Source organism: Cucurbita pepo, chromosome 2 (genome assembly GCF_057944985.1).
Source record: "Cucurbita pepo subsp. pepo isolate OVF chromosome 2, ASM5794498v1, whole genome shotgun sequence".
In the NCBI taxonomy this organism is placed as follows: Eukaryota; Viridiplantae; Streptophyta; class Magnoliopsida; order Cucurbitales; family Cucurbitaceae; genus Cucurbita; species Cucurbita pepo.
In genome coordinates this window covers 5,992,744-6,064,832 of record NC_141799.1, presented here as the reverse complement: position 1 = coordinate 6,064,832, position 72,089 = coordinate 5,992,744, and the positions used below count along the sequence as shown (strand labels likewise).

The 72,089-nt window shown below is 36.7% G+C and overlaps 1 protein-coding gene and 2 long non-coding RNA genes across 3 annotated transcripts; all 3 read right to left on the bottom strand.

Annotated features, from left to right (window-relative positions):
• Positions 1-11,473: 11,473 nt before the first annotated feature.
• On the bottom strand, positions 11,474-12,322 carry LOC147793417 (uncharacterized). Its single transcript, XR_015419778.1, has 2 exons — positions 12,091-12,322; positions 11,474-11,783 (listed from the first exon to the last, which is right to left on the bottom strand). It is a non-coding gene; the product is annotated as an uncharacterized LOC147793417 (long non-coding RNA).
• Positions 12,323-42,359: 30,037 nt separating this feature from the next.
• On the bottom strand, positions 42,360-43,372 carry LOC147793416 (uncharacterized). The gene is made up of 2 exons (XR_015420024.1): positions 43,061-43,372; positions 42,360-42,711 (listed from the first exon to the last, which is right to left on the bottom strand). It is a non-coding gene; the product is annotated as an uncharacterized LOC147793416 (long non-coding RNA).
• Positions 43,373-68,815: 25,443 nt separating this feature from the next.
• On the bottom strand, positions 68,816-69,729 carry LOC147793415 (basic blue protein-like). The gene is made up of 2 exons (XM_087121705.1): positions 69,504-69,729; positions 68,816-69,125 (listed from the first exon to the last, which is right to left on the bottom strand). The coding sequence occupies exons 1-2, from the start codon at positions 69,694-69,696 to the stop codon at positions 68,926-68,928; spliced, it is 393 nt and encodes a 130-aa protein (XP_086977831.1). The 5' UTR covers positions 69,697-69,729; the 3' UTR covers positions 68,816-68,925.
• Between the last annotated feature and the right edge of the window lie 2,360 nt (positions 69,730-72,089).

Sequence of the window (72,089 nt, the reverse complement as noted above, 5' to 3'; positions counted from 1 at the left end):
CATGGCTGTGTTTTAAGCTAAAGGTTATGTTTTATGGAATTTAAATGAAGTCTTCAGCATTCAATGTTTATGGTACGTATACAGTAGCGACCTTAAATTAAGTAGAAAACTTTGGGTCAGTACAGAGGCATTCCTATACGGCTGACGACAACATCGCAACTCGAGACCATGACACATGCATAGGGTAGTCGCATTTATTTTCTTAATCTTAGGCTAGAATAGGATGTTTTTTAATTTAAATGTTTATTTATTTTATTTAGTCTTTTGTTGTGTCGTTTTAAAGGTGTTTTCAAAACACGTAAGTCGGCTGTGGTTTAAGCTGAAGGTTATGTTTTATGTAAGTTTAAATGAAGTATTTCCGCATTCATGTTTATGATATGTATACAGTAGCGACCTTAAATTAAGTAGAAAATTTCGGGTCATTACAAAGCATGATGCAAATCTCCGTCTACATATCAACTAGTGCCCTATAACACCGCTCGAAATAAAAAAGAGTTCGTTCCACTCATTGCAATTTTTTGATCAATTAGGTGTAGGAAGGTATTTCATTAAGTTGAACCAGTGACTGGCGTACGTCCTAGTGCGAACCACTCCTTTTCGACGAAATACATCTTGAATTAGGTCCAATATATAAAATTAATGCAATATAATATTTTATTCCAAAATTTAGCGGACTATACTTTCAACTTTAAATTTGAATAACTATTATACTATTTATTTTAAAAAAACGAATATATGTATATAATAAAATAATGTCTAAATCAATTGAGTTAAGTTTAGATTACGTTCTTTGTACTAATTCCCACCATATTCATTTTGATAACAAAAAAAAAAAAAAAAATGATTCTCTTGGAGGTATAATTTAAAAATCTAAGAAGAGTGATTATAAATTGAAGGGGTGATTTTGTATTGTGCATTAGGAATGCAATGATTGATGCAAAAATTATTGGAAGAATTTATATTTAATATTGACGAGTGAAGCCAAATATATGACATAATTATTAGGTGCGAAAAATTTATTTAAAATATTTCATAACGACACTACGTTCATTATAGGTTATTAAAACAATATGGGGAAAAGTAAATAACGTAAGTTTTAAATAAAACTAGAAAATAAAGCATTGCGCTGATCTAACCTAAGGGCTATGGAAGAAAAACAACATGAGTACATTTACACTAACTTTAATCTCATGGTTGCCACCGTGATATTGTCTGATTTAGTCTCGGGTAAAAGTAAGACACTCTTGTACGGATGTACAGAGGTGTCTTACCTTTACTTGAAAATTAAGATTAACACGTGACTTGAGTATTTTAAGAAAGACTAAGTACGTTATTATTGGGATCAGGAAATGCAATCATATACAATCATGTTTGGGACATATTATTTCATCAAACCCTATATCATGGCCTTAAACTCTTCTTTTCAGTTTGAGCTAAAATGGGATGTTTAGTAATTTTTTGCACACGACCCAAGTATGCACACATGAACCCACTAGAAAATAAACATGCTAACATGGTGTGCATTCGTTCTTTCATAAACGTTTTCAAGAATACATTATTGACATATCAACATTTCACCGTCTAGAAAATAAACATGCTAACATGATGTGCACAATATCATAGCATAACATAAGTCATAATACATCATCATGTAGTCTTGACATTACATAAGTCATAACACTACATAACATAATTTACATCATAGCAATCATAAAAAACGACACATGGAGGGGCCACAGAGAACGTGCCATTTTTTATGGTTGTACAATCTCAACCGTCTGACATCATGATCTTGATACGCTCATGACAAGCCTTGAGGGAAATCCAAGCCTCCTATTTATTTTTCGTTTGTCTTCATGACTTCATTGGACATTAGGTGAGATTTTTCTTCGTCAACCGAATACAACTTGTGCGGAATTCAAGCTTGTTGGTGCCTACGTGTGCATGTTCAACCTTCTGCAACCCAACCGACTTGCCTCTATACTAGTTCAAGTTATTCGTCTCGACCTTGCCTCTACTTGAGGCCAAGGTCTCTCACGTGCAACGTCACGTCTCAATTCTCAACTTGGTTTCCAATTGACATGGCCATCATGTTTTGATGTCATCCCAAGTCCTGGGATGTCATCGATTAACTTAGCTCGCTCGATCATGCTCATCGAGAACAAACCCATATGTCGCTCACATGATCGAGACATCCCGAACATCCATCCATCAAGTTATATCGAGGCGTTGGATCATCTTGTGTCCATGTTAGTTCATTTATAAAATCCATTATGGATAGCAAGTGCATAATCCAACCTCTGACACATACACAATGGCACAATTTTGGCCGACAGTGTCGTGCGGCACTGTCTTGGAATACCCATTTCAAAGGAAGTCGTCGGAGACACTCGTCTGTGACACATGAATATGTCATAGGGTAGCTCACTTAGCCACAGGGCCCAGAGATGGTGGAGAGTTGACATCACGCCTCCTCCTAAGGTTCATTTTCAGACATTTTTTGGTATGATAGTTGTAAACATGATTTTGGAGAAATGGGCATACTGTGTCATGAAGAGTTCGTCCTATGTCCAATTGACACCAAATTTGATGAGTTTTCAAATTTTAAGTAACGACCCGAAATTTTCTACTTAATTTAAGGTCGCTACTATATACGTACCATAAACATTGAATGCGGAAGACTTCATTTAAATTCCATAAAACATAACCTTTAACTTAAAACACAGCCATGGACTTACGTGTTTCGAAAACATCTTTAAAACGACACAACAAAAGACTCGAAATAAAATAAATAGGCGTTTAAGTTTAAAACATCCTATTCTATCCTAAGTCTAAGAAAATAAATAACACTATCCTATGCATGTGCCATGATCTCGAGTTGCGATGTCGTCGTCAGCCGTACAGGGATGCCTTGCCTTAACCTGAAAAATGTAGTAGCACATGGCTTGAGTATTTAAAGAAATACTCAGTAAGTGACCCCACTATTGTGGTTAAATGCAACAATCACATGCAATGAAATGATGGGACCTATCTTTCGTTTCGTTTCATTTTGTTTCGTTTCGTTTCATTTCGTTTCGTTTTCCTTATGGTGTAATCCTAACAGGTAATCGTGGACGTGTACCATATACTCTACACGCAGCCCATACGTGCGAGTATGGGCTCACCAGTTAGTTTGCACACCGCTGGGCCACTGTCCCTAGCCGGTGGGCATGCTCTGGAGGCCCACCGGGACCCGTTAAAACTAAAACCGTCACGGCAGCGCTATGCAGGGCATAACGATCGTTGTCCTGCCATTTGGATGTACGCGTCCGTACCCTCGTGATGGGATAGGGGTATCCCCCCAAATGCATGATCACACAATATGCATGAGGTCCCACTAGTCCTACAGTCATCATTTAATGAACATAACCCCGTGTCACGTTTTCATGCTTACATGTCATTCTCATTCTCATTTTGTTACATATCATACATATTCCTAGCGGGGTTATGTATCATGCAATTTACCGTATTTCATGGCATACAATTCATTCAGTTACATTTCAATACTCATACAACAAGTCATAATCGTACAAGGGCCACACATCGTCACATGCATTCATATCACATCAACTAAGCAGCATAAATAACATACATTCACGTTCACATGATTTCGTACTTAAGCACAATAATCTAGCATACAATGTATCATATCATAACAAAGTCAATAACGTAAACACTTCATAGTCATATCATTCTCTAACTTACCATAGCCTTTACGTTCTTATACCTATCACAGACATATCATTACGTGACGTACCTATGTCATATCGTCACAAGAACGTACCCGAATGCTATCGTCCCTGTTTCCTTTTAATTCTGTTGTCATGCCTTCCAAATTTCCAGTGATCTCTGTTTCCAAATCTTTTCTTATCTCAGTGTTTCCTATTCAAAAGTTTTCTTGGTCATTCTATCTTTAATCTATTCATTTGGCTACTGATAAAAATTTAATCTAATATTACTAATCTGACGTGATTGACTAGAATTGTATATATGATTGACATTTAGTTTCTAACTCAAACCTAGATCATTGTAATAATTCAATGAAGATCTAGTTGTGATTTATAAAAAAATAGGATAAAAGAAAATAAAGATTTAATATATAACTTGTTGATCAGATCTATCTTCACGTAAATCTCTGGTGAATCTCAACTGGGTAAAGGTTATTCTCATTTTTTTCTCAAGTAAATCTTACGATTATTGATTTTGTAACGACCCAGATCCTCCGGTGAATCTCAACTAGGTAAATTTTTTTCTCAAGTAAATCTTACGATTATTGATTTTGTAACGACCCAGATCCTCCGATGAATCTCAACTGGGTAAATTTTTTTCTCAAGTAAATCTTACGATTATTGATTTTGTAACGACCCAGATCCTCCGGTGAATCTCAACGGGGTAAAGGTGACCTCCAGTTAATCTCAACTGGGTAAATTTTTTTCTCAAGTAAATCTTACCATTATTGATTTTGTAACGACCCAGATCCTCCGGTGAATCTCAACTGGGTAAAGGTCATTCTCATTTTTTTCTCAAGTAAATCTTACGATTATTGATTTTGTAACGACCCAGATCCTCCGGTGAATCTCAATCATTTTTTTCTCAAGTAAATCTTACGACCCAGATCCTCCGGTGAATCTCAACTCGGTAAAGGTCATTCTCATTTTTTTTCAAGTAAATCTTACGATTATTTATTTTGTAACGACCCAGATCCTCCGGTGAATCTCAACTGGGCAAAACTGGGTAAAGGTGACCTCCGGTGAATCTCAACTGGGTAAATTTTTTTCTCAGATTATTGATTTTGTAACAACCCAGATCCTCCTGTGAATCTCAATAATTTTTTTCTCAAGTAAATCTTACTCATGTGAATCTCAACTAGGTAAAGGTCATTCTGAATCTCAATAATTTTTTTCTCAAGTAAATCTTACTCATGTGAATCTCAACTAGGTAAAGGTCATTCTCATTTTTTTCTCAAGTAAAACTGGGTAACGGTTATTCTCATTTTTTTTCTCAAGTAAATCTTACTATTATTGATTTTGTAACGACCCAGATCCTAAAGTTCATTCTCAAGGTCATTCATTTTTTTCTCAAGTAAATCTTACTATTATTGATTTTGTAACGACCCAGATCCTAAAGGTCATTCTCAAGGTATTCTCATTTTTTTCTCAAGTAAATCTTACGATTATTGATTTTGTAACGACCCAGATCCTAAAGGTCATTCTCAAGGTATTCTCATTTTTTTCTCAAGTAAATCTTACGATTATTGATTTTGTAACGACCCAGATGCACGGCTAGCAGATATTGTCTTTTTTGGGCTTTCCTCTCAAGGCTTTAAAACGCGTCTGCTAGGGGAAGGGATTTGTTCTCCTTTCCACACCCTTATAAAGACCCTTATAAAGGGTGATTTGTTCTCCTCCCCAACCAATGTGGGAGGTCACAATCCACCCCCCTTCGGGGCCCAGCGTCCTCGCTGGCACTCGTTCCTTTATCCAATCGATGTGGGACCGGGCTTCCCCTCAAGGCTTTAAAACGCGTCTGCTAGGGAGGGTGTTCCACACCTTGGGTGATTTGTTCTCCTCCCCAACCAATGTTGACTCTGGCAATTCGGAAGACAATGTCGACGAAAAATTGGCCGAAGGTTTCTTCGAAGGAAAAATTAGCGGAAGTAAAAGGAGAGAGAGTGAGAGATTCGCTGATATTGCTGAAGACTCGATGTTTTTATTTTACTTCAGTTGAACGGTTTAAATAACAAATCTAATTACAAAAATAGAAAAACCAATTATACAAAAATAGAAGAAGTGGACGAATACTTCGCCCAAATTGCCAAAACAATGGCTCCTAGAATCACGCTCCTACATTCGCGTGAATTTAGATGTTTTACAAACCTAACTAAATAAGGCATGGCTTTTATTTAACAATCTCCTCCTAAAAGCTGTACCTTATTATTTGAACTCCGATCTTTGAGCGTAGTTCTTCGAATTTCACCCGCGCCAGGGACTTGGTGAAATGTCTCCAAGTTGTTCCTCTGTTCGGATGAAATCAATCTTGATGAGCCCTCGATCTGCACATTCTCGAATGTAGTGGTATCAGAGCCAAGTTGAAGCCATCGGTGTATATCATTGCGGAGAAGCCATCCTATCAACAATCAAGTTGAATAGCTCAAGTGGTTAGAGTGTCGACCTAACAACACACAGGTCTCAGGTTCAAGTAGAAGAAAATGCAAAGTGCGAAAATAAGCACATCGTGGGGTCCTCCATCTCGAGCAGGCTCGCTCACTCCTCCACGCTGCCTGCTGCCAAGTGCAGGCATCTCCATCACCACCACGAAGAGGCCGATGTTGTGATGACGGGCGTTGAGGTGTCGTTGAGCGAGAGTGATCAGGGAAGACAACGACCACCGTCGTTCAGTATCCTATATTGACAAGGTCCAACTATAACGAGTGGACTTTGTTGATGCGCGTCAACCTACAGGCGCAAGGGTTATGGCACGCTATCGAGTCAGAGGAAGGAGCTCTCGGAGATCCGCTTTAAGGACGGCGAATCTGTTGATGATTTTTCAATGCGAATCACGGGGCTCGCCAACAGCATCACCACACTCGGTGGCAGCATCAACGAGACAGAAATCGTGAAGACGATGCTGCAGGTCGTCCCCGATCACCTTGAGCAAGTTGCAATTTCAATCGAGACATTGCTTGACGTGAATGACCTAACAGTGGAAGAGGTGACCAAAAGACTGCGTAACGTCGAGCAGCGGAAGAAAAATATCATTTCAGCTGTCGACAAGGAGGGTCGTCTACTCCTCACTGAGGAGGAATGGCTTGCACGCCTAAAGCTCCGTGACGACACCGGCGAGAGCAATGGGCCCTCCAGCCGCAAAGGCGGTAAGAAGTCGTGGAAATCTCGCCAGCGCATGCACGGGAAAGAGGCGGATCAAAAGAAGGAGAAGTCGACTGATGACGGGCCAATCCACCACCGTCGTTCAGTATCCTATATTGACAAGGTCCAACTATAACGAGTGGACTTTGTTGATGCGCGTCAACCTACAGGCGCAAGGGTTATGGCACGCTATCGAGTCAGAGGAAGGAGCTCTCGGAGATCCGCTTTAAGGACGGCGAATCTGTTGATGATTTTTCAATGCGAATCACGGGGCTCGCCAACAGCATCACCACACTCGGTGGCAGCATCAACGAGACAGAAATCGTGAAGACGATGCTGCAGGTCGTCCCCGATCACCTTGAGCAAGTTGCAATTTCAATCGAGACATTGCTTGACGTGAATGACCTAACAGTGGAAGAGGTGACCAAAAGACTGCGTAACGTCGAGCAGCGGAAGAAAAATATCATTTCAGCTGTCGACAAGGAGGGTCGTCTACTCCTCACTGAGGAGGAATGGCTTGCACGCCTAAAGCTCCGTGACGACACCGGCGAGAGCAATGGGCCCTCCAGCCGCAAAGGCGGTAAGAAGTCGTGGAAATCTTGCCAGCGCATGCACGGGAAAGAGGCGGATCAAAAGAAGGAGAAGTCGACTGATGACGGGCCAATCCAGTGCTCGTACTGTGGGAAGAGAGGTCACCTGAGCAAGAATTGCTGGAGCAAGCTCAGGAACAAGGAGACGGCCGAAAAGGCCCATGTGGCTCAATCCGCGGAGGATGAGCTGGCCCTTTTCATGGTCACTGCATCAGTCCTACCTGACCTCGAACCCGAGGAAGAGCTCCCCAAATCCACAGAGGTAATCGATGACGGCATAACTGCTCCGGTGAGCGTCGAACCTGAGGAAGAGCTCCAACTGTGCATAACAAATGCACCGGCTGGGGAGCCAATTCGACTGAAGGAGGAGCGAGTGCTCGCTCAAATCGGTGAAAGAGGCGAGCAGCAAGAGCACCGGCGATGGGTCCTCGACACGGGGGCAACAAACCATATGACCGGGGCCAAGTCTGCGTTCTCCGAGCTTGACTCGGGGATTCGCGGGACGGTAAAATTTGGCGACGGCTCCTTCGTCGAGATCGAAGGGCACGGCACCATCCTATTCGTTGGCAAGGGAGGCAATCATCACAAGCTGACCGGCGTCTACTTCATCCCGAGACTCAAGGCTAATATTGTGAGCTTGGGTCAACTCGATAAGGTCAGCTGCCACATTTCCATCAAACGCGGGCTACTTAGGATCCGCGATGATCGACGACGGTTGCTCACGCAAGTTCGGTGCACGACAAACTGCCTTTACATCTTAAAGCTAGAGATAGAGCAACCAGTCAACTTCTCGGCCAGGTACCGGAAGATGGAAGACCTATTAGGAAGAGGTGAACCACCTGGACTGGCGGCGTGCCAACTCGAAGAAGAGGCGGTCGAACAAGACGTGGAGTTTGGAGGACATGCCGCCAGCCTATTAGGAAGAGGTGAACCACCTGGACTGGCGGCGCGCCAACTCGAAGAAGAGGCGAGGCGGTCGAACAAGACGTGGAGTTTGGAGGACATGCCGCCAGGGACACCGAGCAACCGGTCAAACCTCTCGACCAGGTACCGGAAGATGGAAGATCTATTAGGGAGAGGTGAACCACTTGGACTGGCGGCGCACCAACTCGAAGAAGAGGCGGCCGAACAAGACGTGGAGTCTGGAGGACATGCCGCCAGGGACACCGAGCCATAGGGCTCAAAACGGAGTTCAAACGAAACGAAATAAGGTAGATATAACACAGGTTTTAGGAGTAGATTGTTAGATAAAACCTTTGTTTTTCCTTATTTAGATTCACTCGTTTACATTTAGTTCTCCGTTTGACCATTTGACAAACACGTCGAATGGATTAGCGAATTCTTAGACGGCAATTTTCTAGGAAGTGGCACAGATTCAGTTGGCCACTCTCCACCCATCTTTAGATAGGTTATATTTAAATAGGAAATCTGTTCAGAAAATTTCACAACCTGATTTTGAAGAGCAGTCAACAGACCTTCTATCTGTTATTTACGCATTTTATTTTTCTTCCAACAACCTCCTGTCGAGAATTTCCTCTCACCGAAAATAAAGGATTTCCCTGGCTATTATCGAAATCCAACAACCGTGGGACATCGCAGATTTTCTGTTTCTTTTTTGCAGTAACAGTTACCTGCTGGCATAAGGATTAAGGATAGATTGAGGAGAGATAATTGTGGGGGAGGGATGAGAGGTCAGTGGAGAGAAGTGGGGAAGGATTTTTATTGTGGGGGAGGGATGAGAGGTCAGTGGAGAGAAGTGGGGAATGATTTTTTTTAATTAATTAATTAATTATTATTATTATTTTAACTATTTTTATAATTATGTTTATTCCTTTATTTCTTTATTTATTTTTTTGGGCTATTACATTTTATATGAACAAACTTGATTTTAGAATCGCATGCCCAAATTCCCTTTTTGAGGTTAAGGCCTGGGGCCCTACCCGACCCTTCAACAAGTCTATCAATGACACTCTGTCAACATTGTTGCCTCTGTCTTGCCTATGCACATTTCTATGGTGGGTTAGATGATGCACCATCCTCCTCGGTCGCATCATGGCATTCGTCTTTTTTCGGCCTTTACATGGCTGGTTGGACATCACTATTATGTTGTCACCTTGTCTTGTCTATACGTGAGGGTCACAACCTACTCTCTTCATAGTATGATTCAATTCATCCAACCATGCCAACATCATTCAATTCATCCAACCATGCTAACAGTAGAACCACTTATGAGTCAAAGTTACAAGATAATCCTAAAGCTTGTTCAAAACCGCTCCTTATACCTTCTTAAATAAATTGATGACTATTTAATTTTCAATTTTAAAAATTGGGTTAGCTTTCTTTTAACATTTCTTTACCATAAAATCCATTATTTGCAAGAAAGTATTTAAGTTCTAAATAAGATTTGAAAGCTTTCTTTTATCATTTCTTTACCATAAAATCCATTGTTCCAAAGAAAGTATTTAAATTCCAAATAAGATTTTAAAAAAACATAACATTTTAATGATTATTCGACCATTTTCATGTTCTTAAATAAACGTTTAAAATTTTAGTCATAATTCAAAAATAAAATAAATTAAGGTAATTGAGGTATGCTCTATTTCCCAAATTCAAGTTAAATAGATTAGAAATGCTAAATACTAACGAAATGAGATGGACCTCCTAATAGGAAACGACTCCGGGTGATACTTGGAGCATTCGAGGGACGGAAGACAAGCGTACTCGAATTTAGCGAAATACCGGCCGCTAACGCCAAACAAGTAAGTGGTCTTACTAAGTGATCTTATTATAAATAGGAAGGTACTCGAATTTAGCAAAACGCCAAACAAGTAAGTGGTCTTAGTGACAAACAAGTAAGTGGTCTACTAAGTGATCTTATTATAAATAGGAAGGCAGTGGTCTTACTATAATTATGAGTAAATAGGAAGGCCAACTAGTAGCCTTAGGCCAACTAGTGGTCTTACTATAAATAATAAGGCTGGTCTTAGTAGGAAGTTACTATAAATAATAAGTATTATTAATAGGAAGTTACTAATAAGGCTGGTCTTAATGGGTTGGCCTCTTAGCCAACTCAAGTGAGTGGTCTTAGATAATAAGGCTGGTCTTACTATAAATAGGTTGAACAACGGTCTTACTATAAATAGGTTGAACAACAGTCTTACTATAAATAGATTGGTATGTGTCATTTATGCTTTATATTTATGACGTTGTGACTATATTATATGATGATGTATAATGTATGACGTATGATGACATAATTGAGTTTTATGATGATGTTATATGATGACGACACGATGCATGACAACATGACGATGTAAGATGTAAGATAATGAAATTTCATAATATGACGTTATTCCAGACAAAGATTCGTTGATTTTCTCATTCACAACCCTAGCTAATGTATAGAATATATATTTAAATAATTATAAAAATTTTCAAATACGATCTATAAATATTAAAAAAAAAGAAAAAAAAACAAAAGCTTACAAACAAATCAATTCATTTTTATATTTATATTTATATAAATCAACATTCCTAATTAATTAATTATTTATATATAATTAATTATCTCTATATGTAAACCGTACTAATTAATGAACAAATTATTATAATCTACTAATTAATGAACAAATTATTATAATCTACTAATTAATGAACAAATTATTATCGATTATAAGCATTAAATTAATTAATTTTAAATCATTAAATAATATTTTTATTTTAAATTTCAACCTTCCCATCAAAAACTAAATACATACCCATTAAATAAATTGAACTTATTTTATTATAAATAATAGTTTTAATAAATATGATATTATGGTTATTAATAGAAAAAATTTAAGGAAACATACCGTTTTAATTTATATTAATTTTTTTTTGTTTATATTAATTTATAAAAAAAAAACAATTTAGTGCATTAACATTATTATCCTAATTTTTCGATCTAAACAAAGAGAAAAAATAATAATAAGATACATATAACAACTTAATTATTATCAATTATTTTATTTCCACAATGTTTCCAAATCATCGTTACTTAGAACATTTACATCGAGATCGATGTGTAAACGATACGGGGTGGTCAAGAACTAGAGGGAATTGATAGTAATTTTCATCCCAGCTTGGCAGTGGCCTGGGGTGGTGCATATGAAGAAGCTATTTCCTCTTGAGAGAGTGATTTCATCCTTGCCTGAATTGAACACTTTGGCGCCTCTGGGAGCTATGCAGCTTCTATAACCCCCCTCGTCCACTGCCACCACGTTGTGAACTGTCGGGTTATAGTTGAATCCTAGAAAAAAAAAATGTATGTATTCATTGCGATTTGCGATTTACGTAATGTAACGACCCAGATCCTCTTTGGGCTTTCCCTTTCGGGTTTCCCCTCAAGGCTTTAAAACGAGTCTGCTACTTGACTTGTGTTTTGATACAATTTATTTTATCTCCAGGATTTGGAGAGTTAGTAGAATATTTTCGACTTTCGATCCCACTTCTGTTTTTCATTCTTAATATAGTATCAGAGCATTATTCTTAACAGATACGATTACGCAAGTAAAACATTACTATTCAACTATCAAAACGGAGAGTTGAAAACTCACTTAATATGTCACCGACTCTAAACACCTTCCCATTAGGCCATCCTTCCACGCCCAGGTTCCATCCGTTCGAGTCGCCAACAACAAAAGTTGTAGCAGCATCGCCATGTTCGAAGCCAAGCAGCAGCAGCAACGCCATTGCAACAGCCACCGTGCTCATCGAAACCACTCCGCTGCTCCCCTCGTGTCGAGCCATTCGTGAAGTCGAAGTAGCTCTCAAAAAAGATATGGAAAACAATTGGGTTCCTTTGAAGCTTGAAAATGATAGGTTATAAAGATATGTAAAACATACAAAACTTGCCTTTTTCTTTTCCTTTGTTTCCTGCGGAGAAGTAGTGGGCCGTTTTTCAATTGATTATGTCTCCTCGTTTTGCTATTAAAAGAAAGAGAAACAATCTTCCTCCCTTCTAGCAGTAACCTCTCATTCCTTCCCCAATTATCTCTCCTCAGCCCACCTCAGTCGAAAAAAATTACAGTTTACAAAAAAAAAAATAAATAAATAATAATAATAATAATAATAATTAATTTGAGGAAAAAATGAGAATGGCTTTACCCAATTCACAAGACAAGATTTACGTGGAGATAGATATGATCAGTAAGATATATATTAAATCTTAATTTTATTTGTCCGATTTTTTTTAGAAATCACAGCCAATCATGGTTAAATATTCATTAAATCATGACAATTGTTTAGTTGAGTCAGAAACTAAATGCGAATAATTTATATGAATTCTAGGAAATCACATTAGATTCATAATATTAGATCAATAAATTTATATCAGTAGACAAATAAATAGATTAAAAATAAAATGGCAAAAAAAATTTGTGAACAAAATTAAAAGGGTGTAAATATAGATAAAGAGAAAAACGAGAAAAGCAAAACCCCACATAGTAAATACAGATAAAGAAAAAAAAAATAAGAAAAGCAAATACAAAGGACAGGAAAGCACAGAATGACTTAAATAACTCTATCAACTCTTTTATACAACAAAAACCATATAAAATAAGATTTTTAATAAAAAAATAATTATAGATATATAACATTTCATAAAACCCTATTTCATATTATTTCATAAAACCCTATTTCATGGCCTTAAACTCTTCTTTTCAGTTTGAGCTAAAATGAGATGTTTAGTATTTTTTTGCACACGACCCAAGTATGCACACATGGACCCACTAGGCGGATGTATACGTACCCCTGGGCCTGCCTTTCAGCTAGCTCACACTCGTACTACCAGAGCCATAGAGGGAAAGGAGCCCACATAGTATTATGGTGTACAGAATATCGTATCATAACATTATGGCAGACATAAATGTCGTAACATACGCGTCCATACTAATCATGACGAGGAAGTATCCCGATGCATATGACACAAAAATGAATGAGGTCTCTGTAGCTTCAAATCATATAATATGTAGATTGTGCATTCGTTCTTTCATAAACGTTTTCAAGAATACATTATTGACATAACAACATTTCACCGTCTAGAAAATAAACATGCTAACATGGTGTGCACAATATCATAGCATAACATAAGTCATAATACATCATCACGTAGTCTTGACATTACATAAGTCATAACACTACATAACATAATTTACATCATAGCAATCATAAAAAACGACACATGGAGGGGCCACAGAGAACGTGCCATTTTTTATGGTTGTACATTCTCAACCGTCTAACATCGTGATCTTGACACGCTCATGACAAGCCTTGAGGGAAATCCAAGCCTCCTATTTATTTTTCGTTTGTCTTCATGACTTCATTGGACCTTAGGTGAGGTTTGTCTTCGTCAACCGAATACAACTTGTGCGGAATTCAAGCTTGCTAGGGCCTACGTGTGCATGTTCAACCTTCTGCAACCCAACCGACTTGCCTCTATACTAGTTCAAGTTATTCGACTCGACCTTGCCTCTACTTGAGGCTAAGGTCTCTCACGTGCAACGTCACGTCTCAATTCTCATCTTGGTTTCCAATTGACATGGCCATCATGTTTTAATGTCATCCCAAGTCCTGGGATGTCATCGATTAACTTAGCTCGCTCGATCATGCTCATCGAGAACAAACCCATATGTCGCTCACATGATCGAGACGTCCCAAACATCCATCCATCAAGTTATATCGAGGCGTTGGATCATCTTGTGTCCATGTTAGTTCATTTATAAAATCTATTATGGATAGCAAGTGCATAATCCAACCTCTGACACATACACAATGGCACAATATTGGCCCACCAGTGTCGTGCGGCACTGTCTTGGAATACCCATTTCAAGAGAAGTCGTCGAAGACACTCGTCTGTGACACATGAATATGTCATAGGGTAGCTCACTTAGCCACAGGGCCCAGAGACGGTGGAGAGTTGACATCACGCCTCCTCCTAAGGTTCATGTATAGACAATTTTTGGTATGATAGTTGTAAACATGATTTTGGAGAAATGGGCATACCGCGTCAGGAAGAGTTCGTCCTATGTCCAATTGACACCAAATTTGATGAGTTTTCAAATTTTATATGAACAAACTTGATTTCAGAATGGCATGCCCAAATTCCCTTTTTGACGTTAAGGCCTGGGGCCCTACCCGACCCTTCAACAAGTCTATCAATGACACTCTGTCAATATTGTTGCCTCTGTCTTGCCTATGCACATTTCTATGGTGGGTTAGATGATGCACCATCCTCCTCGGTCGCATCATGGCATTCATATTTTTTCGGCCTTTACGTGGCTGGTTGGACATCACTATTATGTTGTCACCTTGTCTTGTCTATACGTGAGGGTCACAACCTACTCTTTTCATAGTATGATTCAATTCATCCAACCATGCCAACATCATTCAATTCATCCAACCATGCCAACAGTAGAACCACTTATATAGCTGGCCTAAGTCGAAGTTACAAGATAATCCTAAAACTGGTTCAAAACCGCTCCTTAAATTTCAATTTCACCTATGTAAACCCACGTCATCAAGTTATGGCAGGATATACAATTTAATTCATCCAACGGTGTCAACTAATTCAACTTTTAGCCAAAAGGTAACTTAGATGGACCAAAATGAGGTCATACTCACTCAATTGCAAGTCCCAAAAGTTCGAATAACTCAAATACGAGCCAAATATGTCAGCTACGTCGAAATAGAGTCACTGAAACCGAGCTCAGCCAACGTTAGAAGGCACGTGAGTCAGAATATTGATTTGGTTTGGTTATGGGGTGACTATGGAGCAGGATGTCGCAAGGGTTGCCGAACTAGGTTCGGTTGCAGGTAAATTTGGGTGTGCGGGTCACTAAATGCCCATGTTTTGATCAAGCATGGGCTCTAATTGCCTTTACATTTGAACCTTAAGACGCCTTTCATCAGGACCACCTTCATGAATACTATGTTGTCCACTTCAAATCTTAAGCTCCTACGCCTCTCATCAAAATAATTTTTCTGTCTACTCTGATTTGTGCGCATTCTCGCCCTGATCTGTTGTACGGCCTATTGGTAGTCTGGACTAACTCGAATCCCAGCAACACTCATTCACCTACCTCGTCCCCAACAAACTTAGGACCTACACCATTTCCCCTATTATGCTTCAAATGATGTCATCTCAATAGTTGCTTCGAAGATGTTGTTATAAAAAAACTCCATAAGATACAACTTAAATTCTCAACTACCTGCAAAATCCAACACACAGGCACGCAATATATCTTCCAAGATATGGTTCAAATGCTCCATCTAACCATCGGTTTGTGGATGGATACCAGTAATGAAGTCAACGCGAGTACTCAATGTTATGAAAAACTATGATAGATATTGGGTGCACAGCGTGGGTCTCAATCTGACATTGTCGATACTTGCACTCCATATAGTCTAACAATATCTCTCATGTATAGTTAGCCTAACGGTCAATAATATAGGTATCCTCCCCAAGTAAAAAGTATATGGACTTGGTAAGTTTTTCAACGATCATCTACATCATTGTATATCCTTTCAGAATTTTTGTAGACCCACGTTGAAGTTCATTACTATATTTCATATTTCCAATATGGAATGCTCAAAGGTTGCAACAACCATACCATCTTTGGTTGGTCATAATCCATCAACCATCACCCCTTAAGGCCATAAATGAGTCTCTTGAGGTCATAAATAACTCCCACTTGTTGATACACCATTAATTTTCTAACAACCTACATTAACTCATGGATCTTACCTAATTACCCTTAAGATCATAAATAGCTCCATATAAAGTTTCATATCATAAATCAGCCCCTTATAAAGTTTCATATCATTTAGAGTTCTTTACGGTCTTGAAAATATCATAGAATTCTTATGGAGTACTTTTGGTCATTTACCAACCCAAATCTTGGTTTAAATCCTCGACATATTCCAATGACCTTGAATATTTTCATAATCCTTCTAAACCATCACATAAGGAAAAAATTTATACTATGCAAAGGTCATTTGGGTCATAAGCCAGTGAGCCATGATTATAGGGGATTTTGGTCATGTTTTAGCTACCCATGGCTTTGCCCCTAACCTAATCCAATGACCACAAAATTTCATACATAACCTTGTCATGTCATTTGAAGCTTTCCATTACAATTTCATGAGGAAAAGAGTCCATTTAGTAGGTTCATGGCTCAAGTGCATCCTTGAAATCAACATTCATGTGGATACTAATGCTGGAAAAATATCAAATATTTAACCCAACCTTAATTCCAACCCTTTTTTTAAAGTCATTTAAGATAACTTGATTTCTTCTATTAACTAGATTAATGGTTTAACCAATTTCATGTATTACTTGGACTTTCAAGTCACATCCTCAAAACCATGCTAAATTGGACTTTCAAGTCACATCCTCAAAACCATGCTAAATTGGACTTTCAAGTCACATCCTCTAAACCTTGCTAAATGTCCAACAACAGACCCATTTACCTATATATCCTCACAAACTAAATTTAAAAGATTCTCCTGGTAGAAAGAGGGTACAGATAATTGGTATTGCAGAGGCATAGTGGATATCATTACATGTAATAGAACTTGGGATACTAAATCCAACTTCAAATAAAGGGTCTTGGAACGTTGACTACCACAATACCTTTGGAACATCTTGAAATGGGCTATTTTTCTAAAAAAGAAAAAACAAAAAACAAAAAACAAAACAAAGGTTTATATTGAGGTATGAAATATATTGGTGTAAGGGTATAGGGAAGATTACCATGGAACTTTTAGTTGATTTAGAGACACATTCTACAATTGTAATCATGGCGATCCTTCGCCCAAATCATTCTTAAATTTAAGACATATCCTGAAAGTCTCGTATTGTAGTCTATCTCCATAAAATTTCTATAACACTTTGACCATGATCGTAACACCTCATTGATACTTTTAAATCACCTTAGAGGCTCTAAAAATGCAACCTTGACATCTTTTCAACCCATAATTGTCATCATACTATTATATAGACATTATTCTCATATTCTCTAGTAGAGTTTAGGTGACATCTCCGTAGTTGGCCCCATAACGCAAGTGTTGGGTTATGGAGCATGCTGCTTATTTATAGCTCGTTCTACGGTTCTACATAATAAAGCTATATGTGGTAAATGTCATATAATGTAAATGGTCATATATAGTGAAACAATATATAATAAAAGGTTATAGATGATTATATATGGTAAAGTTATAGTAAACTGAACCATATATATACAATCTTAGTAGTGCTTTTAAAATGTACTTTCTGCCTTCTCTATATTGTCTCTTACCGTCCATACTTAAAGTCATCAATATAAATCTTTATTCAATTTTCCTCCTCTCATTTTCTCTTTCCTGTTCTTTGTGATATCTAGATCGTGTGTTGTGTTATTGTGTGATCCTATGCACTGGTATCAAATTTAGGCGAGATTCATCATGATCAGTGAAGATCGAAAGCTCAAATGTTGGAATTGAGAAGTTTGATGGATCCGATTTCGATTTTTGGACGATGCAGATTGAAGATTATATGTACGAGAAAGATCTTCACAAACCCCTATAGGAGGTGAATTCGGATATGAACACGGAGCAGTAGAAGCTCAAGGATCGGCAGGCCTCAGGGTTGATCTGGTTGACGCTATCAAAAAATGCGGCGTTCAACATCATCAAGGAGAAGACATCATCAGATCTGTTGAAGGTACTGTTGAGTATGTACCAAAAAACGTCGACTATGAACAAGGTGTATTTTATGCGGAGATTGTTCAATTTACAAATATTTGACGGTGAATCTATTGCTAATCATATAAATGAATTCAATATGATTGTAAGTCAACTGAGATCAGTGGAAATTAATTTTGAATATGAAATTAAAGCATTGGTTTGATGTCATCTTCACCGGAATTGTGGGAAAATAATATTTTCAGACCCTCTGCAATCAAAGCAAGTTCACGATTAGGAGTTTATTGATGAACCCCTCATCATCTCTATATAACAGCATAAATACCACTTGCGTAAACGTATCATAAAAAGAGATATAGTATAGTAATCTAGACATACCTTCACGTAGATGTGTCTTTTCCCATCATCAATTCTCACATTGCAGACTTCTGATTTTGGTTTCTTCATCAAACCTTCAGTATTATTCAATTCAATCATAATGAGCAACAAATCATCGAGTTTGGTCAAGAATTGAGGGTGATATTATCTACTAAAATTCCTCAAAACCCCAAAATCGTACCTTACATTTCCAAGTTCAATCTCCTTCTATAGTCCCTCTTGGGTCACGAATCCTTCCTGAAAGTGTAAATCGTCCTCTAACGAGTCTATACCAATCAACCACGATCAATTTCATACCCTGCAGAGTGAGAATTTAGAATATGAAACTCTAAAGCCAACCCATAAAAGTCATCTTAAACTCGAAACACGTACTCTCCCTTCACAAACCGGGCTCAGCTACTGTTGGTGGACGGAGATGGGAAAAATTTGTCCGTCTCTACCCTGCTCCAGAGACGTTTCTACCGTCAAGCTGATTTTGAATCAATTTAATTTAATAAAATAATAATAATAATAATAATCAAATTTCATTAAAAGAAAATAATTTAAAAATCTATACATTTCTTTAAGTACTAAAAAAAGGTTTATTTTCAATCACTTTTAGCATGTATTTTAAAAATGTCAAAAGTTTAATTAATTTTTTTTCTAAATATAGAATAAATTTGACTTTCCTTTAAATTATGCTATTTTTTTAATTATTATTTTATACCTTCTTAAATAAATGGATGACTATTTAATTTTCAATTTTAAAAATTGGGTTAGCTTTCTTTTATCATTTCTTTACCATAAAATCTATTATTTGGAAGAAAGTATTTAAGTTCTAAATAAGATTTGAAAGCTTTCTTTTATCATCGAAAGAAAGGATTTAAATTCTAAATAAGATTTTAAAAAAACATAACATTTTAATGATTATTCGACCATTTTCATGTTCTTAAATAAACGTTTAAAATTTTAGTCATATTCCAAAAATAAAATAAATTAAAGTAATTGAGGTATGCTCTATTTCCCAAATTCAAGTTAAATAGATTAGAAATGCTAAATACTAACGAAATGAGATGGACCTCCTAATAGGAAACGACTCCCGGTGATATTTGGAGCAACTTCGAGGGAGGGAAGACAAGGGTACTCGCAACTTCGAGGGAGGGAAGACAAGGGTACTCGCAACTTCGAGGAACGGAAGACAAACGTACTCGCAACTTCGAGGGACGGAAGACAAGCGTACTCGAATTTAGCGAAATACCGGCTAAGGCCAACCAAGTATGGTTGGACGACTTGTTTGATGCATGAGACACGTGCCTCGTGGCCCTTGTATGTGTCATTTATGCTTTATATTTATGACGTTGTGACTATATTATATGATAATGATGTATAATGTATGACGTATGATGACATAATTGAGTTATATGATAATGCCATATGATATTATATGATGTTTTATGATGATGTTATATGATGACGATGATGCATGACAACATGACGATGTAAACCGAATCTTTAAATAATTAATTATTTATATTTATATTTATATAAATGAAGATTCTTAATTAATTAATTATTTATATAATCAATTCATTATTTATATTTATATTTATATAAATGAAGATTCTTAATTAATTAATTATTTATATATAATTAATTATCTCTCTTTCTATATTTGTGAAGGTAAACCGTACTAATTAATGAACAAATTATTATCAATTATAAGCATTAAATTAATTAATTTTAATCATTAAATAATATTTTTATTTTAAATTTCAACTTTCACCATTAAAAACTAAATACTGATACACATTAAATAAATTGAACTTATTTTATTATAAATAATAGTTTTAATAAATATGGTATTATGTCGATATAAGTTAAATAGAAAAAATTTAAGGAAACATACCCGTTTTAATTTATGTTAATTTTTTTTGTTTATATTAATTTATAAAAATAAAACAATTTAGTGCATTAACATTATTATCCTAATTTTTCGATATAAACAAAGAGAAAAAATAATAATAAGATACATATAACTACTTAATTATTATCAATTATTTTATTTCCACAATGTTTCCAAATCATCGTTACTTAGAACATTTACATCGAGATCGATGTGTAAACGATACGGGGTGGTCAAGAACTAGAGGGAATTGATAGTAATTTTCATCCCAGCTTGGCAGTGGCCTGGGGTGGTGCATATGAAGAAGCTGTTTCCTCTTGAGAGAGTGATTTCATCCTTGCCTGAATTGAACACTTTGGCGCCTCTAGAAGCTATGCAGCTTCTATAACCCCCCTCGTCCACTGCCACCACGTTGTGAACTGTCGGGTTATAGTTGAATCCTACAAAAAAAAAAAAAAAAAAAATGTATTCATTGCGATCTAACTGCGAATATATTTTATATAGATGTAACGACCCAAATCCTCTTTGGGCTTTCCCTTTCGGGTTTTCCCTCAAGGCTTTAAAACGAGTCTGCTACGGAACTTGTGTTTTGATATAATTTATCTTATCTCCATGATTTGGTTAGTAGAATATTTTCAACTTTCGATCCCACTTATGTTTTTCATTCTTAACATAGTATCAGAGCATTATTCCCACTTATGTTTTTCATTCTTAGCTGTTAGACGAACACGACTCTCCACAATGGTATGATATTGTCCACTTTGAGCATAAGCTCTCATGGCTTTGCTTTGGGTTTCCCCAAAAGGCCTCATACCAATGGAGTTGTATTCATCACTTATAAACCCATGATTTTTTTTTTTTTGTTTTTTTTTTTTTTTTTTTTTTTTTTTTTTTTTTTTTTGATCTTTAACACTCCTCCTTGTTTAGATGCTGTGAACTCCAAGTTTTTTTCCGAACACCCATCTTACTCTAATTATCTTTCTGTTTAGAGGTCGATCAACCAACTCCTAGGTTTTGTTTTTCTCGATCACCGAAAGCTTCTCCTTTGACAAGTGCATCATCAACCAAAGCATCTTGTCGTTCATCTTCCGACTCTTCTTGTCGTTCATCTTCCGACTCTTCTTGTCGTTCATCTTCCGACTCTTCTTGTCGTTCATCTTCCGACTCTTCTTGTCGTTCATCTTCCGACTCTTCTTGTCGTTCATCTTCCGACTCTTCTTGTCGTTCATCTTCCGACTCTTCTTGTCGTTCATCTTCCGACTCTTCTTGTCGTTCATCTTCCGGCTCTTCTTGTCGTTCATCTTCCGGCTCTTCTTGTTGTTCATCTTCCGGCTCTTCTTGTCGTTCATCTTCCGGCTCTTCTTGTCGTTCATCTTCCGGCTCTTCTTGTCGTTCATCTTCCGGCTCTTCTTGTCGTTCATCTTCCGGCTCTTCTTGTCGTTCATCTTCGGGCTCTTCTTGTCGTTCATCTTCGGGCTCTTCTTGTCGTTCATCTTCGGGCTCTTCTTGTCGTTCATCTTTGGGCTCTTCTTGTCGTTCATCTTCGGGCTCTTCTTGTCGTTCATCTTCGGGCTCTTCTTGTCGTTCATCTTCGGGCTCTGATACCATGTTAGACGAACACGACTCTCCACAATGGTATGATATTGTCCACTTTGAGCATAAGCTCTCATGGCTTTGCTTTGGGTTTCCCCAAAAGGCCTCATACCATGGAGTTAGTATTCGTCTAAGTGTTGGATGATGGAAGCCCACATCGACTAATTTAGGGAATGATCATGGGTTTATAAGTGATGAATACTAACTCCATTGGTATGAGGCCTTTTGGGGAAACCCAAAGCAAAGCCATGAGAGCTTATGCTCAAAGTGGACAATATCATACCATTGTGGAGAGTCGTGTTCGTCTAACATTAGCATAGTATCAGAGCATTATTCTTAATAGATACGATTAAGATTACGATTACGATTACGATTACGATTACGATTACGATTACGATTACGATTACGATTACGATTACGATTACGATTACGATTACGATTACGATTACGATTACGATTACGATTACGATTACGATTACGATTACGCAAGTAAAATATCAGTTACTATTCAACTATCAACACAAGAGTTGAAAACTCACTTAATATGTCACCGGCTCTAAACACCTTCCCATTAGGCCATCCTTCCACGCCCAGGTTCCATCCGTTCGAGTCGCCAACAACAAAAGTTGTAGCAGCATCACCATGTTCGAAGCCAAGCAGCAGCAGCAACGCCATTGCAACAGCTACCGTGCTCATCGAAACCGCTCCGCTGCTCCCCTCGTGTCGAGCCATTCGTGAAGTCGAAGTAGCTCTCAAAAAAGATATGGAAAACAATTGTGTTCCTTTGAAGCTTGAAAATGATGGTTATAAAGATATGTAAAACATACCAAACTTGCCTTTTTCTTTTCCTTTGTTTCCTGCGGAGGAGTAGTGGGCCGTTTTGCAATTGATTATGTCTCCTCCTTTTGCTATTAAAAGAAAGAGAAACAATCTTCCTCCTTTCTCTCTAGTAACCTCTCATTCTTTCTCCAATTATCTCTCCTCAGCCTACCTCAGCCAAAAAAACAGACAAACAATAATTGACAGGTTTAATTTGAGGAAAAAATGAGAATGGCTTTACCCAATTCACAAGACAAGATTTACTAGGAGATAGATATGATCAGTAAGATATATATTAAATCTTAATTTTATTTGTCCTATTTGTTTTTAGAAATCACAGCCAATCATGGTTAAATCTCATTAAATCATGACAATTGTTTAGTTGAGTTAGAAACTAAATGCCAATAATTTATATGAATTCTAGTAAATAACATTAGATTAATAATATTAGATCAATAAATTTATATCAGTAGACAAATAAATAGATTAAAAATAAAATGGCAAAGAAAATTTGTGAACAAAATTAAAAGGGAGTAAATATAGATAAAGAGAAAAACCAGAAAAGCAAAAGGCCACCTAGTAAATAGAGATGAAGAAAAAAAAAAAAAAAAAAAAAAAGCAAATATAGAGAACAGGAAAGCACAAAATCACTTGAATAACTCTATCAACTTTTTTATACCAGAAAAAACCATATAAAATAAGATTTTTAATAAAAACATTAATTATAGATATATAACATTTCAAAACTTTTAACAATGGACCCATGTAAATTAGAAAAATAATTTGATAGAGTTCAAACTGGAAACTGATGTCATGAGCTTACCTAGGTTGGCTTTGATTTCAAAGGACAGAATCGAACTTTCATTAATGATAACTTCTGGACATCAACCTAAGCTAATCAAGTAAGTGGTCTTACTATCGGCATAGTTATATTTGATGTTGACACGTGCCTCGTTGTTCGGCACGTGTCATATATATTGATATGTGTGAGTTGTTTGTGGATTGATATGTTTATCATATGTTATGTATATGTTATAATATGTGAATTACGGTACGATGTGTTCAATGATATGTTTGAGATAGGATACGATAAGGATGCACAAGACGAAATGTGACGATAGGAGTAAGATACGTTCATGAAACGTTAAGGTTAGGTTACATACCGAAGTGCTATGGATATGAGAGATTGATAAAAGAATATGGTTAGGTTATGTGTAGTGAGGGATATGGGTAGAAAGGGATAGGTTTGTGATAGATTGATAGAACAATAGCGTTAGGATACGTTCATGTGATGATATGACTAAGGTACGTTCATGTAACGACATGACTGTGATAGATATAAGACGTTAAGGCTATGATAAGTAAGGGAACAATATGACCAAGAAGTGTTTACGCTATGATATGATTATGATACGATATGTGTATGACGGATATATATATATATATATATATATATATATATATATATATATATATATATATATATAGATATATGTTGTCATATGATATGAAATATGTTATGGTATGAGATATGTGATAAATTGAATTGTTTATGATATGATATATTGTGATGCAATATGTGCGGAAGAAAAGAAAAATGACCAACAAGGGATGAAAAATATTTAGAAAAATTACAGAGTTTTCGAAGAAAATAATAATAAAATATTCGGAAAGTGTCAAATTACCAAAATACCCCTAGAAGGATGGATAATCACGAAAATGCCTCTCTAATCATAATCAGAGCATCTACCGTGACCATTTGAGCAACATCTTTCAAACCTTGAATCTCAGCCGTTGGATATGATCTAGAAGACGGACAGATCATCACATCCAGCGGCTGGTATTCAAAACCAAAGTCGGTGAGGCTCTGATCGGAGTAGATATTTCAAACAGATATTCCATAAAATCAAAACCGCCAATTCACGACGATTCTGGAGCTCTCAATGTCGGTTTAAGCTTCTCCTATAAAGTCTTAAGTTGGGGCAACAATATGGAACAAGAATCGAGCAAGGTTGAGAGCCCATTCAAGAGTTATGAGCGTTTAGATTGTGGGTCTCCTATTCTCTGATTTCTTCAAAATTCGAGAGCAATTCTCCACCATTTCTCCCCAAACATATTCTTATAGTTTCTAAGCAAGATTACCCACAAGTTCTATGAAGGAATGAAGTGCTGAAAGTGCCCAGAAACCATTTCCCCAATTCAATCCCCCATTGAAGAACTTAAAGGAAAGCTTGAAAATGCAATCCGGGGATACACGACGATTCGTCGAGCAAGAACGATCCCAATAAGTTTCTGCACCTCCACGGAGTGTTTCCGTTGAAGCCCACGAAGAGAAATAACCTCGGGAGCGTGCCCAATTGAAGGAAATCGATTTCGGGCTTAAGTTGGGGATAAGTGACGAAATTCTATCTACGGTCCGTGCCCAATTGAAGGAAATCGATTTCGGGCTTAAGTTGGGGATAAGTGACGAAATCCTATCTACGGTCCCTTTTCCTTCAAATTAATGATTTCTTTAGCTTCAGATGAAGGATTTGAGTAATTTTGATGAAGGAATCGAGAGTCGAAACGTCGTAGAACAAGTTACCCAAGAGATCGAAAATCCGACGTTTCGGGAAGTTGCATACCGAGAATGATCTCTCAAAATTAAGGTCCCACACTCAAAGAATGTCCTCCAAACTAATTCATGTAGCTTGAGGAAAGGATATGGAAGAGATTCCATGGAGAAATCGGGCCTTGAAAACCCCTAAAATTGGTTGCCCAATGATGAATCCCCTGTTTTAGCTCCGGCGAGAAAAATAATTTTGGACGAATTTTGGTGGCGAAAATCTTAGGCTACGATAAAGAAGAAGAAACTAGACACAATAAGGAGTCTATGGAAGGAAATTGGAAGTAATTCGGATACCGGAAGCTCAAGAATGGAGGTCCCGAACGTCGACGATGAGGTAAGTAGCCACATTGGATTTTTCTTAAGAAATACTTGTAGGAATTGCTTGGATTTTCATATGAACCCTAAACGAAGTATGACACAAGGATATATGAAAGAAAAATCCAAAGAACCGTGAGTTAAGGCTTTAAACCGACCAAATTACTCGAGATTTAAGGAACATTAAGATAACCCACTAAATGAGCTCTGTTGTCTATAAAATTTTGTTGCTGAGCATAATATATCATTATAAGGTTATGTATGAAATTTTGCGGTCATTGGATAAGGATAAGTAGGTAAACCAAGAAACGGGGGAGAAATGACCATAATGCCCCTAAGGATATCTACCTACGGTTCATGACCAAGATAACCTCCAAATGCTATGAAACTCTACAATAAATCTTATTTATGATGCTTGATTAGGTAATGAATTTTGAAAACCATTGTAACTCGTTAAGGAGCAAAACCAAGAATTAGGGGTAAAACGACCATAATGCCCCTACGGAAGACTACCTACGGGTTAAGCCCTAAATGACCTCCCAACATTATGAAATGTTGTATGAATCCTTATCTCAAGAGGTTGTATAAGGAAATGAAGTTTGGGAGTCATTGGAAAATGTTAGGTAGCGAAACCAAGATATGGGGAAAACGTATATCACGAATCATGCAACTTTGCCTCCTAGGATGACGAAAGAGGTATCCACTAAATAAGAGATTCTCCACAAGTACCCTTGGTTTCTAATGAGACTCTACGTGCACAAGACCATGTCGGGGCTATTCCTTAGAAGAACTTGTATGTTCCCAAGCTTCACCCAAGACATTATGCATAAACCTAGGATCCCCAAGAATGCATAGAAACACCTAGGTTAATGCAAATGACATGCTTAACAAGTTGCTAGGATCCATGCCCGGAGTAACTGTTATCTCCCATCACGAAGTGTACCACGAGACCCCTATTCCTCTTTAGGTGAGATGCCCTGCTATATGTACCATGAGCATGATGCCACGATGAACTTATTATCTCCCTCACCTAAATGAGATGCCCTGCATCACGAATTTTCAATAGGATGCCACGATTATGATAACGCCACCTATGCACTCATGTAGAGAAAATTAAGGGTTACTTTGGAAGAGTTTTCAGGGAACACAAGGCATGACATGACAACCTCTAAGGCTTAGTTCCTGAAAACGAAACAAGTAGTCATATCCTAGCTCAAGGTTTAGAGATGCTCCAACTTACCAACTATTCTCTTTAAGGCCTACTATATATGACTTGAGAATAAGTTCAAGATTACAAGGTGGTTGGAGCAAGTTTGGAACCTAAACCAAGATGGAACTTAGGAAATGCCTAAAGGAAACATGTCAAGATTCAAGACCCTTCTAAAACCCTCTAAGGAGTCCATTATGAACTTATGACCTTCTAGAATAACTCATGCTAGTTATTACGATGGGTTCATATGATCACGAATGTATTTAACAACTTACGCCTCAAGAAAATAAGAACCTTAGAAACGTACAAGATTAAGAATCAATAACAAGCTATACAACTACCAAGACAAGAAGAATGTTAGGTACCACTCAAACATAAGGGATCAAAGTTCTCAAGACTCAAAATTTAAGAATGCTAGGTAATACTCTAAGCATGTCCAATTGTGGCCCATACCTCCCACCATGGGGTTCTTTCTAAGGAGACATTGTTTCCTCTTCTAGGTGGGATGCCCTGCATCGTGTTTCTCTTGCAGGATGTCATGTTTGGCCTCATTCCCCTCACCTAGATGAGATACCCTGCACCATGTTATGATTTGCAGGATGCCATGTTCATGTACACACCGATCACGTGACCTTTATGGTCTATGCCATATTCATGCATGCATCGATCACTTGACCTTTATGGTCTATCATGGGGAGTGACCTATGGCCACGATGGAGCAAGAAGAGAGTAAGTTACCCTAGCCATGAATCAAGAACCTCCTAAGACCTCCAGCGGTACATCATGCTTATGACTTAGACTACGCTACTTGGAGCGTATGAAGCCTTGAGCGTAGGTATTAAGACTGTGTTGCTTGAAACGCATGAAGCCTCGGACATAGGTCGACAAGTTTATGTCTAGTACCGTAAATCCTAAGGAAAGTGTCTTGGAGAAGGAATTAAGAAACATAACAAGAACATACGGCAAGAACAAGAAAAGAAAGAACGTGGTACCCTAGCATATCAAGGACACGATTAAGAGCCTACAAGTAGGCTACTTACTGAGTCTTGTACTCATTCCTTATTCTCCATTTTTTTTTTCAGGAAATAATGTGCTGGTCGAGGTCGGTAGCGGACTCTGGAGCAGGTGCCATAGACAAACCTCACCCGTCGTCCTCGACCCATTGTTTTAAGACGTTTTGTGTTCGTTCCTTATTTTGTATTTTAACCATTATGTTATATTTTAAATTACTAATGCGCTCACTATTTTCATATAATGTAAATTATGTTTTAAATTTTAATAGTTTAATTTCGCAAAAAATTTATCGGTCATTTTAGAGTCATCGAGTCAGCCCGGTCCTTACACAAACTGACTAGTGAGCCCATACACGCATGTATGCGCTGTGTAGAGTATATGGTACACATCCAAGGTGCCCAATTAGAATAGTAGCGTAGGAAAAATAGACTGATATGATAGGTCCCATCATTGCATTCGCATATTCTTGCATTTGACCTCAATAGTGGGGTCACTTACTACTTACCGAGTATTTCTTCAAATACTCAAGCGTGATACCTCTGTTTCAGGTGAAGGCAAGGCTGTAATAGCCCAAAAATAAATAAAGAAATAAACAAATAAAAATAATTATAAAAAAATAGTTAAAATAATAATAATAATAATAATAATAATAAATAAATAAATAAATAAATAAATAACATTTCCCCCTCCTCACTAACCTCTCATCCCTTCCCACAATTATCTCTCCTCAACTCATTCTTAGCCCCGAGAAAGTAACGGCCGAAGATAGATCTGATCAATAAAGTATATATTAAATCTTCTTTTTTTTATCCTATTTTTTTTAGAAATCACAACTAATTATAGTTAGATTTAAATTATTACAAATGTTTAGATACGAATTCTAGTAAATCATGTCCGATTAGTAATATTATATTAAATTTATATCAGTAGCCAAATGAATAGATTAAAAATAGAATAACCAATCAAATTTGTGAACAGAAAACGCTTCGATAAGGAAAGATTTGGAAATAGAATTAAAAGGCAGATAAAAAAAATGAAGATTAAGGAATTAAAAACCACAAACTAAATATAGAGAGAAAGGTAAATCGTAAATAGAGAGGGTAAATAAAGAGAGTAGTAAAGGCCAGAATAACTTGAAATAGTTGTATCTACTCTTTTATACAACCGTAACTATGGAATTATAAGATTTTTAATAAAAATATAATTATAGATATATAACATTCCAAAACCTTTAACAATGGACCAGCGTAAATTAGAGAAATAATTTTGTAGAGTTCAAACATGAACCTGATGTCATGGTCTCACATAGGTTGACTCGGATTTCAAAGGATGGAATCGAACTTCCATTAAAGATATATTTGTGACAACAACTTAAGCTAACTAGGTAAGTGGCCTTACTATCGACATGGTTATATTTGATGTTGACACGTGTCTGTGGTTCTGCACGTGTCATATATACTGATATGTGTGAATTATCAGTGAATCAGTATGCTTATATTATGTTTATGTTGTTGGTGTTAATATAACACATGCGGAAGTATTAAAACTTAATTAGTTTAGATACTCACCTTTTGTAGTTCAAACTTCTTTTTCCTCACGAACCGGTTTCGAACCACCACTAGTGTCTTCTCCACTATCCTCCAGCCTTAGAACGGGATTAGAATCCGGTGAGTGACTAAACTTGGGAGGGATTTTGTATATGTGAAGAGAGTGTTTGTGAGAGGTTTTTCTCAAGGTTTTCCACCAAGAAGAAGAAGACCTTCCATGTACCATGATCACTCTATTTAAAGAGTCATGTTTGCATGTTCATGCAAATTTGAGATCACCAAATTTTGACACTTAAAATTCCACTCAAATGTTTGGGATTATGTGGCAAGCATGCATGTTTGAGTTAAACAAATTTTGACACTCAAAATTTCACTCAAACTTGTGGGTTTTATTTGGCAAACATGCAAGTTTGGTTAAACCAAATTTTGACACCTCAAAATTCCACTAACATGGATTTTTCCATTAAATGAAGTCAACATTTTGACTTTCTTCATTTTAATTCAACAATTAATTTGATTAATGAATTTCAAATTAAAGTAACATTAAATGAATAATTAAACTATTTAATTAATATTTAATATTAATTCAAATGTCAATCCCAATCAATTCCGACACATAATTAATTAAGATATTTAAATCTTATTTAAATATCTCAAATTCTCTCCTTTTATTTAATTTGTAAATAAAACAAAAATGCGGTTAAATATATCGTATATATGTAGCGCATATTCCCTGATTTGGATTCGAACACTTCGAACTCTCTCGTCACACTGTTCTATGGTTTAGTCCGATATGAGCTAGCAGAGGGACCTAATGGACCTATAGATCATGGGCTTCAACGATCCAAGATTAACCGGCTAAACTCATTAACCTTGTTAACCAACATTCGTTAACTACTAGGACACTCCACTATAGCCTAGTAGTTGCACTCCCCTCACTATAGATATATTTCTGTCCATTTGATATAACCATGATTAGTAAGTCGATCCTTCACAGGTTGTTCGTAACTAGAGCTGGGTCAATTTACCGTTTTACCCCTAAAGTTACTTCTTGTTCCTTATGTCTCACTGATCCTCTAATGAACAATTGGTTTGTGGTCCAACTAGTAAACCGAATCCCTCTCAGGCCAATGAGAGGGTGGGGCCCCTTGTTCAAGACCTAGAGTCAGTGCTTAAGGGAACTACCTTTCTTCTATCCCTAAAAGTGGGTATGAGTGAATTCCGTCTTGCACCCCACGTCCCCAGCCATTCACCCAGTCTTACCCCTGAAATGGGAGGCCTATTGAGTCGGCGAACTAGAGCCACTCTCACCCATGCAAATCTAAGGATAATTCCGAATAAACAGGAGTTCATGGTTAGCTCAGGATTAAAACCGAGTTACCTAGGTTATCGAATGAAAAGAAAATCAGTCTCAACAGTAAACGACTTTATAAAGTGAGAGTGGTTTTCTTCATGGTCCGATCTTATGCAATACTTATTGCATAGGATGCCCCCACTCACATGTCTCCACATGTACAATTTAGTGATCACATTGTTTATATCATATACAAAAGTGGGCCGCATCCATAGTGTCCCCAGAATAAGGTACTCAGCCTTATCCTTATACTATAGATCATTTTGACTATATACTTGAACTCGATTCACTCTTATGTCTCTACATATAGTTCAAGTAATCATACTATAGCCAGAGGGTTCTTAGTTTATTGGATTTAGATTAATGATCGTAAAGTTCACTTTATTCAATTACAATCTTTACTGAATAAACAACAATAATAACTTTATTGAAAATAGAATATCTTTTTGTTTACAAACTATGAGTTTTAGGACATAAAACCCAACAAACTCCCACTTGGACTAAAACTCTAGTGGGGTTTTATAACGTTGAGTAGAGAGAAATACAATAAACTAGGGCATCACATACTCATGCCATTCCTCCCACTTGCCCTAGATTACATAACTCGTAGTCCTAGACTCACTAGGTGCCCTTCAAACACTTTAGCCGTGAGGGGCTTTGTAAATGGATAAGCAATGTTGTGCTCTGAAGCTATCTGTGTGACGATCACATCTCCTCGTTGCACAATCTCCCTTATGAGATGATATTTGTGATCAATATGTTTTCCTCGCTTATGGCTTCTTGGTACTTTTGAATTTGCAACTGCTCCACTGTTATCACAATAAAGAGTGACGGGAAGATGCATATTTGGAACAACATCCAAATCAGTTAAGAACTTCCTAAGCCATACAGATTCTTTCGCTGCTTCACAAGCAGCAACATACTCAGCCTCCATGGTGTAATCAGCAATGCAACCTTGCTTTATGCTTCTCCATATTATTGCTCCTCCGTTCAGAGTGAAGACAGATCCTGATGCCGATTTCCTCGAATCTACATCGGTCTGAAAATCTGAGTCAGTGTACCCTGTAAGGATCAGATCCTTAGCACCGTACATTAGCATATAGTCCCTCGTTCTCCTAAGATACTTGAGGATATTCTTAACGGCAGTCCAATGAGCACGTCCCGGATTGGACTGATATCTGCTGACAATTTTAACAGCATAGCATATGTTGGGTCGGGTACATAGCATGGCATACATCAGACTGCCGACCGTTGATGCATAGGGAATGTGTCTCATATCCTCAACTTCTTGAGGTGTCTTAGGACTTTGTTCCTTCGACAAATGAACTCCATGCCTGAAAGGTAATAATCCTTTCTTGGAGTCCTACATCTTATATCGAATCAATATTTTGTCGATGAACGATGCCTGAGACAATGCTAGTGTTTTGTTCTTGCGATTCCGAACAATTTGGATTCCAAGAACAAACTGAGTCTCTCCCAAATCTTTCATTTGGAATTGTGTCGCTAGCCAATGCTTAATGTCAGTCAGAAATCCCACATCATTTTCAATGAGTAGGATATCGTCAACGTACAACACCAGGAAAGCTACTGTAGAGTTGACTATCCTTTTATAAACACAAGGTTCGTCAACATTAGGTTTAAAGCCATAAGATTTGATCGCAGTATCAAACTTTATATTCCAGGATCGAGATGCTTACTTCAACCCCTAAATGGATCTTTTAAGCTTGCAAACCCTTTGCTCGTGATCCTATTCAATGAACCCCTCTGGTTGAGCCATATAGATACTCTCTTCAAGATTGCAGTTTAGAAAGGCTGTCTTAACATTCATTTGCCAAATTTCATAATCATAAAATGTGGCAATAGACAAGAGTATTCTAATCGATTTAAGCATAAATTAGAGAAATAATTGTGTAGAGTTCAAACTTGAAATAGTTGTATCTACTCTTTTATACAACAGTAACTATGGAATTATAAGATCTTTAATAAAAATATAATTATAGATATATAACATTCCAAGACCTTTAACAATGGACCAGCGTAAATTAGAGAAATAATTTTGTAGAGTTCAAACTTGAAACTGGTGTCATGGTCTCACATAGGTTGATTCGGATTTCAAAGGACGGAATCGAACTTCCATTAAAGATATATTGGTGACAACAACTTAAGCGAACCAGGTAAATGGCCTTACTATCGACATGGTTATATTTGATGTTGACACGTGTCTGTGGTTCTGCACATGTCATATATACTGATATGTGTGAATTATCAGTGAATCGGTATGCTTATATTATGTTAATGTTATGTTATAATATGTGGATTGTATGATATTAATTACGGTACGATGTGTTCAAGGATATGTTTGAGATAGAATACGAGAAGGATGCACAAAACGAAATGTAACGATAGGAGTAAGATACGTTCATGAAACGTTAAGGTTAGGTTACATACTAGAGTGCTATGGTCAGGAGAGATGATGAAAGAATATGGTTAGGATATGGGTAGAAAGGGATAGGTTTGTGATAGATTGATAGAACGATAGCGTTAGGATACGTTCCTGTGATGATATGACTAAAGTATGTTCACGTAACGAAATGACTGTGATAGGTATAAGAACGTTAAGGCTATGATAAGTTAGGGAACGATATGACCACGAAGTGTTTACGATATGACATGTTATGATACGATGTGATGCGATGTGTTATGTTTAGATTGTTTTGTGTGACCATTGAGGTAATTGTTGTTGAATTACACCTTATGAAATGGCATGTTAAAAGCATGGAGCGTTATGTTATGTTTTCTAAATTGTATGTATACAACATGTTATGAATGACATGATATCACGATAAATGAAATGAAATGTAACCCCGTTAGGATTATGTATGATATGTAGATTGAAAAATGAGAAATAACTTGTTAAGCATGAAAGATGATAGTGGGGGTTATATTCATTAATGATAAAAGTAGAAATATTGGGGACCTCATGCATTATGTGTGCTCATGCATTTGGGGGGATACCCCTATTCCATCACGAGGGTACGGACGCGTACATCCAATGGCAGGAAAACGATCGTTATGTTTTGCATAGCGCTGCTGTGACGGTTACTAGTTCTAACGGGTGTGCCTAAGGAGCTCCCAGAGTATGCTCGCCCGACAAGGAATGAGGCCCAGTGGTGTGCGAACTGACTGGTGTGCCCATACTCGCATGTATGGGCTGTGTGTAGAGTATATGGTACACGTCCAAATTACCCGTTAGAACAGCACCGTAGGAAGACAAATTGAAAGATAGGTCCCATCATCTCATTTGCATGTGATTGTTGCATTTAACCCCAATAGTGGGGTCACTTACGGAGTATTTCTTTAAATACTCAAGCCATGTGCTACTACCTTTTTCAGGTTAAGGCAAGGCATTCCTGTACGGCTGACGACGGCATCGCAACTCGAGACCATGACACATGCATAGGATAGTGATATTTATTTTCTTAGACTTAGGCTAGAATAGGATGTGTTTAACTTAAACTCTTATTTATTTTATTTAGTCTTTTGTTGTGTCGTTTTAAAGATGTTTTCGAAACATGCAAGTCCATAGTTGTGTTTTAAGCTAAAGGTTATGTTTTATGGAATTTAAATGAAGTCTTCAGCATTCAATGTTTATGGTACGTATACAGTAGCGACCTTAAATTAAGTAGAAAATTTTGGGTCAGTACAGAGGCATTCCTATATGGCTGACGACGACATCGCAACTCGAGACCATGGCACATGCTTAGGCTAGAATAGGATGTTTTTTAATTTAAATGTTTATTTATTTTATTTAGTCTTTTGTTGTGTCGTTTTAAAGGTGTTTTCAAAACACGTAAGTCGGCTGTGGTTTAAGCTGAAGGTTATGTTTTATGTAAGTTTAAATGAAGTATTTCCGCATTCATGTTTATGATATGTATACAGTAGCGACTTTAAATTAAGTAGAAAATTTCGGGTCATTACAAAGCATGATGCAAATCTCTATCTACATATCAACTAGTGGCCTATAACACTGCTCGAAATAAAAAAGAGTTCGTGCCACTCATTGCAATTTTTTGATCAATTAGGTGTAGGAAGGTATTTTATTAAGTTGAACCAGTGACTGGCGTACGTCCTAGTGCTAACCACTCCTTTTCGACGAAATACATCTTGAATTAGGTCCAATATATAAAATTAACGCAATATAATATTTTATTCCAAAATTTAGCGGACTATACTTTCAACTTTAAATTTGAATAACTATTATACTATTTATTTAAAAAAAACAAATATATGTATATAATAAAATAATGTCTAAATCAATTGAGTTAAGTTTAGATTACGTTCTTTGTACTAATTCAACCATAATCATTTTGATAACAAAAAAAAAAAAAAAATGATTCTCTTGGATGTATAATTTAAAAATCCAAGAGGAGTGATTATAAATGGAAGGGGTGATTTTGTATTGTGCATTAGGAATGCAATGATTGATGCAAAAATTATTGGAAGAATTTATATTTAGTATTGAAGAGTGAAGCCAAATATATGACATAATTATTAGGTGCGAAAAATTTATTTAAAATATTTCATAACGACACTATGACTTACACGTTCATTATAGGTTATTCAAACAATATGGGGAAAAGTAAATAACGTAAGTTTTAAATAAAACTAGAAAATAAAGCATTGCGCTGATCTAACCTAAGGGCTATGGAAGAAAAACAACATGAGTGCATTTACACTAACTTTAATCTCATGGTTGCCACCGTGATATTGTCTGATTTAGTCTCGGGTAAAAGTAAGACACTCCTGTACGGATGTACAGAGGTGTCTTACCTTTACTTGAAAATTAAGATTAGCACGTGACTTGAGTATTTTAAGAAAGACTAAGTACGTTATTATTGGGGTCAGGAAATGCAATCATATACAATCATGTTTGGGACATATTATTTCATAAAACCCTATATCATGGCCTTAAACTCTTCTTTTCAGTTTGAGCTAAAATGGGATGTTTATATTTTTTTGCACACGACCCAAGTATGCACACATGAACCCACTAGGCGGGTGTATACGTACCCCTGGGCCTGCCTTTCAGCTTGCTCACACTCGTACTGCCAGAGCCATAGAGGGAAAGGAGCCCACATAGTATTATGGTGTACAGAATATCATATCATAACATTATGTCAGATATAAATGTCGTAACATACGCGTCCATACTAATCATGACGAGGAAGTATCCCGATGCATATGACACACAAAAATGCATGAGGTCTCTGTAGCTTCAAATCATATAATATGTTGATTGTGCATTCGTTCTTTCATAAACGTTTTCAAGAATACATTATTGACATATCAACATTTCACCGTCTAGAAAATAAACATGCTAACATGGTGTGCACAATATCATAGCATAACATAGTCATAATACATCATCACGTAGTCTTGACATTACATAAGTCATAACACTACATAACATAATTTACATCATAGCAATCATAAAAAACGACACATGGAGGGGCCACAAAGAACGTGCCATTTTTTATGGTTGTACATTCTCAACCGTCTAACATCGTGATCTTGACACGCTCATGACAAACCTTGAGGGAAATCCAAGCCTCCTATTTATTTTTCGTTTGTCTTCATGACTTCATTGGACATTAGGTGAGATTTGTCTTCATCAACCGAATACAACTTGTGCGGAATTCAAGCTTGCTGAGGCCTACGTGTGCATGTTCAACCTTTTGCAACCAAACCGACTTGCCTCTATACAAGTTCAAGTTATTCGTCTCGACCTTGCCTATGCTTGAGGCCAAGGTCTCTCACGTGCAACGTAACGTCTCAATTCTCAACTTGGTTTCCAATTGACATGGCCATCGTGTTTTGATGTCATCCCAAGTCCTGGGATGTCATCGATTAACTTAGCTCGCTCGATCATGCTCATCGAGAACAAACCCATATGTCGCTCACATGATCGAGACATCCCGAACATCCATCCATCAAGTTATATCGAGGCGTTGGATCATCTTGTGTCCATGTTAGTTCATTTATAAAATCCATTATGGATAGCAAGTGCATAATCCAACCTCTGACACATACACAATGGCACAATTTTGGCCCACAGTGTCGTGTGGCACTGTCTTGGAATACCCATTTCAAGGGAAGTCGTCGGAGACACTCGTTCTTGACACATGAATATGTCATAGGGTAGCTCACTTAGCCACAGGGCCCATAGATGGTGGAGAGTTGACATCACGCCTCCTCTTAAGGTTCATTTTGAGACATTTTTTGGTATGATAGTTGTAAACATGATTTTGGAGAAATGGGCATACTGTGTCATGAAGAGTTCGTCCTATGTCCAATTGACACCAAATTTGATGAGTTTTCAAATTTTAAGTAACGACCCGAAATTTTCTACTTAATTTAAGGTCGCTACTATATACGTACCATAAACATTGAATGCGGAAGACTTCATTTAAATTCCATAAAACATAACCTTTAACTTAAAACACAGCCATGGACTTACGTGTTTCGAAAACATCTTTAAAACGACACAACAAAAGACTCGAAATAAAATAAATAGGTGTTTAAGTTTAATACATCCTATTCTATCCTAAGTCTAAGAAAATAAATACCACTATCCTATGCATGTGCCATGATCTCGAGTTGCGATGTCGTCGTCAGCCGTACAAGGATGCCTTGCCTTAACCTGAAAAATGTAGTAGCACATGGCTTGAGTATTTAAAGAAATACTCCGTAAGTGACCCCACTATTGGGGTTAAATGCAACAACCACATGCAATGAAATGATGGGACCTATCTTTCGTTTCGTTTCATTTTGTTTCGTTTCGTTTCATTTCGTTTCGTTTTCCCTATGGTGTAATCCTAACAGGTAATCGTGGACGTGTACCATATACTCTACACGCAGCCCATACGTGCGAGTATGGGCTCACCAGCTAGTTTGCAAACCGCTGGGCCACTGTCCCTAGCCGGTGGGCATGCTCTGGAGGCCCACCGGGACCCGTTAAAACTAAAACCGTCACGGCAGCGCTATGCAGGGCATAACGATCGTTGTCCTACCATTTGGATGTACGCGTCCGTACCCTCGTGATGGGATAGGGGTATCCCCCCAAATGCATGAGGTCCCACTAGTCCTACAGTCATCATTTAATGAACATAACCCCGTGTCACGTTTTCATGCTTACATGTCATTCTCATTCTCATTTCGTTACATATCATACATATTCCTAGCGGGGTTATGTATCATGCAATTTACCGTATTTCATGGCATACAATTCATTTAGTTACATTTCAATACTCATACAACAAGCCATAATCGTACAAGGGCCACACATCGTCACATGCATTCATATCACATCAACTAAGCAGCATAAATAACATACATTCACGTTCACATGATTTCGTACTTAAGCACAATAATCTAGCATACAATGTATCATATCATAACAAAGTCAATAACGTAAACACTTCATAGTCATATCGTTCTCTAACTTACCATAGCCCTAACGTTCTTATACCTATCACAGACATATCATTACGTGACGTACCTATGTCATATCGTCACAAGAACGTACCCGAATGCTATCGTCCCTGTTTCCTTTTAATTCTGTTGTCATGCCTTATAAAGGGTGATTTGTTCTCCTTTCCACACCCTTATAAAGGGTGATTATAAAGGGTGATTTGTTCTCCTTTCCACACCTTTATAAAGGGTGATTTGTTCTCTTTTCCACACCTTTATAAAGGGTGATTTGTTCTCTTTTCCACACCCTTATAAAGGGTGATTACCCTTATAAAGGGTGATTACCCTTATAAAGGGTGATTTGTTCTCTTTTCCACACCCTTATAAAGGGTGATTATAAAGGGTGATGATTTGTTTTCCTTTCCACACCCTTTTAAAGGGTGATTTGTTCTCTTTTCCACACCCTTATAAAGGGTGATTACCTTATAAAGGGTGATTTGTTCTCTTTTCCACACCCTTATAAACGGTGAGGGGTGATTACCCTTACTTATAAAGGGTGATTTGTTCTCTTTTCCACACCCTTCTAAAGGGTGATTATAAAGGGTGAGGGTGAGGGGTGATTACCCTTATAAAGGGTGATTTGTTCTCTTTTCCACACCCTGCTAAAGGGTGATTATAAAGGGTGAGGGTGAGGGGTGATTACCCTTATAAAGGGTGATTTGTTCTCTTTTCCACACCCTTCTAAAGGGTGATTATAAAGGGTGATTTGTTCTCTTTTCCACACCCTTATAAAGGGTGATTATAAAGGGTGATTTGTTCTCTTCTCCACACCGTTATAAAGGGTGATTTGTTCTCCTTTCCACACCCTTATAAAAGGTGATTATAAAGGGTGATTTGTTCTCCTTTCCACACCCTTATAAAGACCCTTATAAAGACCCCTATAAAGACCCTTATAAAGGGTGATTTGTTTTCCTCCCCAACCAATGTGGGAGGTCACAATCCACCCCCCTTCGGGGCCCAACGTCCTCGCTGGCACTCGTTCTTTTATCCAATCGATGTGGGACCGGGCTTCCCCTCAAGGCTTTAAAACGCGTCTGCTAGGGGAACGTTTCCACACCCTTATAAAGGGTGATTTGTTCTCCTCCCCAACCAATGTGGGAGGTCACAATCCACCCCCCTTCGGGGCCCAGCATCCTCGCTGGCACTCGTTCCTTTATCCAATCGATGTGGAACGGCCCCCCAAGTCCACCCCCTTTGGGGCCCAGCGTCCTTACTGACACACCGCCTCGTGTCTACCCCCCTTCCCCCCTTCGGGGAACAGCGAGAAGGCCGGCACATCGTCCGGTGACTTGCTCTGATACCATTTGTAACGACCCAGATCAACTGCTAGCAGATATTGTCCTCTTTGGCCTTTCCCTTTCGGGCTTCCCCTCAAACTTTAAAACGCGTCTGCTAGGGGAAGGTTTCCACACCTATAAAGGGTGATTTGTTCTCCTCCCGAACCAATGTGGGACATCGCAGATTTTCTGTTGGGACATCGCAGATTTTCTGTTTCTTTTTTGCAGTAACTGTTACTTGCTGTCATAAGGATAGTTTGAGAAGAGATAATTGTGGGGAGGGATGAGAGGTTAGTGGAGAAAAGTGGGGAAGGATTTTTTTTTAATTAATTATTATTTTAACTATTTTTATAATTATGTTTATTTCATTTATTTCTTTATTTATTTTTTTTGGGCTATTACATTTTATATGAACAAACTTGATTTGAGAATGGCATGCCCAAATTTCCTTTTTGAGGTTAAGGCCTGGGGCCCTACCCGACCCTTCAACAAGTCTATCAATGACACTCTGTCAACATTGTTGCCTCTGTCTTGCCTATGCACATTTCTATGGTGGGTTAGATGATGCACCATCCTCCTTGGTCGCATCATGGCATTCGTCTTTTTTCGGCCTTTACATGGCTGGTTGGACATCACTATTATGTTGTCACCTTGTCTTGTCTATACGTGAGGGTCACAACCTACTCTCTTAATAGTATGATTCAATTCATCCAACCATGCCAACATCATTCAATTCATCCAACCATGCCAACAGTAGAACCACTTATATAGCTGGCCTCAATTCATCCAACCATGCCAACAGTAGAACCACTTATATAGCTGGCCTGAGTCGAAGTTACAAGATAATCCTAAAGCTTGTTCAAAACCGCTCCTTATACCTTCTTAAATAAATTGATGACTATTTAATTTTCAATTTTAAAAATTGGGTTAGCTTTCTTTTATCATTTCCTTACCATAAAATCCATTATTTGCAAGAAAGTATTTAAGTTCTAAATAAGATTTGAAAGCTTTCTTTTATCATTTCTTTACCATAAAATCCATTGTTCCAAAGAAAGTATTTAAATTCCAAATAAGATTTTAAAAAAACATAACATTTTAATGATTATTCGACCATTTTCATGTTCTTAAATAAACGTTTAAAATTTTAGTCATATTTCAAAAATAAAATAAATTAAGGTAATTGAGGTATGCTCTATTTCCCAAATTCAAGTTAAATAGATTAGAAATGCTAAATACTAACGAAATGAGATGGACCTCCTAATAGGAAACGACTCCCGGTGATACTTGGAGCATTCGAGGGACGAAAGACAAGCGTACTCGAATTTAGCGAAATACCGGCCGCTAACGCCAAACAAGTAAGTGGTCTTACTAAGTGATCTTATTATAAATAGGAAGGTACTCGATTTAGCAAAACGCCAAACAAGTAAGTGGTCTTACTAAGTGACAAACAAGTAAGTGGTCTACTAAGTGATCTTATTATAAATAGGAAGGCAGTGGTCTTACTATAAATAATAAGTATTATAAATAAGAAGGCCAACTAGTAGTCTTACTATAAATAATAAGGCTGGTCTTAATAGGAAGTTACTATAAATAATAAGTAAGTATTATTAATAGGAAGTTAATAATAAAGCTGGTCTTAATAGGTTGGCCTCCTGGCCAACCCAAGTGAGTGGTCTTAGATAATAAGGCTGGTCTTACTATAAATAGGTTGAACAACGGTCTTACTATAAATAGATTGGTATGTGACGTATGATGACATAATTGAGTTTTATGATGATGTTATATGATGACGACAAGATGCATGACAACATGACGATGTAAGATGTAAGATAATGAAATTTCATAATATGACGTTATTCCAGATAAAGATTCGTTGATTTTCTCAGTCACAACCCTAGCTAATGTATAGAATATATATTTAAATAATTATAAAACTTTTCAAATACGATCTATAAATATTAAAAAAAAAAAGAAAAAAAAAACAAAAGCTTACAAACAATACAATCAATTCATTTTTATATTTATATTTATATAAATCAAGATTCCTAATTAATTAATTATTTATAATTAATTAATTATCTCTCTTTCTATATTTGTGAAATGTAAACCGTACTATTTAATGAACAAATTATTATAATCTACTAATTAATGAACAAATTATTATAATCTACTAATTAATGAATAAATTATTATCGATTATAAGCATTAAATTAATTAATTTTAAATCATTAAATAATATTTTTATTTTAAATTTCAACCTTCCCATCAAAAACTAAATACATACCCATTAAATAAATTGAACTTATTTTATTATAAATAATAGTTTTAATAAATATGATATTATGGTTATTGATAGAAAAAATTTAAAGAAACATACCGTTTTAATTTATATTAATTTTTTTTTTGTTTATATTAATTTATAAAAATAAAACAATTAATTTTTTTTTTTGTTTATATTAATTTATAAAAATAAAACAATTTAGTGGCATTAACATTATTAATTTATATTAATTTTTTTATTTATATTAATTTATAAAAATAAAACAATTTAGTGCATTAACATTATTATCCTAATTTTTCGATATAAACAAAGAGAAAAAATAATAATAAGATACATATAACTACTTAATTATTATCAATTATTTTATTTCCACAATGTTTCCAAATCATCGTTACTTAGAACATTTACATCAAGATCGATGTGTAAACGATACGGGGTGGTCAAGAACTAGAGGGAATTGATAGTAATTTTCATCCCAGCTTGGCAGTGGCCTGGGGTGGTGCATATGAAGAAGCTCCCAGCTTGGCAGTGGCCTGGGGTGGTGCATATGAAGAAGCTGTTTCCTCTTGAGAGAGTGATTTCATCCTTGCCTGAATTGAACACTTTGGCGCCTCTGGAAGCTATGCAGCTTCTATAACCCCCCTCGTCCACTGCCACCACGTTGTGAACTGTCGGGTTATAGTTGAATCCTACAAAAAAAAAAAAAAAAAAATGTATTCATTGCGATCTAACTGCGAATTCGATCGGATACTATTTGAATATATTTTATATAGATGTAACGACCCAAATCCTCTTTGGACTTTCCCTTTCGGGTTTTCCCTCAAGGCTTTAAAACGAGTCTGCTACGGGACTTGTGTTTTGATATAATTTATCTTATCTCCATGATTTGGTTAGTAGAATATTTTCAACTTTCGATCCCACTTATGTTTTTCATTATTAACATAGTATCAGAGCATTATTCTTAATAGATACGATTAAGATTACGCAAGTAAAATATCAGTTACTATTCAACTATCAACACAAGAGTTGAAAACTCACTTAATATGTCACCGGCTCTAAACACCTTCCCATTAGGCCATCCTTCCACGCCCAGGTTCCATCCGTTCGAGTCGCCAACAACAAAAGTTGTAGCAGCATCACCATGTTCAAAGCCAAGCAGCAGCAGCAACGCCATTGCAACAGCTACCGTGCTCATCGAAACCGCTCCGCTGCTCCCCTCGTGTCGAGCCATTCGTGAAGTCGAAGTAGCTCTCAAAAAAGATATGGAAAACAATTGTGTTCCTTTGAAGCTTGAAAATGATGGTTATAAAGATATGTAAAACATACCAAACTTGCCTTTTTCTTTTCCTTTGTTTCGTGCGGAGGAGTAGTGGGCCGTTTTGCAATTGATTATGTCTCCTCCTTTTGCTATTAAAAGAAAGAGAAACAATCTTCCTCCTTTCTCTCTAGTAACCTTTCATTCCTTTCCCAATTATCTCTCCTCAGCCTACCTCAGCCAAAAAAACAGACAAACAATAATTGACAGGTTTAATTTGAGGAAAAAATGAGAATGGCTTTACCCAATTCACAAGACAAGATTTACTAGGAGATAGATATGATCAGTAAGATATATATTAAATCTTAATTTTATTTGTCCTATTTGTTTTTAGAAATCACAGCCAATCATGGTTAAATCTCATTAAATCCTGACAATTGTTTAGTTGAGTTAGAAACTAAATGCCAATAATTTATATGAATTCTAGTAAATAACATTAGATTAATAATATTAGATCAATAAATTTATATCAGTAGACAAATAAATAGATTAAAAATAAAATGGCAAAGAAAATTTGTGAACAAAATTAAAAGGGAGTAAATATAGATAAAGAGAAAAACCAGAAAAGCAAAAGGCCACCTAGTAAATAGAGATGAAGAAAAAAAAAAAAAAAAGCAAATATAGAGAACAGGAAAGCACAAAATTACTTGAATAACTCTATCAACTTTTTTATACCAGAGAAACCATATAAAATAAGATTTTTAATAAAAACATAATTATAGATATATAACATTTCAAAACTTTTAACAATGGACCCATGTAAATTAGAAAAATAATTTGATAGAGTTCAAACTGGAAACTGATCTCATGAGCTCACCTAGGTTGGCTTTGATTTCAAAGGATAGAATCGAACTTTCATTAATGATAACTTCTGGACATCAACCTAAGCTAATCAAGTAAGTGGTCTTACTATCGGCATAGTTATATTTGATGTTGACACGTGCCTCGTGGTTCGGCACGTGTCATATATATTGATATGTGAGAGTTGTTTGTGGATTGATATGTTTATCATATGTTATGTATATGTTATAATATGTGAATTACGGTACGATGTGTTCAATGATATGTTTGAGATAGGATACGATAAGGATGCACAAGACGAAATGTGACGATAGGAGTAAGATACGTTCATGAAACGTTAAGGTTAGGTTACATACCGAAGTGCTATGGATATGAGAGATTGATAAAAGAATATGGTTAGGTTATGTGTAGTGAGGGATATGGATAGAAAGGGATAGGTTTGTGATAGATTGATAGAACAATAGCGTTAGGATACGTTCATGTGATGATATGACTAAGGTACGTTCATGTAACGACATGACTGTGATAGATATAAGACGTTAAGGCTATGATAAGTAAGGGAACGATATGACCAAGAAGTGTTTACGCTATGATATGATTATGATACGATATGTGTATGACGGATATATATATATATATATATATGTTGTCATATGATATGAAATATGTTATGGTATGAGATATGTGATAAATTGAATTGTTTATGATATGATATATTGTGATGCAATATGTGCGGAAGAAAAGAAAAATGACCAACAAGGGATGAAAAATATTTAGAAAAATTACAGAGTTTTCGAAGAAAATAATAATAAAATATTCGGAAAGTGTCAAATTACCAAAATACCCCTAGAAGGATGGATAATCACGAAAATGCCCCTCTAATCATAATCAGAGCATCTACCGTGACCATTTGAGCAAAATCTTTCAAACCTTGAATCTCAGCGGTTGGATATGATCTAGAAGACGGACAGATCATCACATCCAGCGGCTGGTATTCAAAACCAAAGTCGGTGAGGCTCTGATCGGAGTAGATATTTCCAACAGATATTCCATAAAATCAAAACCGCCAATTCACGACGATTCTGGAGCTCTCAATGTCGGTTTAAGCTGTCTTAAGTTGGGGCAACAATATGGAACAAGAATCGAGCAAGGTTGAGAGCCCATTCAAGAGTTATGAGCGTTTAGATTGTGGGTCTCCTACTCTCTGATTTCTTCAAAATTCGAGAGCAATTCTCCACCATTTCTCCCCAAACATATTCTTATAGTTTCAAAGCAAGATTACCCACAAGTTCTATGAAGGAATGAAGTGCTGAAAGTGCCCAGAAACCATTTCCCCAATTCAATCCCCAATTGAAGAACTTAAAGGAAAGCTTGAAAATGCAATCCGGGGATACACGACGATTCGTCGAGCAAGAACGATCCCAATAAGTTTCTGCACCTCCACGGAGTGTTTCCGTTGAAGCCCACGAAGAGAAATAACCTTGGGAGCGTGCCCAATTGAAGGAAATCGATTTCGGGCTTAAGTTGGGGATAAGTGACGAAATTCTATCTACGGTCCGTGCCCAATTGAAGGAAATCGATTTCGGGCTTAAGTTGGGGATAAGTGACGAAATCCTATCTACGGTCCCTTTTCCTTCAAATTAATGATTTCTTTAGCTTCAGATGAAGGATTTGAGTAATTTTGATGAAGGAATCGAGAGTCGAAACGTCGTAGAACAAGTTACCCAAGAGATCGAAAATCCGACGTTTCGGGAAGTTGCATACCGAGAATGATCTCTCAAAATTAAGGTCCCACACTCAAAGAATGTCCTCCAAACTAATTCATGTAGCTTGAGGAAAGGATATGGAAGAGATTCCATGGAGAAATCGGGCCTTGAAAACCCCTAAAGTTGGTTGCCCAATGATGAATCCCCTGTTTTAGCTCCGGCGAGAAAAATGATTTTGGACGAATTTTGGTGGCGAAAATCTTAGGCTACGATAAAGAAGAAGAAACTAGACACAATAAGGAGTCTATGGAAGGAAATTGGAAGTAATTCGGATACCGGAAGCTCAAGAATGGAGGTCCCGAACGTCGACGATGAGGTAAGTAGCCACATTGGATTTTTCTTAAGAAATACTTGTAGGAATTGCTTGGATTTTCATATGAACCCTAAACGAAGTATGACACAAGGATATATGAAAGAAAAATCCAAAGAACCGTGAGTTAAGGCTTTAAACCGACCAAATTACTCGAGATTTAAGGAACATTAAGATAACCCACTAAATGAGCTCTGATGTCTATAAAATTTTATTGCTGAGCATAATATATCATTATAAGGTTATGTATGAAATTTTGCGGTCATTGGATAAGGATAAGTAGGTAAACCAAGAAACGGGGAGAAATGACCATAATGCCCCTAAGGATATCTACCTACGGTTCATGACCAAGATAACCTCCAAATGCTATGAAACTCTACAATAAATCTTATTTATGATGCTTGATTAGGTAATGAATTTTGAAAACCATTGTAACTCGTTAAGGAGCAAAACCAAGAATTAGGGGTAAAACGACCATAATGCCCCTACGGAAGACTACCTACGGGTTAAGCCCTAAATGACCTCCCAACATTATGAAATGTTGTATGAATCCTTATCTCAAGAGGTTGTATAAGGAAATGAAGTTTGGGAGTCATTGGAAAACGTTAGGTAGCGAAACCAAGATATGGGGAAAACGTATATCACGAACCATGCAACTTTGCCTCCTAGGATGACGAAAGAGGTATCCACTAAATAAGAGATTCTCCACAAGTACCCTTGGTTTCTAATGAGACTCTACGTGCACAAGACCACGTCGGGGCTATTCCTTAGAAGAACTTGTATGTTCCCAAGCTTGACCCAAGACATTATGCATAAACCTAGGATCCCCAAGAATGCATAGAAACACCTAGGTTAATGCAAATGACATGCTTAACAAGTTGCTAGGATCCATGCCCGGAGTAACTGTTATCTCCCATCACGAAGTGTACCACGAGACCCCTATTCCTCTTTAGGTGAGATGCCCTGCTATATGTACCATGAGCATGATGCCACGATGAACTTATTATCTCCCTCACCTAAATGAGATGCCCTGCATCACAAATTTTCAATAGGATGCCACGATTATGATAACGCCACCTATGCACTCATGTAGAGAAAATTAAGGGTTACTTTGGAAGAGTTTTCAGGGAACACAAGGCATGACATGACAACCTCTAAGGCTTAGTTCCTGAAAACGAAACAAGTAGTCATATCCTAGCTCAAGGTTTAGAAATGCTCCAACTTACCAACTATTCTCTTCAAGGCCTACTCTATATGACTTGAGAATAAGTTCAAGATTACAAGGTGGTTGGAGCAAGTTTGGAACCTAAACCAAGATGGAACTTAGGAAACGCCTAAAGGAAACATGTCAAGATTCAAGACCCTTCTAAAACCCTCTAAGGAGTCCATTATGAACTTATGACCTTCTAGAATAACTCATGCTAGTTATTAAATGGGTTCATATGATCACGAATGTATATAACAACTTACGCCTCAAGAAAATAAGAACCTTAGAAACGTACAAGATTAAGAATCAATAACAAGCTATACAACTACCAAGACAAGAAGAATGTTAGGTACCACTCAAACATAAGGGATCAAAGTTCTCAAGACTCAAAATTCAAGAATGCTAGGTAAATCCTTAGGAAAGTGTCTTGGAGAACGAATTAAGAAACATAACAAGAACATACGGCAAAAACAAGAACAAGAAAAGAAAGAACGTGGTACCCTAGCATATCAAGGACACAATTAAGAGCCTACAAGTAGGCTACTTACTGAGTCTTGTACTCATTCCTTATTCTCCATTTTTTTTTTCAGGAAATAATGTGCTGGTCGAGGTCGGTAGCGGACTCTGGAGCAGGTTCCATAGACAAACCTCACTCGTCGTCCTCGACCCATTGTTTTAAGACGTTTTGTGTTCGTTCCTTATTTTGTATTTTAACCATTATGTTATATTTTAAATTACTAATGCGCCCACTATTTTCGTAGAATGTGTCTCATATCCTCAACTTCTTGAGGTGTCTTAGGACTTTGTTCCTTCGACAAATGAACTCCATGCCTGAAAGGTAATAATCCTTTCTTGGAGTCCTGCATCTTATATCAAATCAATATTTTGTCGATGAACGATGCCTGAGACAATGCTAGTGTTTTGTTCTTGCGATTCCGAACAATTTGGATTCCAAGAACAAACTGAGCGTCTCCCAAATCTTTCATTTGGAATTGTGTCGCTAGCCAATGCTTAATGTCAGTCAAAAATCCCACATCATTTTCAATGAGTAGGATATCGTCAACGTACAACACCAGGAAAGCTACTGTAGAGTTGACTATCCTTTTATATACACAAGGTTCGTCAACATTAGGTTTATAGCCATAAGATTTGATCGCAGTATCAAACTTTATATTCCAGGATCGAGATGCTTGCGTCAACCCGTAAATGGATCTTTTAAGCTTGCAAATCCTTTGCTCGTGATCCTGTTCAATGAACACCTCTGGTTGAGCCATATAGGTATTCTCTTCAAGATTGCAGTTTAGAAAGGCTGTCTTAACATCTATTTGCCAAATTTCATAATCATAAAATGTGGCAATAGACAAGAGTATTCTAATCGATTTAAGCATAAATTAGAGAAATAATTTTGTAGAGTTCAAACTTGAAATAGTTGTATCTACTCTTTTATACAACAGTAACTATGGAATTATAAGATTTTTAATAAAAATATAATTATAGATATATAACATTCTAAGACCTTTAACAATGGACCAGCGTAAATTAGAGAAATAATTTTGTAGAGTTCAAACATGAAACTGATGTCATGGTCTCACATAGGTTGATTCGGATTTCAAAGGACGGAATCGAACTTCCATTAAAGATATATTGGTGACAACAACTTAAGCGAACCAGGTAAGTGGCCTTACTATCGACATGGTTATATTTGATGTTGACACGTGTCTGTGGTTCTGCACATGTCATATATACTGATATGTGTGAATTATCAGTGAATCGGTATGCTTATATTATGTTAATGTTATGTTATAATATGTGGATTGTATGATATTAATTACGATACGATGTGTTCAAGGATATGTTTGAGATAGGATACGAGAAGGATGCACAAAACGAAATGTAACGAAGGAGTAAGATACGTTCATGAAACGTTAAGGTTAGGTTACATACTAGAGTGCTATGGTCAGGAGAGATTGATGAAAGAATATGGTTAGGATATGGGTAGAAAGGGATAGGTTTGTGATAGATTGATAGAATGATAGCGTTAGGATACGTTCCTGTGATGATATGACTAAAGTATGTTCACGTAATGAAATGGCTGTGATAGGTATAAGAACGTTAAGGCTATGATAAGTTAGGGAACGATATGACCACGAAGTGTTTACGATATGACATGTTATGATATGATGTGATGCTATGTGTTATGTTTAGATTGTCTTGTGTGACCATTGAGGTAATTGTTGTATGAATTACACCTTATGAAATGGCATGTTAAAAGCATGGAGCGTTATGTTATGTTTTCTAAATTGTATGTATACAACATGTTATGAATGACATGATATCACGATAAATGAAATGAAATGTAACCCCGTTAGGATTATGTATGATATGTAGACTGAAAAATGAGAAATAACATGTTAAGCATGAAAGATGATAGTGGGGGTTATATTCATTAATGATAAAAGTAGAAATATTGGGGACCTCATGCATTATGTGTGCTCATGCATTTGGGGGGATACCCCTATTCCATCACGAGGGTACGGACGCGTACATCCAATGGCAGGAAAACGATCGTTATGTTTTGCATAGCGCTGCTGTGACGGTTACTAGTTCTGACGGGTGTACGGCCTAAGGAGCTCCTAGAGTATGCTCGCCCGACAAGGAATGAGGCCCAGTGGTGTGCGAACTGACTGGTGTGCCCATACTCTCATGTATGGGCTGTGTGTAGAGTATATGGTACACGTCCAAATTACCCGTTAGAACAGCACCGTAGGAAGACAGATTGAAAGATAGGTCCCATCATCTCATTTGCATGTGATTGTTGCATTTAACCCCAATAGTGGGGTCACTTACAGAGTATTTCTTTAAATACTCAAGCCATGTGCTACTACATTTTTCAGGTTAAGGCAAGGCATTCCTGTACGGCTGACGACGACATCGCAACTCGAGACCATGACACATGCATAGGATAGTGATATTTATTTTCTTAGACTTAGGCTAGAATAGGATGTGTTTAACTTAAACTCTTATTTATTTTATTGAGTCTTTTGTTGTGTCGTTTTAAAGATGTTTTCGAAACATGTAAGTCCATGGCTGTGTTTTAAGCTAAAGGTTATGTTTTATGGAATTTAAATGAAGTCTTCAGCATTCAATGTTTATAGTACGTATACAGTAGCGACCTTAAATTAAGTAAAAATTTTGGGTCAGTACAGAGGCATTCCTATACGGCTGACGACGACATCGCAACTCGAGACCGTGGCACATGCATAGGGTAGTCGCATTTATTTTCTTAATCTTAGGCTAGAATAGGATGTTTTTTTAATTTAAATGTTTATTTATTTTATTTAGTCTTTTGTTGTGTCGTTTTAAAGGTGTTTTCAAAACACGTAAGTCGGCTGTGGTTTAAGCTGAAGGTTATGTTTTATGTAAGTTTAAATGAAGTATTTCCGCATTCATGTTTATGATATGTATACAGTAGCGACCTTAAATTAAGTAGAAAATTTCGGGTCATTACAAAGCATGATGCAAATCTCCGTCTACATATCAACTAGTGGCCTATAACACCGCTCGAAATAAAAAAGAGTTCATGCCACTCATTGTAATTTTTTGATCAATTAGGTGTAGGAAGGTATTTCATTAAGTTGAACCAGTGACTGGCGTACGTCCTAGTGCGAACCACTCCTTTTCGACGAAATACATCTTGAATTAGGTCCAATATATAAAATTAATGCAATATAATATTTTATTCCAAAATTTAGCGGACTATACTTTCAACTTTAAATTTGAATAACTATTATACTATTTATTTTAAAAAAACGAATATATGTATATAATAAAATAATGTCTAAATCAATTGAGTTAAGTTTAGATTACGTTCTTTGTACTAATTCCCACCATATTCATTTTGATAACAAAAAAAAAAAAAAATGATTCTCTTGGAGGTATAATTTAAAAATCTAAGAAGAGTGATTATAAATTGAAGGGGTGATTTTGTATTGTGCATTAGGAATGCAATGATTGATGCAAAAATTATTGGAAGAATTTATATTTAATATTGAAGAGTGAAGCCAAATATATGACATAATTATTGTCACAATTTAGTGCATCTTATTTTAGTTTGAATTAGTTATGGAATATATAATATTCGTAATCTTGAAGAATATATTAGTTAGGAAATATATCTTAGATATTCGTAATCCGCTAAATTTGAATAGTAGTATATTTTATTTTATTATCAGGATTTAGTTAGTTTATATTTTCTTTGTAGATATTATTTAGTATCTTGTATCCTATTTAAAGGTTGTGAATATCAATGAAGATTGAACATTTCGATCTCAATTCTTTTTCTCATTCTTAAATCTGTATTCTTTCGTTGAGTAATAATATTTTCATATCTATGCACACTTTTGAGTGGTAGATATTGCGTCAGTTGGTATCAAAGCCAAGTTGGTACGGTTTCATATTATTACTCAACGAGATGAATAGTGGAAGTGCTTCTATGGGTATAGCTATGGAAAAGCTGGTTGGCAATAACTATAGTTATTGGAAGTTATGCATGGAAGCTTATCTACAAGGGCAAGATTTGTGGGATTGAATTGAAGGTGATGACACCGACATTCCAGCAGATACTCCACAGAATGCAGAATTACGCCGACAATGGAAGATTAAATGCGGAAAAGCCTTATTTACCTTGCGGACTTTGATTAGCAAGGAGTATATTGATCATGTTCGTGATTTAAAGTCACCAAAGCAAGTATGGGATAAACTTCAAAAGTTGTTCACTAAGAAAAATATCGCTCGACTGCAATTTCTAGAGAATGAACTAGCTATGGTAACTCAAGGTAATTTTTTTGTTGAAGAATATTTTTTGAAAGTGAAAAATCTGTGTTCTGAAATTTCAGAATTAGATGCTGAGGAGCCAGTGAGTGATGCCCGATTATGTCGTTATCTTATTCGTGGATTACGAAAAGAGTTTATGCCCTTTGTTTCCTCAATACAAGGGTGGGCAAATCAGCCTACAGTTATTGAACTGGAGAATCTTCTTTCCAATCAGGAAGCATTGATTAAGCAAATGACTAGCAGCAACGAATTTTCCCCAAAGTTAGAAGGTGTGTTGTATGTCAAAGATCAAAGGAGACAGAATTTTTACTCAAAGCCTTCATCAAGCAATGGGAATCAATTTAGGAGTGAGGAGTCATCAAAGAAGCCATTTAAAGCGTGTTACAGGTGTGGAAAACCAGGCCATTTTAAACGAGATTGTGAGGTGAAAGTGGTGTGTCATCGTTGCGGAAAGTCAGACCATATTAAACCAAATTGTCGAGTCAAGATGCAGGAATCAGAAGCAAATGCGGTACATGAAAGTAAAAGTTCTTCAGATCCAATTTGGGAATATTGCTTAACCACTGAGGTTCTTGACCAGCCAACAAACGTGACTTCAGCCGTATATCAAGATGATGTCTCTACAGGTGATCAAAATTCTAATTCCACTACTTATGCTTCTGAGTTTGATTCTGTCCAAATTTCGCATCTGGACTCTCTCTTTTTCTCCGATGTCAATTCTATTGCCCCTGATGACCCTTCTGTTTACTCCACGGCCTTGGATTTGAGATTCGACGAAAATGAAGTTGTCGAGCTAACGTTTGACGATCTTGACGGTCTTTACCTCCTCTCTGAGGCTGACGATTTCCTCATCTTGGAGAATTTAGATCAAACTACCAATTCGCAGGATTCGGCTACTGATGCTCCGCCCCAGCCTGACCTAGAAATAGCTGCACTGCTTGATGATGATGATTTATCACGATTTGGTTGTGATGTTGAGGACTTGGAGGAGGATTTCGTAGTTCAGGCAAATTTGTGTGAAGAAGGGGAGCATGGTTCAACGGATAATAAGTTTAGTGTGGCTAAAGATTTTGAGAGGGCGACAGGAAGCCAGAATATTGTTAATAACAAATCTTTTGGCGACGACATTTTTTAGGATAACTTGGACCTTGACCAAGGATATAAAGCTCCTGCAAATATATTGAGTGGTAAAAAAGGATCAGAAGATCAAGAGCTTTTGCAGTCTGCCAGTGATGTAATTCACCGGAGTATGGAGTATGCTGAGTCTGCACAAGTTGAGAAGAATTATTACTCTTTGTCATTAGAATTGGAGCAGTCAAAGGCTCAGATTCAATCATTGGAGGGTCATATCAGTAATTTGGATCCTGCCGTTAAGGCCTTGGAAGAGACCATATTCATGAAACCAGATTATGCTGATGCTCATTGTGATTTAGCCTCCGCTTTGCATGCAATGGGGGAAGATGAGCGAGCAATTGAGGTGTTTCAGAAGGCAATCGACTTGAAGCTTGGCCATGTAGATGCTTTGTATATTTTGGGTGGACTTTATGTGGACTCAAATGGTGAAGGAACTTTTATAGTTGTTGAAGCCTCAAAGTTTAAGACCATTGGAGAGAAGACTGTTTTGAGACCGGAACTGTCAAATGCTCTCAAAATTAGATCTTTTCAGAAGATTACCCGATTGAATCGCTGTGATGTGGAACTTATTAAGAAGGAAATCATTGAACATGATGTGTCAATGTCTTATTCAGGTGGTGGCATGCCTAAGAAGTCCATACGCAAGCCTAGCTGGAAGAAATTCTTCGTAGATTATTTTGTTCGAGAGAAAGTGTTAACGCAGGATGTTGAATTGCAGGAAATACATACTAATGAGCAAGTTGCAGACATATTTACTAAGACACTTGCCAAAGTGAAGTTTGAAGTTTTTCGTAAAGGCTCTCGAAGTTATTGAGAAATAAGCTTGCACTAAGGGAGGCTGTCACAATTTAGTGCAATTTATTTTAGTTTGAATTAGTTATGGAATATATAATATTCGTAATTTTGAAGAATATATTAGTTAGGAAATATATCTTAGATATTCGTAATCCGTTAAATTTGAATAGTAGTATATTTTATTTTATTATCAGGATTTAGTTAGTTTATATTTTCTTTGTAGATATTATTTAGTATCTTGTATCCTATTTAAAGGTTGTGAATATCAATGAAGATTGAATATTTCGATCCCAATTCTTTTTCTCATTCTTAAATCTGTATTCTTTCGTTGAGTAATAATATTTTCATATCTATGCACACTTTTGAGTGGTAGATATTGCGTCAATTATTAGGTGCGAAAAAATTATTTAAAATATTTCATAACGACACTATGACTTACACGTTCATTATAGGTTATTAAAACAATATGGGGAAAAGTAAATAACGTAAGTTTTAAATAAAACTAGAAAATAAAGCATTGCCGTGATCTAACCTAAGGGCTATGGAAGAAAAACAACATGAGTGCATTTACACTAACTTTAATCTCATGGTTGCCACCGTGATATAGTCTGATTTAGTCTCGGGTAAAAGTAAGACACTCCTGTACGGATGTACGAGGTGTCTTACCTTTACTTGAAAATTAAGATTAGCACGTGACTTGAGTATTTTAAGAAAGACTAAGTACGTTATTATTGGGGTCAGGAAATGCAATCATATACAATCATGTTTGGGACATATTATTTCATAAAACCCTATATCATGGCCTTAAACTCTTCTCTTCAGTTTGAGCTAAAATGGGATGTTTAGTATTTTTTTGCACACGACCCAAGTATGCACACATGAACCCACTAGGCGGGTGTATACGTACCCCTGGGCCTGCCTTTCAGCTTGCTCACACTCGTACTACCAGAGCCATAGAGGGAAAGGAGCCCACATAGTATTATGGTGTACAGAATATCTTATCATAACATTATGTCAGATATAAATGTCGTAACATACGCGTCCATACTAATCATGACGAGGAAGTATCCCGATGCATATGACACACAAAAATGCATGAGGTCTCTGTACCTTCAAATCATATAATATGTAGATTGTGCATTCGTTCTTTCATAAACGTTTTCAAGAATACATTATTGACATATCAATATTTCACCGTCTAGAAAATAAACATGCTAACATGGTGTGCACAATATCATAGCATAACATAAGTCATAATACATCATCACGTAGTCTTGACATTACAAAAGTCATAACACTACATAACATAATTTACATCATAGCAATCATAAAAAACGACACATGGAGGGGCCATAGAGAACGTGCCATTTTTTATGGTTGTACAATCTCAACCGTCTGACATCGTGATCTTGACACGCTTATGACAAGCCTTGAGGGAAATCCAAGCCTCCTATTTATTTTTCGTTTGTCTTCATGACTTCATTGGACATTAGGTGAGATTCGTCTTCGTCAACCGAATACAACTTGTGCAGAATTCAAGCTTGCTGGGGCCTACGTGTGCATGTTCAACCTTCTGCAACCCAACCGACGTGCCTCTATACTAGTTCAAGTTATTCGTCTCGACCTTGCCTCTGCTTGAGGCCAAGGTCTCTCACGTGCAACGTCACGTCTCAATTCTCAACTTGGTTTCCAATTGACATGGCCATCATGTTTTGATGTCATCCCAAGTCCTGGGATGTCATCGATTAACTTAGCTCGCTCGATCATGCTCATCGAGAACAAACCCATATGTCGCTCGCATGATCGAGACATCTCGAACATCCATCCATCAAGTTATATCGAGGCGTTGGATCATCTTGTGTCCATGTTAGTTCATTTATAAAATCCATTATGGATAGCAAGTGCATAATCCAACCTCTGACAAATACACAATGGCACAATTTTGGCCCACAGTGTCGTGCGGCACTGTCTTGGAATACCCATTTCAAGGGAAGTCGTCGGAGACACTCGTCTGTGACACATGAATATGTCATAGGGTAGCTCACTTAGCCACAGGGCCCAGAGATGGTGGAGAGTTGACATCACGCCTCCTCCTAAGGTTCATTTTGAGACATTTTTTGGTATGATAGTTGTAAACATGATTTTGGAGAAATGGGCATACTGTGTCATGAAGAGTTCGTCCTATGTCCAATTGACACCAAATTTGATGAGTTTTCAAATTTTAAGTAATGACCCGAAATTTTCTACTTAATTTAAGGTCGCTACTATATACGTACCATAAACATTGAATGCGGAAGACTTCATTGAAATTCCATAAAACATAACCTTTAACTTAAAACACAGCCATGGACTTACGTGTTTCGAAAACATCTTTAAAACGACACAACAAAAGACTCGAAATAAAATAAATAGGCGTTTAAGTTTAAAACATCCTATTCTATCCTAAGTCTATGAAAATAAATACCACTATCCTATGCATGTGCCATGATCTCGAGTTGCGATGCCGTCGTCAGCCATACAGGGATGCCTTGCCTTAACCTGAAAAATGTAGTAGCACATGGCTTGAGTATTTAAAGAAATACTCAGTAAGTGACCCCACTATTGGGGTTAAATGCAACAATCACATGCAATGAAATGATGGGACCTATCTTTCGTTTCGTTTCATTTTGTTTCGTTTCGTTTTGTTTCGTTTCGTTTTCCCTACGGTGTAATCCTAACAGGTAATTGTGGACGTGTACCATATACTCTACACACAGCCCATACGTGCGAGTATGGGCTCACCAGCTAGTTCGCACACCGCTGGGCCACTGTCCCTAGCCGGTGGGCATGCTCTGGAGGCCCACCGGGACCCGTTAAAACTAAAACCGTCACGGCAGCGCTATGCAGGGCATAACGATCGTTGTCCTGCCATTTGGATGTACGCGTCCGTACCCTCGTGATGGGATAGGGGTATCCCCCCAAATGCATGATCACACAATATGCATGAGGTCCCACTAGTCCTACAGTCATCATTTAATGAACATAACCCCGTGTCACGTTTTCATGCTTACATGTCATTCTCATTCTCATTTCGTTACATATCATACATATTCTTAGCGGGGTTATGTATCATGCAATTTATCGTATTTCATAGCATACAATTCATTCAGTTACATTTCAATACTCATACAACAAGCCATAATCGTACAAGGGCCACACATCGTCACATGCATTCATATCACATCAACTAAGCAGCATAAATAACATACATTCACGTTCACATGATTTCGTACTTAAGCACAATAATCTAGCATACAATGTATCATATCATAACAAAGTCAATAACGTAAACACTTCATAGTCATATCGTTCTCTAACTTACCATAGCCTTAACGTTCTTATACCTATCACAGACATATCATTACGTGACGTACCTATGTCATATCGTCACAAGAACGTACCCGAATGCTATCGTCCCTGTTTCCTTTTAATTCTGTTGTCATGCCTTCCAAATTTCCAGTGATCTGTGTTTCCAAATCTTTTCTTATCTCAGTGTTTCCTATTCAAAAGTTTTCTTGGTCATTCTATCTTTAATCTATTCATTTGGCTAATGATAAAAATTTAATCTAATATTACTAATCTGACGTGATTGACTAGAATCGTATAAATGATTGACATTTAGTTTCTAACTCAAACCTAGATCATTGTAATAATTCAATGAAGATCTAGTTGTGATTTCTAAAAAAAATAGGATAAAAGAAAATAAAGATTTAATATATATTGATCAGATCTATCTTCACGTAAATCTCCGGTGAATCTCAACTAGGTAAAGATTATTCTCATTTTTTTCTCAAGTAAATCTTACGATTATTGATTTTGTAACGACCCAGATCCTCCGGTGAATCTCAACTGGGTAAAACTGGGTAAAGGTGACCTCCGGTGAATCTCAACTGGGTAAATTTTTTCTCAAGTAAATCTTACGATTATTGATTTTGTAACAACTTAGATCCTCTAGTGAATCTCAATCATTTTTTTCTCAAGTAAATCTTACTCGGTGAATCTCAACTGGGTAAAGGTCATTCTCATTCTCATTTTTTTCTCAAGTAAAACTTGGTAAAGGTCATTCTCATTTTTTTCTCAAGTAAATCTTACGATTATTGATTTTGTAACGACCCAGATCCTCCTATGAATCTCAACTGGGTAAATTTTTTTCTCAAGTAAATCTTATGATTATTGATTTTGTAACGACACAGATCCTCCGGTGAATCTCAACGGGGTAAAGGTGACCTCCGGTGAATCTCAACTGGGTAAATTTTTTTCTCAAGTAAATCTTAAGATTATTGATTTTGTAACGACCCAGATCCTCCGGTGAATCTCAACTGGGTAAAGGTCATTCTCATTTTTTTCTCAAGTAAATCTTACGATTATTGATTTTGTAACGACCTAGATCCTCCGATGAATCTCAATCATTTTTTTCTCAAGTAAATCTTACGACCCAGATCATCCGGTGAATCTCAACTGGGTAAAGGTCATTCTCATTTTTTTCTCAAGTAAATCTTACGATTATTTATTTTGTAACGACCCAGATCCTCCGGTGAATCTCAACTGGGTAAAACTGGGTAAAGGTGACCTCCGGTGAATCTCAACTGGGTTTCTCATTTTTTTCTCAAGTAAATCTTACGATTATTTATGGTTTCTCATTTTTTTGCTCAAGTAAATCTTACGATTATTTATTTTGTAACGACCCAGATCCTCCGGTGAATCTCAACTGGGTAAAGGTGACCTCCGGTGAATCTCAACTGGGTAAATTTTTTTCTCAAGTAAATCTTACGATTATTGATTTTGTAACAACCCAGATCCTCCGGTGAATCTCAATCATTTTTTTCTCAAGTAAATCTTACGACCCAGATCCTCGGGTGAATCTCAACTGGGTAAAGGTCATTCTCATTTTTTTCTCAAATAAATCTTACGACCCAGATCCTCGGGTGAATCTCAACTGGGTAAAGGTCATTCTCATTTTTTTCTCAAGTAAATCTTACGATTATTGATTTTGTAACAACCCAGATCCTCCGGTGAATCTCAATCATTTTTTTCTCAAGTAAATCTTACGACCCAGATCCTCGGGTGAATCTCAACTGGGTAAAGGTCATTCTCATTTTTTTCTCAAGTAAATCTTACTATTATTGATTTTGTAAAGACCCAGATCCAAAAGGTCATTCTCAAGGTCATTCATTTTTTTCTCAATCTTACTATTATTGATTTTGTAACGACCCAGATCCTAGAGGTCATTCTCAAGGTATTCTCATTTTTTTCTCAAGTAAATCTTACGATTATTGATTTTGTAACGACCTAGATCCACACTCCCCTTCGGGACCCAGCGTTCTCGCTGGCACTCGTTCCTTTATCCAATCGATGTGGGACCGAGCTCCCCCTCAAGGCTTTAAAACGCGTCTGGTAGGGGAAGGTTTCCAGACCCTTATAAAGGGTGATTTGTTCTCCTCCCCAACCAATGTGGCGCTACGGGAAGGTTTCCACACCCTTATAAAGGGTGATTTGTTCTCCTCCCCAACCAATGTGGCGCTACGGGAAGGTTTCCACACCCTTATAAAGGGTGATTTGTTCTCCTCCCCAACCAATGTGGGAGGTCACAATCCACCCCCCTTCGGGGCCCATCGTTCTCGCTAGCACTCGTTCCTTTATCCAATCGATGTGGGACCGGGCTTCCCCTCAAGGCTTTAAAACGCGTCTGGTAGGGGAAGGTTTCCACACCCTTATAAAGGGTGATTTGTTCTCCTCCCCAACAAATGTGGGAGGTCACAATCCACCCCCCTTCGGGGCCCAGCGTCCTCGCTGGCACTCGTTCCTTTATCCAATCGATGTGGGACGGCCCCCCAAGTCCACCCCTTTGGGGCCCAGCGTTCTTATTGGCCCACCGCCTCGTGTCTACCCCCCTTCCCCCCTTCGGGGAACAGCGAGAAGGTCGGCACATCGTCCGGTGACTGGCTCTGATACCATTTGTAACGACCAAGATCCACTGCTAGCAGATATTGTCCTCTTTGGCCTTTCTAGCAGATCTCTTTGGCCTTTCCCCGCTAGCAGATATTGTCCTCTTTGGCCTTTCTAGCAGATATTGTCCTCTTTGGCCTTTCTAGCAGATATTGTCCTCTTTGGCCTTTCTAGCAGATATTGTCCTCTTTGGCCTTTCTAGCAGATATTGTCCTCTTTGGCCTTTCTAGCAGATATTGTCCTCTTTGGCCTTTCTAGCAGATATTGTCCTCTTTGGCCTTTCCCTTTCGGGCTTCCCCTCAAAGCTTTAAAACGCGTCTGCTAGGGGAAGGTTTCCACACCTATAAAGGGTGGCTTCCACACCTATAAAGGGTGGCTTCCACACCTATAAAGGGTGGCTTCCACACCTATAAAATAGGTTGATTTGTTCTCCTCCCAAACAATGTGGGACATCCCAGATTTTCTGATTTGCAGTCTCTAACGCTGATTTGCAGTCTCTAACGGTTACTTGCTGGCATAAGAATAGGTTGAGGAGAGAAAATTGTGGGGGAGGGATGAGAGGTTAGTGGAGAGAAATGGGGAAGGATTTTTTTTTTAATTAATTAATTAATTATTATTATTTTAACTATTTTTATAATTATGTTTATTCGTTTATTTCTTTATTTATTTTTTTGGGCTATTACATTTTATAATTTTATATGAACAAACTTGATTTCGCATGCACAAATTCCCTTTTTGAGGTTAAGGCCTGGGCCCTACCCAACCCTTCGACAAGTCTATCAATGACACTCTGTCAACATTGTTGCCTCTGTCTTGCCTATGCACATTTCTATGGTGGGTTAGATGATGCACCATCCTCCTCGGTCGCATCATGGCATTCGTCTTTTTTTGGCCTTTACATGACTGGTTGGACATCACTATTATGTTGTCACCTTGTCTTGTCTATACGTGAGGGTCACAACCTACTCTCTTCATAGTATGATTCAATTCATCCAACCATGCCAACATCATTCAATTCATCCAACCATGCTAACAGTAGAACCGAACCACTTATATAGCTGGCCTGAGTCGAAGTTACAAGATAATCCTAAAGCTGGTTCAAAACCGCTCCTTATACCTTCTTAAATAAATTGATGACTATTTAATTTTCAATTTTAAAAATTGGGTTAGCTTTTTTTTATCATTTATTTACCATAAAATCCATTATTTGCAAGAAAGTATTTAAGTTCTAAATAAGATTTGAAAGCTTTCTTTTATCATTTGTTTACTATAAAATCCATTGTTCCAAAGAAAGTATTTAAATTCTAAATAAGATTTTAAAAAAACATAACATTTTAATGATTATTCGACCATTTTCATGTTCTTAAATAAACGTTTAAAATTTTAGTCATATTCCAAAAATAAAATAAATTAAGGTAATTGAGGTATGCTCTATTTCCCAAATTCAAGTTAAATAGATTAGAAATGCTAAATACTAACGAAATGAGATGGACCTCCTAATAGGAAACGACTCCCGGTGATACTTGGAGCAACTTCGAGGGACGGAAGACAAGCGTACTTGAATTTAGCGAAAACTCCCGGTGATACTTGGAGCATTCGAGGGACGGAAGACAAGCGTACTCGAATTTAGCGAAATACCGGCCGCTAACGCCAAACAAGTAAGTGGTCTTACTAAGTGACGAACAAGTAAGTGGTCTACTAAGTGATCTTATTATAAATAGGAAGGCAGTGGTCTTACTATAAATAATAAGTATTATAAATAGGAAGGCCAACTAGTGGTCTTACTATAAATAATAAGGCTGGTCTTAATAGGAAGTTACTATAAATAATAAGTATTATTAATAGGAAGTTACTAATAAGGCTGGTCTTAATAAGTCATAACACTACATAACATAATTTACATCATAGCAATCATAAAAAACGACACATGGAGGGGCCATAGAGAACGTGCCATTTTTTATGGTTGTACATTCTCAACCGTCTAACATCGTGATCTTGACACGCTCATGACAAGCCTTGAGGGAAATCCAAGCCTCCTATTTATTTTTCGTTTGTCTTCATGACTTCATTGGACCTTAGGTGAGGTTTGTCTTCGTCAATCGAATACAACTTGTGCGGAATTCAAGCTTGCTGGGGCCTACGTGTGCATGTTCAACCTTTTGCAACCCAACCAACTTGCCTCTATACTAGTTCAAGTTATTCGACTCGACCTTGCCTCTGCTTGAGGCCAAGGTCTCTCACGTGCAACGTCACGTCTCAATTCTCATCTTGGTTTCCAATTGAGATGGCCATCATGTTTTAATGTCATCCCAAGTCCTGGGATGTCATCGATTAACTTAGCTCGCTCGATCATGCTCATCGAGAACAAACCCATATGTCGCTCGCATGATCGAGACATCCCAAACATCCATCCATCAAGTTATATCGAGGCGTTGGATCATCTTGTGTCCATGTTAGTTCATTTATAAAATCCATCATGGATAGCAAGTGCATAATCCAACCTCTGACACATACACAATGGCACAATTTTGGCCCACCAGTGTCGTGCGGCACTGTCTTGGAATACCCATTTCAAGGGAAGTCGTCGAAGACACTCGTCTGTGACACATGAATATGTCATAGGGTAGCTCACTTAGCCACAGGGCCCAGAGGTTCATTTTGAGACATTTTTTGGTATGATAGTTGTAAACATGATTTTGGAGAAATGGGCATACCGTGTCAGGAAGAGTTCGTCCTATGTCCAATTGACACCAAATTTGATGAGTTTTCAAATTTTATATGAACAAACTTGATTTCAAAATCACATGCCCAAATTCCCTTTTTGAGGTTAAGGCCTGGGGCCCTACCCGATCCTTCAACAAGTCTATCAATGACACTCTGTCAATATTGTTGCCTCTGTCTTGCCTATGCACATTTCTATGGTGGGTTAGATGATGCACCATCCTCCTCGATCGCATCATGGAATTCATATTTTTTCGGCCTTTACGTGGCTGGTTGGACATCACTATTATGTTGTCACCTTGTCTTGTCTATACGTGAGGGTCACAACCTACTCTTTTCATAGTATGATTCAATTCATCCAACCATGCCAACATCATTCAATTCATCCAACCATGCCAACAGTAGAACCACTTATATAGCTGGCCTGAGTCGAAGTTACAAGATAATCCTAAAGCTGGTTCAAAACCGCTCCTTAAATTTTAATTTCACCTATGTAAACCCACGTCATCAAGTTATGGCAGGATATACAATTTAATTCATCCAACGGTGTCAACTAATTCAACTTTTAGCCAAAAGGTAACTTAGATGGACCAAAATGAGGTCATACTCACTCAATTGCAAGTCCCAAAAGTTCGAATAACTCAAATACGAGCCAAATATGTCAGCTACGTCGAAATAGAGTCACTGAAACCGAGCTCAGCCAACGTTAGAAGGCACGTGAGTCAGAATATTGATTTGGTTTGGTTATGGGGTGACTATGGAGCAGGATGTCGCAAGGGTTGCCGAACTAGGTTCGGTTGCAGGTAAATTTGGGTGTGCGGGTCACTAAATGCCCATGTTTTGATCAAGCATGGGCTCTACATGCCTTTACATTTGAACCTTAAGACGCCTTTCATCAGGACCACCTTCATGAATACTATGTTGTCCACTTCAAATCTTAAGCTCGTACGCCTCTCATCAAAATAATTTTTCTGTCTACTCTGATTTGTGCGCATTCTCGCCCTGATCTGTTGTACGGCCTATTGGTAGTCTGGACTAACTCGAATCCCAGCAACACTCATTCACCTACCTCGTCCCCAACAAACTTAGGACCTACACCATTTCCCCTATTATGCTTCAAACGATGTCATCTCAATAGTTGCTTCGAAGATGTTGTTATAAAAGAACTCCATAAGATATAACTTAAATTCTCAACTACCTGCAAAATCCAACACACAGGCACGCAATATATCTTCCAAGATATGGTTCAAATGCTCCATCTAACCATCGGTTTGTGGATGGATACCAGTAATGAAGTCAAAGCGAGTACCCAATGTTATGAAAAACATAGATATTGGGTGCACAGCGTGGGTCTCAATCTGACATTATCGATACTTGCACTCCATATAGTCTAACAATATCTCTCATGTATAGTTAGACTAAAGGTCAATAATATAGGTATCCTCCCCAAGTAAAAAGTATATGGACTTGTTAAGTTTTTCAACGATCATCTACATCATTGTATATCCTTTCAGAATTTTTGTAGACCCACGTTGAAGTTCATTACTATATTTCATATTTCCAATATGGAATGCTCAAAGGTTGCAACAACCATACCATCTTTGGTTGGTCATAATCCATCAACCATCACCCCTTAAGGCCATAAATGAGTCTCTTGAGGTCATAAATAACTCCCACTTGTTGATACATCATTAATTTTCTAACAACCTACATTAACTCATGGATCTTACCTAATTACTCTTAATATCATAAATGAGCCCCCTATAAAGTTTCATATCATTTAGAGTTCTTTACAGTCTTGAAAATATCATAGAATTCTTATGGAGTACTTTTGGTCATTTACCAACCCAAATCTTGGTTTAAATCCTCAACATATTCCAATGACCTTGAATATTTTCATAATCCTTCTAAACCATCACAAGGAAAAAATTTATACTCTGCAAAGGTCATTTGGGTTATAAGCCAGTGAGCCATAATTACAGGGGATTTTGGTCATGTTTTAGCTATCCTTGGCTTTGCCCCTAACCTAATCCAATGACTACAAAATTTCATACATAACCTTGTCATTTGAAGCTTTCCATTACAATTTCATGAGGAAAAGAGTCCATTTAGTAGATTCACATTCATGTGGATACTAATACTAGAAAAATATCAAATATTTAACCCAACCTTAATTCCAACTTTTTTTTTTTTTTTTTATTTCTTCTTTTAACTAGATTAATGGTTTAACGAGTTTCATGTATTACTTGGACTTTCAAGTCACATCCTCAAAACCTTGCTAAATTGGACTTTCAAGTCACATCCTCTAAACCTTGCTAAATGTCCAACAACAGACCCATTTACCTATATATCCTCACAAACTAATTTTAAAAGATTCCCCCATAGAAAGAGGGTACACATAATTAGTATTGCAGAGGCATAGTGGATATCATTACATGTAATAGAACTTGGGATACTAAATCCAACTTGAAATAAAGGGTTTTGGAACCTTAATTACCACAATACCTTTGGAACATCTTGAAATTGGCTATTTTTCTAAAAAAGAAAACAAAAAACAAAAAACAAAAAACAAAACAAAGGTTTATATTGAGCTATGAAATATATTGGTGTAAGGGTACACGGAAGATTACCATGAAACTTTTAGTTGATTTAGAGATAAATTCTACAATTGTAATCATGGCGATCCTTCGCCCAAATCATTCTTAAATTTAAGACATATCTTGAAAGTCTCGTATTGTAGTCTATCTCCATAAAATTTCTATAACACTTTGACCATGATTGTAACACCTCATTGATACTTTTAAATCACCTTAGAGGCTCTCAAAATGCAACCTTGACATCTTTTCAACCCATAATTGTCATCATACTATTATATAGACATTATTCTCATATTCTCTAGTAGAGTTTAGGTGACATCTCCGTAGTTGGCCCATAACGTAAGTGTTGAGTTATGGAGCATGCTGCTTATTTATAGCTCATTCTACGGTTCTACGTAGTAAAACTATATGTGGTAAATGACATATATGCAAATAGTCATATATAGTGAAAAACGATATATAATAAAAAGCTATGGATGATTATATATGGTAAAGTTATGGAGCATGCTGCTTATTCATAGCTCGTTCTACGTAATAAAGCTATAATGCAAATGGTCATATACAGTGAAATGATCTATAATAAAAGGCTATAGATGATTATATATGGCAAAGTTATTGTAAACTGAACCATATATATACAATCTTAGTAGTGCTTTTAAAATGTACTTTCTGCCTTCTCTATATTGTCTCTTATCGTACATACTTAAAGTCTTCAATATTCCTCCTCTCATTTTCTCTCTCCGGTTGTTTGTGATCATCTAGATCTTGTGTTGTGTTATTGTGTGATCCTATGAACTGGTATCAAATTTAGGCGAGATTCATCATGATCAGTGAAGATCGAAAGCTCAAATGTTGGAATTGAGAAGTTTGATGGATCAGATTTTAATTTTTGGACGATGCAGATTGAAGATTATATGTACGAGAAAGATCTTCACAAACCCCTGTAGGAGGTGAATTCGGATACAATGAACACGGAGCAGTAGAAGCTCAAGGATCGGCAGGCCTCACGGTTGATCCGATTGACGCTATCAAAAAATACGGCGTTCAACATCATCAAGGAGAAGACAATATCAGATCTGTTGAAGGTACTGAGATCGGTGGAAATTAATTTAGAATATGAAATTAAAGCATTGGTTTGATGTCATCTTCACCGGAATTGTGGGAAAATAATATTTTCAGACCCTCTACAATCGAAGCAAGTTCACGGTTAGGAGTTTATTGATGAACCCCTGATCATCTCTATATAGCAGCATCAATACCACTTGCGTAAACGTATCATAAAAAGAGATATAGTATAGTAATCTTGACATACCTTCACGTAGATGTGTCTTTTCCCATCATCAATTCTCACATTGCAGACTTCTGATTTTGGTTTCTTCATCAAACCTTCAGTATTATTCAATTCAATCATAATGAGCAACATATCATTGAGTTTGGTCAAGAATTGAGGGAGATATTATCTACTAAAGTTCTTCAGAACCCCAAAATCGTACCTTACATTTCCAAGCTCAATCTCCTTCTATAGTCCCTCTTGGTTCACGAATTCTTCCTGAAAGTGTAAATCGTCCTCTAACGAGTCTATACCAATCAACCACGATCAATTTCATACCCAGCAGAAAGAGAATTTAGAATATGAAACTCTAAAGCCAAGCCATAAAAGTCATCTTACACTCGAAACACGTACTCTCCCTTCACAAATCGAGCTCACCTACTGTTGGTGGACGGGATGGGGAAAATTTGTTCGTCTCTACCCTGCTCCAGAGACGTTTCTACCATCAAGCTGATTTTGAATCAATTTAAATTTAATAAAATAATAATAATAATAATAATCAAATTTCATTAAAAGAAAATAATTTAAAAATCTATACGTTTTTTTAAGTACTAAAAAAAAGGTTTATTTTCAATCCATGTATTTTAAAAATGTCAAAAGTTTAATTAATTTTTTTTTCTAAATATAGAATAAATTTGACTTTCCTTTAAATTATGCTATTTTTTTAATTATTATCTTATAAATTGATACTATTTAATTTTCAATTTTAAAAATTGGGTTAGCTTTCTTTTATCATTTCTTTACCATAAAATCCATTATTCGAAAGAAAGTATTTAACTTCTAAATAAGATTTGAAAGCTTTCTTTTATCATTTCTTTACCATAAAATCCATGGTTCGAAAGAAAGTATTTAAATTCTAAATAAGATTAAAAAAAAAACATAATATTTTAATGATTATTGACTATTTTCATGTTCTTAAATAAACATTTAAAATTTTAGTCATATTCCAAAAATAAAATAAATTAAGGTGTATGCTCTATTTTCCAAATTCAAGTTAAAAAGATTAGAAATGCTAAATACTAATAAAATGAGATGGACCTCCTAATAGGAAACGACTCCTGTGATACTTGGAGCAACTTCGAGGGACGGAAGACAAGCGTACTCGAATTTAGCGAAATACCGGCTAAGGCCAACCAAGTAAGTGGTCTTACTATAAATAGGTTGGACGACTTTTTGACGCATGAGACACGTGCCTCGTCGCCCTTGTATGTGTCATTTATGCTTTATATTTATGACTATATTATATGATGATGATGTATAATGTATGACGTATGATGACATAATTGCGTTATATGATATTATATGATGTTTTATGATGATATTATATGATGACGACGATCCATGGCAACATGACGATGTAAAATGTAAGATAATGAAATTTCTTAATATGACGTTATTCCAGATAAAGATTCGTTGATTTTCTTAAGTCACAACCCTAGTTAATGTATAGAATATATATTTAAATAATTATAAAAATTTTCAAATACGATCTATAAATATTAAAAAAAAAAAAGAAAAAAAAGCATACAAACAATACAATCAATTAATTATTTATATTTATATTTATATTTATATAAATCAAAATACTTAATTAATTAATTATCTCTCTTTCTATATTTGTGAAATGAAACCTTAATGAACAAATTATTATAATAATAAGCCTTAAATTAATTAATTTTAAATTATTAAATAATATTTTTTATTTTAAATTTCAACCTTCAACATCAAAAACTAAATACTTATACACATTAAATAAATTAAACTTATTTTATTATAAATAATAGTTTTAATAAATATGGTATTATGTCAAGTTATTAATAGAAAAAATTTAAGGAAACATACCGTTTTAATTTATATTAATTTTTTGTTTATATTAATTTATAATAATTTTTTTTGTTTATATTAATTTATAAAAATAAAACAATTTAGTGCATTAACATTATTATCCTAATTTTTTGATATAAATAAACAAAGAGAAAAAGTAATAATAAGATACATATAACTACTTAATTATTATGAATTATTTTATTTCCACAATGTTTCCAAATCATAGTTACTTAGAACATTTACATCGAGATCGATGTGTAAACGATACGGGGTGGTCAAGAACTAGAGGGAATTGATAGTAATTTTCATCCCAGCTTGGCAGTGGCCTGGGGTGGTGCATATGAAGAAGCTGTTTCCTCTTGAGAGCGTGATTTCATCCTTGCCTGAATTGAACACTTTGGCGCCTCTGGGAGCTATGCAGCTTCTATAACCCCCCTCGTCCACTGCCACCACGTTGTGAACTGTCGGGTTATAGTTGAATCCTACAAAAAAAAAAAAGTATGTATTCATTGCTATCTAACTGCAAATTCGATCGGATACTATTTGAATATATTTTATATAGCCGTAATGTAACCACCCAGATCCTCTTCGGGCTTTCCCTTTCGGGTTTCCCCTCAAGGCTTTAAAACGAGTCTGCTACGGGACTTGTGTTTTGATATAATTTATCTTATCTCCGGGACTTGTGTTTTGATATAATTTATCTTATCTCCAGATTTGGTTAGTAGAATATTTTCGACTTTCGATCCCACTTCTGTCTTTCATTCTTAACATAGTATCAAAGCATTATTCTTAACAGATACGATTACGCAAGTAAAACATCAGTTACTATTCAACTATCAAAACGAGAGTTGAAAACTCACTTAATATGTCACCGGCTCTAAACACCTTCCCATTAGGCCATCCTTCCACGCCCAGGTTCCATCCGTTCGAGTCGCCAACAACAAAAGTTGTAGCAGCATCGCCATGTTCGAAGCCAAGCAGCAGCAGCAACGCCATTGCAATAGCCACCGTGCTCATCGAAACCGCTCCGCTGCTCCCCTCGTGTCGAGCCATTCGTGTAGCCGAAGTAGCTCTCAAAAAAGATATGGAAAACAATTGTGTTCCTTTGAAGCTTGAAAATGATGGTTATAAAGATATGTAAAACATACAAAACTTGCCTTTTTCTTGTTTCCTGCGGAGAAGTAGTGGGCAGTTTTGCAATTGATTATGTCTCCTCGTTTTGCTATTAAAAGTAAGAGAAACAATCTTCCTCCTTTCTCTCTAGTAACCTCTCATTCCTTCCCCAATTATCTCTCGTCAGCCCACCTCACCCGAAAAAACAGACAAACAATAATTGACAGGTTTAATTTGAGGAAAAAATGAGAATGGCTTTACCCAATTCACAAGAAAAGATTTACGTGGAGATAGATATGATCAGTAAGATATATATTAAATCTTAATTTTATTTGTCCTATTTGTTTTTAGAAATCACAGCCAATCATGATTAAATCTCATTAAATCATGACAATTGTTTAGTTGAGTTAGAAACTAAATGCCAATAATTTATATGAATTCTAGTAAATCACATTAGATTAATAATATTAGATGAATAAATTTATATCAGTAAACAAATAAATAGATTAAAAATAAAATGGCAAAGAAAATTTGTGAACAAAATTAAAAGGGAGTAAATATAGATAAAAGAGAAAAACCAAAAAAGCAAAAGGCCACACAGCAAATACAGATAAAGAAAAAAAAAATAAGAAAAGCAAATATAGAGGACAGGAAAGCACAGAATGACTTAAATAACTCTATCAACTTTTTTATACCAGAGAAACCATATAAAATAAGATTTTTAATAAAAACATAATTATAGATATATAACATTTCAAAACTTTTAACAATGGACCAAGGTAAATTAGAAAAATAATTTTATAGAGTTCAAACTTGAAATTGATGTCATGGGCTCATCTAGGTTGGCTTGGATTTCAAAGGACAGAATCGAACTTTCATTAATGATAACTTCTGGACATCAACCTAAGCTAATCAAGTAAGTGGTCTTACTATCGGCATAGTTATATTTGATGTTGACACGTGCCTCGTGGTTCGGCACGTGTCATATATATTGATATGTGTGAGTTGTTTGTGGATTGATATGCTTATCATATGTTATGTATATGTTATAATATGTGAATTACGGTACGATGTGTTCAATGATATGTTTGAGATAGGATACGATAAGGATGCACAAGACGAAATGTGACGATAGGAGTAAGATACGTTCATGAAACGTTAAGGTTAGGTTACATACCGAAGTGCTATGGATATGAGAGATTGATAAAAGAATATGGTTAGGTTATGTGTAGTGAGGGATATGGGTAGAAAGGGATAGATTTGTGATAGATTGATAGAACAATAGCGTTAGGATACGTTCATGTGATGATATGACTAAGGTACGTTCATGTAACGACATGACTGTGATAGATATAAGACATTAAGGCTATGATAAGTAAGGGAACGATATGACCAAGAAGTGTTTACTATATAAATATATATATATATATATATATATATATATATATATATTGTCATATGATATGAAATATGTTATAGTATGAGATATGTGATAAATTGAATTATTTATGATATGATATATTGTGATGCAATATGTGCGGAAGAAAAGAAAAATGACCGACAAGGGATGAAAAATATTTAGAAAAATTACAGAGTTTTCGAAGAAAATAGTAATAAAATATTCGGAAAGTGGCAAATTACCAAAATACCCCTAGAAGGATGGATAATCACGAAAATGCCCCTCTAATCATAATCAAAGCATCTACCGTGACCATCTGAGCAAAATCTTTCAAACCTTGAATCTCAGCCGTTGGATCTCTTCCAAAATTGGATATGATCTAGAAGACGGACAGATCATCACATCCAGCGGCTGGTATTCAAAACGAAAGTCGGTGAGGCTCTGATCGGAGTAGATATTTCCAGCGGATATTCCATAAAATTCAAACCACCAATTCACGACGATTCTGGAGCTCTCAATGTCGGTTTAAGCTTCTCCTATAAAGTCTGAAGTTGGGGCAACAATATGGAACAAGAATCGAGCAAGGTTGAGAGCCCATTCAAGAGTTATGAGCGTTTAGATTGTGGGTCTCCTACTCTCCGATTTCTTCCAAATTCGAGAGCAATTCTCCATCATTTCTCCCCAAACGTATTCCTATAGTTTCTAAGCAAGATTAGCCACAAGTTCTATGAAGGAATGAAGTGCTGAAAGTGCCCAGAAACCATTTCCCCAATTCAATCCCCCATTGAAGAACTTAAAGGAAAGCTTGAAAATGCAATCCGGGGATACACAATGATTCACCGAGCAAGAACGATCCCAATAAGTTTCTGCACCTCCACAGAGTGTTTCCGTTGAAGACCACGAAGAGAAATAACCTCGGGAGCGTGTCCAATTG

Coding starts and splice junctions, on each gene's coding strand:
- LOC147793415 (XM_087121705.1), bottom strand. CDS start 69,696: ATGGCTCGACACGAGGGGAGCAGCGGAGCGGTTTCGATGAGCACGGTG. Junction 69,126..69,503: donor TAGAGCCGGTGACATATTAA/GTGAGTTTTCAA, acceptor TTTTTTTTGTAG/GATTCAACTATAACCCGACA.